The sequence below is a fragment of the Melospiza georgiana genome, chromosome 6, assembly GCF_028018845.1.
Source record: "Melospiza georgiana isolate bMelGeo1 chromosome 6, bMelGeo1.pri, whole genome shotgun sequence".
NCBI lineage: Eukaryota > Metazoa > Chordata > Aves > Passeriformes > Passerellidae > Melospiza > Melospiza georgiana.
Window position 1 is genome coordinate 55,383,095 of NC_080435.1, and position 72,089 is coordinate 55,455,183.

The 72,089-nt window shown below is 43.3% G+C and overlaps 2 protein-coding genes across 2 annotated transcripts; one reads left to right on the forward strand and one right to left on the reverse strand.

The window, feature by feature from the left end:
• The first annotated feature begins 10,001 nt into the window (after positions 1–10,001).
• Positions 10,002–17,172, forward strand: C6H14orf180 (chromosome 6 C14orf180 homolog). The gene is made up of 4 exons (XM_058027201.1): positions 10,002–10,088; positions 12,361–12,487; positions 14,218–14,244; positions 16,970–17,172. Exons 1-4 carry the CDS (start codon positions 10,002–10,004, stop codon positions 17,170–17,172), a joined length of 444 nt encoding a protein of 147 aa, XP_057883184.1.
• A 4,035-nt stretch (positions 17,173–21,207) lies between these two features.
• TMEM179 (transmembrane protein 179) lies at positions 21,208–36,777 on the reverse strand. Its single transcript, XM_058025912.1, has 4 exons — positions 36,150–36,777; positions 32,072–32,209; positions 30,472–30,550; positions 21,208–29,534 (listed from the first exon to the last, which is right to left on the reverse strand). The coding sequence occupies exons 1-4, from the start codon at positions 36,449–36,451 to the stop codon at positions 29,355–29,357; spliced, it is 699 nt and encodes a 232-aa protein (XP_057881895.1). The 5' UTR covers positions 36,452–36,777; the 3' UTR covers positions 21,208–29,354.
• Between the last annotated feature and the right edge of the window lie 35,312 nt (positions 36,778–72,089).

Here is a 72,089-nt window from a genome sequence, read left to right on the forward strand (position 1 = left end):
GCTTTACCTTACCTTATTTATGGAAACTGAAACACTGCTAATGCAAGCAAAAGTGCAAGGGAGGGTACAAGCTCACAGCAATCCCCTCTCCATGGTCACCATGGCTATTTGTGCTTTGTTTCACTCTATTTACAAATTATTAAGCATATTGACCATGGCTCCGTGTTTTGAAGCCAAGAATCCAAAGAATCCATATTTATTACTTTATTAACCTTTTTTATTTAACCTGATAATAAAACTACTCAGCTGTGTGGTGAAATCTCAATTAAAATTTGCGTCTCCAGGAGCCACAGTCAAATGCTCCAGCAGTTATGAAAGTTGTTTCCCTGTAAAAGCAGTGCTCAGTTATCAGATTCTGTTATCCAGTACACAGATCCCTCCTTTCCAGCAAGCATCGTTTCAGGAGGTGCTCTGAAAGCTTTCTGGCTCTCCCAATGATTGCCTCTCTTTTCTTTCACAGCAATTACAGTCTCTTCATTTAATTTCAATGGAAACTTTAGTGTTTTAGACCTTGCCCATGGAGCTGAATGCTCATCTCTGGATCTTATTTCCAGTCCTCAGGAGGACCGGTTTTGATGACCTAGTCTGATTACAGCATCTTTGACAGCTTTAAAGGAATTTGCCCTGGGGAAGAAGACAGCTGCTGCCCTGATGAGGGATTTTTCTGAGCAGGCCTCCCAAGCCAGAAACGTCAGTGTGAGATGCTGCCTACATTTTTCATCCTGACCAACAGGTACGTCCAAAAAAGGTTGTGTGTTCTAGGCTGCACAGGCCAGTGTAGAGAGAGCCTCTGTTGTTGAACTGCTTAACCTGTTCCTGTCAAAACACTGCAGCTTCTTGACTTCTTTTCCCTAATGTTCTATATTCAGCCTCTCTGAAAGCTGTGGGCCAGATCTTTGTGCTGGTGTAAAAAAAAATGTGGCATTGCTCCTTCAGTTTATACAGACTGCAGGGTAGGAGCAGCCTCTTTGCCAGTGTCTGCAGCTCTTGTACAGCTCTGGTCTTAAACAAGGCTGATGAAATTGAGCAAATTATTTATGAACAACAGTAACCCTTCTTAGGAGCTGCAATAAAATAACTCATCAGATTTTTAGAGTTGAATCAGTATAAAAGCAATATGGTAATCAGTTTCTCTGGAGCCTGTTTTTTTTTCATGAATGTTGAAAAGAAGATTACTAGCATTTCAAATCCCAAATAACTCATTTTTCCTCCAGAAAGGAGGTTTGATCTGCTTAACATGGTGCGGATCAGGAAAGCTCCATGTTCCCTTCCTAATGGCATACCCAAACCTGGAAATTAAACTCTATTTTGCTCAGATAAAGTACCTAGAATGAATGGATCATGATTCAGATGAGCATGTTTTGCAATAAAAGATTTTGAGAAGTATCTGAATTTACAAAGTTCTAGATATTCATCCTGGAGCAGCTACTTTACCTTTTGGGGAACAAATAAAGTAAAGATTTCAGATAGAGAGGCCAGAACTACCACTGCATGAGCTGGGACAGTGCCAAGATTTAGAAGAAATCATCCCCAAGACATTTTCAGCCTTGGTTTTGTAAAAGAGAAAAGTAGATAGCTTGGAGTGCTGTGAGGTGTTTGCTACATGGAGCACTAACTTCTCTCCAGTGCCAGCCCATTTCTACCACATGCTGCCCCAAAATCAAACTCTGAACTGACAAGTAAAGGTGGCAGTTACCAATGCCACCTGCTCTAAATTCTCCAAATTCACTTTTTCGTCCTCTGTGTTTTTAATTTATTTTTCATATTTTAAAAATTATATTTCATAGAAAAAAAAAAGAAAAAAAAAAGGAGTGTCATAGTGTCATTTTGCTACCTTGCAGTTATTTGATTTGTATCTGGTAAAGGCAAAAGAGCTGAAGGTCTCCTTTCTGAAATGACAATAGAGAGCACAGAAAAGATCAAACCCACCAGCTTTGATTAACCTGGCACTTCTTAGTCTAAATCTCTGACACTGATGCTGGCTCACACTGGATCCTCCTGAAAGACAGGACAGTGGTGGCTCCTGGAGCATCCCTTGCAAATAACCTTTTGATTTGGTCTGTCAAATGTACCACTGAAGAAACTAATACTATTTCCCAGTTCTGGCATTATCCACACAGCAAGTAACAAACCTTGCCAAAAGCAGGAGTGTCAGGAAAATGTGTTTCATATCTACAGAGGTGTCACAAAGGCAGGAGAGAACTTCTGGGAAGGAGAAGTGGTGGTGTTACTTCTCCACCATCTTCACTTTAAAGTTTCAAAGAACATTTTGGCCCAGTATGCTCCAGAAAGAATCTAATCTAAAATCTAATTTTCCCAGATTTCCAAACATAGGAAGAAATGCTTCCAACTACAGGTTGGAAGTATAGGAACACTCCAGTCTCAAAACTTCTCCCAGAAACACTTGCTGGAGTGGGTATAATGCATGAAAGAGAGAATGCAAGACACTGCACCAGCTCAGTGTACCCAGAAGTTTTGTCTTTGTCAGGGAACAGCCATGTAGTCAGAATCATATAATAGAACAAGAGCTCTGCTTCCATGCTTCTCCCTTCAGACACCATGATTTCAGCATCTCCACAGCAGCCCCATGAAGCTTCATTCCTTGCCTTTGCATTTCTCTGCCTTTAAAAGAAAAAGCAATTTCCATTGTTTCATTGAGGAGACTGATTTAAGGGCTCATACATTTGAGATGATGAAAAATATAGCTACGAAAATCCTCCACATTAGAAAAAAATATGCATTTGTTGAGGCAGAGATGATTCTGAGCAGCATATTAATTTAAGCTGAGAGGTTTCCTGGTCCTGGACCAAATTTCTGATAAGAATGAAGGAGGGAATGGGGGAAAGAGAGAGACAGCTGAGCTGTTAGCAGGCAGCTAATAAGAAACTGCATCTTAGGGGCATTGCACTTGAAGGTTCTGATTCAAATCTGCCAGTGGTCAAAGCTGGACCACTCTGCTCTCAAAGCACATCCTGCTCTCAGCTACCCCATTGTAAGACACAAATTGTCTTGGTGTGAGCAGGATCCTACAATCTCTTGCAGGGATGCCAAAGGATGCTCTGCTTTGGGATGAAAGCACAACTTAAATATTCAGTTTGCCTCTGCAAAACATAACTGGCTTTCAACCTGACTTATCTGTATAACCTGATGCCAACAAGTGCACTTTGATGTTCTGCCTGAATTTTCCCTTGCTTATTTTCTTTGCCTCAGCTTAAACTGAGATGAAATTGAATATAAACTCAAGAAGCTCTCAGCCAGTTTTGAAAATTGTACCAATTACTTTTTGTTAAACCTATTTGTTTTTCTCTGAAATCACCAGTCTCCAGGGCTTGGAGAGGTGGAGAAGAGAGACTTACATGCTAATTAGAAAAACAAATATCATCATTAATAGACTTAACATTAATGTAAAGCAGCTGCCAATGACAGAGGAATTTGCCACTTTCTTTTTATAATTTTTATCATCCAATATCATCATCCAAATGCTTTCCAATTCACGGGGGTTTTTTACTCATTTGGGGTTTTGTTACACTTCAATCTGCTCTTTTCTCCATTTTTCTGCTCTTTCATGTCATTAATCTAATCTAATCCTCTTCCAAGGTGACACTACAAATGGAGCTCAAGTGCATTTACATCAGTGCCCTCAAATCATGTTATGCAGTTGCCTGTATCTTGGTGCTTTGTGATTCCCTTGGCTCCTTCCCTTCCCATTGCTGTCAGCCCTGCTTGTTGCCCCTCTTAGGGACAGTTTGGCATTAATGGCTGCCAGGTTTCTAAAATCCTTTTTAGGGGAGGCACAGTGGCTCACAGAAGTCAATTGGTACCTGGGATTAAGACAAAGCCACTAATCCCCTTTTCAGGCTGTAACCTGCAGTCATCCTTGCTGGATTTCTCCTCAGGTCAAAGCTCACCAAGGAATGTGGGCAGTGAACACAACATCAAGCACAGAGTGATTACTGCTAAAATACAACTCCTGAAGATAATTCCACTTTCCCTGTTTCTAAGGGGTTTTCTTTGCATGCCTTTTCTCTTTTATGCCAGCTCAGATGTCCTCCTGCTGGCAGTGGTTTCTCCTAATTCATCTCATGGCTGATGGCAGCCCTGCCATCAACAGCAGCCCAAATGCTGTGGGCAGAAGTTACAGCTCCACTAGATTTCATTCCTAAAATACAAAGAGTGTGTAACAAAAGCTGACTAAGAATGACCTCACTCACTCCAGCCCTGTCCATCTCCCACATCCCACATCAACAGGACTGATTGATTTGGAATCAGTGAGACAACAGCAGAAATTAGCATTTTGTTCCTTGGTAACTCTTACTCGATCAATACATATTTTACATTTTAGGTCCCAGTGACAGGATGATCAGAACAAATTAGAAAATCTCAGGTGGAATAAACCTAATGGCTGTGGGACATTTCTAAAATAAAAATGCATGTTGAATCACAAATAATAGCTTGGCTGCAATCTCAGGAGTCTAATTATGAAATGGATGTGGAATCATTCTGTAATTATTTAGAAAGTTCATTTCAGCAGCCAGAAATTCTCTCTATGTTTAATATACATCATCACAAGTCCTCTGTGGTTATTTGTAACATCTACCTGGAAAGACACATGAATAAGAGAGGCAATTTTAAGAAATGGAGACGGATTCATGCCTTTTATAAGTCAATGAACTCATGCCAGGAATAAATTGAGACCAAATTCCTCAACAGAGTTAAATCACTTCCAGTCAGTCCAAATAAAGCAGAGTTTGCTCTGCCCTGCAGCAGGGATGTTCTCACCATAATACAAAACCCTGCAACACTTCTCCTCAGTGCTTCTATCTTTGTCTTAAAAAAGAGCCCAGTTTAAAACAAGGAAAAACCTGTGCACAATATGGATTTTAAACTGGTGCCACAGCTCCAGGAGCATGATCATCACTTTGAAGAATTTGCTACATGGTCCCCCTGTACTCAGGGCTGGTGAGGCTGCACCTTGAATCCTGTTTCAGTTTTAGGCCCCTCACTGCAAGAAAGACATTGAGGTGCTGGAACAGGTCCAGAGAAGGACAATGGAGCTGAAGAGGGGTCTGGAGCACAAGATTTATGCTGAGGAAGCAGCTCCAGTTTTGACTGGAGAAAATTAGGCTCAGGGGAAACCATCCCACACCCTACAACTACCTGGAAAAATATTGTAGATGGGGGGTGTTGGCCTCTTCTCCCAATTAACAACAAATAGAACAAGAGGAAAAGGCCTCAGATTGCACCAGGGAAGGTTTAGATTGGATATAAGGAAAAATTTCTTCACCAAAAAGGTTGTTAAACACTGGAATAGACTGCCCACAGAAGCTGTTGGGTCACAGTCCCTGAAGATATTTCAAAGACATTTTGATGTGGCACTTGGGGATGTGGTTAAGTGGTGGCCTTGGCAGGGCTGGGTTAACACTTGGACTCACTGACCTTAAAGATCTTTTCCAACCAAAACTATCCTGAGATGCTACATCTGCAAATAGGGCCATGACTCTGCCTTCAGAAGTGAGTTCTGCTGTGATGGACCAGATGGCCACATGCAGCACCACGGCCCCAACCCAATTTTTACAAAGTTTAGCAATCCAGGCCCAGACATCCTGGGTGAATGGCCCAGGTCTGCCCACCTCCATCCAAGGGGTACTTACAGAACATGAAAACTTCCAGCACAGAGCAGTAATAACTGAAGGGCAAAAAGGTCCCACTGGGAGGGTAATCCTGTGGGTCCTTCATGGAGCACCACAGGGATTGTTGGTGCTGCACTTTGCACTGATCACAACTGCACTTCCCTGGGAAAAAACACTCCTGGATTCACAGCTCTCTGGCCATCACAGGAACTAGCAGATATACAGGAAGCAAAACTGATTGCTTTCATCCTGGCTGGCTACACACACCAAGTGTTACCAGATCATCTTCCCATTCAGTGCTCTGTTTCCATTATGCTTTGCTGTTGATTTTTTTTTCACCAACTCCATGAAAAAACCCCATTTTGGATTGACCAACAGACAACAGATTAATCATGAGCCTTCTGGATGTGGAATGGAAACATGCAATCCAAAGAACTGATTTTTGTCTTGAGGCTGGGATTTACACAGTGCTTTCTTTACTGGAAGGTTGAGGAGAAGAAATGGTGCTGTATGATATCTCATGGGTGTCCCAGAACTCTCAGCAGTAAATCTGTTTCTCCAGAGGCAGAAAAAGGAAGGAGGCAACAGCCAATTATACTCTGTGGGGCAATTTGCTGTTTTATTTCCTGATGTACTCGCTGACTAGTGGAAAATCACTCTTGGCAAACACAAAATTTACCCTGCTTCCAAAAGGTGCACCTCTAAATTATTAATCAAGAGTACACAGAACCGCGAAAGGTGGAATACTGAACAAAGGCTCAATTGACACCCTGGAAGTTGAGGAAGATATGGAAGACTCCCCTCTAATTTATTTATTCCTTTCTGTTCTGTTATCCTGATATGCTGCTTCCAGTTACCACTGCACCCCACACTGTATGGGATTACGTGATTTTGTTTTCAGATTGTTGGAGATAAAGTTACTTCATTATTAATATATATGCACTGTGCATATCCATAAATATTGAATATATACGTGTGTGTGTGTGTAAACCTACTGCAAGTGTTAATAGTTAAGATAAACGAAGTCCATTATTGCAATGAGTGACTATTTCTATGACCCTATTTGCAATAAAAGCAGATTCAATGATATGAGAAAATTGCCGGGTTTCAGAATAATTGAACCAGGCCAGATGAATCCCCACAAAGGCATCATTTACAAAGTACTTTGCTTGTCTAAAATATTTATTCCCACAGAAGGAAATGGAAAAAGAGTTCATATGGTTACACGGCTATCCTCTGAGTGCAAAATTGTTTTATCATGTTATGTTTATTTCCTAGACATCTTCCACTGAGGTATTGCAGAAAAATATACTGGCTGTGCAGTTAATTCCTTTGTGTGGACTGTTCATATTTATTCTCTGGGAAGTCAATCATTTGTTTAGGCATGTTTTGTTTTTCTGCTGAGCAAACACTTAAGCATCCCTTTTCTTGTAAAAACTTATTTGCATATACAATGTGCACCATTCAATGTCAGTGCTACACAGAGAGTTGAAATGTTTTTGCTTTCTCTCCTATGTAGCATGGGAAGTAGTGGATTTCTTGATTAAAATGTTGGTGTTGCTCTTTAAAACTGCATTATATTGTTCATGTTTAAGGGCTACATCAGTAGTTATAGATAATTTTAGTTTGTCTTTTATTGAAGCCTGGATAGATTTTTACTATTAAATGTTCACAGCAAAATGATTCCAAGCAATCTACAGACAAAGAATTACTCCCAGCAATTATCCACTGAATAAATCTGAATAATGAATACATTGACAAAAGTCACTATCTATTTGTGAACAATTAGCTGAAAGAAATAGAGGTGACACTCACAAGCTAAATAATTCATTTATGAATTATTTGTCCAGCTTTGTTTCTGACGTACTTTGCATGAAATGAGATCAAATCTTAGATGAAAAATTACTTTAAAAAGAAGGGCAATATTAAAGGAAATTCTTACAGCTTTTAATGCAGAAATCATCCCACTATAGTAACTATTATTTATTATCAGTGATTTCAGAGGCTAGAGAAGTTATTTTCCTGGATTCTTTTACTTTAGGCATTTGGGCTGTGTTTTATTCCTAACATATATCCAATTTTAGGTTGTTAAACTACAATCAAAAGCACTTAGTAGGAATGGAACTGTCCCTGTCATGAGATTTGAACTCCTGACATCTTTATCCACTGAAACTTGAGTGCCCAGGTAACTACTAATTATTCAAGCATTTACAACCATTACTATCAATATAATTAGCACATCTTGAGATAAAAGTGAGAATACCATGATGAAATTATCATCCCTGGCATTTAAATAGCAATCTTTCATGAAAACATTTATAAGCTGCCCAATTATTTTTCAATCAAACGAACAAAAAAAAAAAAATGTTTACATTTAAGGGGAATCTAGAACTGAAAAGAAATTATTTCTGGCATGAAAAATTATAAATGTTGTCTCCCTTTCTCCATTTCTTGAATACAGTAAATCCCATTTGGGGTTTTTTGTTGGTTTTTTTTTTTTTAATTACCAAAATATCTTTGACCAAATACTTAGAAAACTGTAAAACCTTCCTTTGAACAAAGTCAGGTTCAGTGAAGAAGACATGAACAAGGGTTTTTATTCAGATGTAAAAGCTGACAAATGCATTGCCCCACTCTGCACAATAAGAGGCTGCACAAGACCTTCTTATGTGCCTTGCTGGGTGACACTAATAAAATAAATGAGACAATTCCCAGGGACAAAGCCAGAGCTAGATGATTACTAGACTTTGACTTCCCTAACTCCACCTTCATCAGTTTTGCTGGCCAAAGCAGCAGGTAAATTCCTTCTTACATGAATTAGTAGTAGGTGATTATCACAACAGGAGGAAGGAGGAGCCAGAGAAGCCAGGGACCATGGTTTGACAGGTTTTGTCACCTTTCTGTCTAGGATCTACTATGAACAAAATTTAAAATACCGTCTTTTCCCCACCAAAAGATTTCCTGAAATAACTTCTGTGGAACACTTGTAGGACACAGCAGAGAGGGGATTTTGGAAGCATTTCACAAGGCCTGCAGCTGTGAGCTGGTTTCAGCATGAGGAAAAGCCCTCCATCACCCCAATGCACAGGAAAGAGAAGGTAAGGTAACTTTCTTCAGGGGACTTTTTAATGTGGTGCATTCAGTGGAGAGCCCTAGACCAGCAAAATCTATCCCTCTCCACGTGGATGCTGATGTCATCAAGGACAGGTTTGAGGACAGTGCACCCATGCAGAGGCTGAGCTGCAGGAGGGCAGCAAGTCCTGAGGGGTTTGCTGACCCCACAGCAGCCTCAGAAACCACCTCTGCTGCTCTGGCCCAGTTTTCTCTGGAGGAGGATCCGAACTCTTTCCATCTACTCACCCATTCCCCAAATCCCTGAAAGGAAGTGAGTAAGTAGTAAAACCCACAGAGCAGCTGTGCCCTCTGGTTCCCAGTGCCAGTATGAGCATCTTGCCACCCTCTCTGCCCCGCAGAGCAAGGGCCAGACTCAACATGACATGGAAATATCCATCCAACCACCTGCTATAAAACCAAACCATGTCCATTACACATGGCACTGCAAATAAATAGCTCCAGGAAAAGAACAAAATAAAAACACAAGGTTGTGCTTGCAGGGACAACAAACCAGTATATATCAGCAATCATGGCAGGTATTTCTAACTAGAAATTGTATATTTGATGATGCCCAGCCTTCAGTATTTGACAAGGGACTGTTAAAGTCTCTTGAACAGTAAATCACCTCTCTTTCTATCAATAATTTTATTATAATATGAGTAGAAATGTCAAATGTTTAAATCCCACTTTATTACTATAATAATGGATTTAATTTGTAAAACATATAAAGTGAGGCCATAATTGTTCTGGAGGGAGATATCTGTCTTCCCACTATATTTGTATAATTTGCTGGTGACTTTACCCACATCTTTTGAACAGAAGAAGGATTAAAAGCAATCCCACTTGCAAGGTTTTTGTGATTGGGAATGGATTCTGGAAAGGAATCCAACATAATCACAGAAATGCAGCAATTGCTATTAAAAAACCACCCCCAATTCACATTCCGGCAGAACAAACACGTAGGTGTTTATCTGTGACTTGCTCCATTCAGGCCCTCTCCCGCTGCCAGAGCAGCCCTGCTTCCAGCTGCACAGCCAGTGTTATCACTGGGTGCTATTTTTGGCTCCTGAGTACATCTCATCCTTCCCACGCCAGCCCTGGTACAAAGGACACAAACTCTTCTTCCTCCTCCTCATCCTCCTCTCCGCTCCCGTCTGCGCGGTGTCACTGCTGGCTCCATCCCCCTGCTCAGGGGGCTCCTGAAGCTTTTCCCTGCTCCCTCTCTTTCTGGGCAAGAGGCTTTCCATCCAAATCTTCATGTGGGAGGCTTCATGTTGGCATCCAGAGTACATGTCCCAAGTATGTCCAGCCTCACTTCCTGATCCTAGTGCCAAAGAGCTGCAGGTAAGTCACCTTCTCATGGGGGATGAGGTCCCTGTGTGCAGTGCCCACAGCTTGTTACAGATGGGTTGTTTTTAGGGTCATAAAATTGCCCAGCTACCACTTTGGTAGGTTTCTAACTCTTGTCACACTATGCTAACACCAGATTTCTGTCTGAGGGGGCAGTGTTCTGTTCATTCTGACAATGCGTAGCTTTGATTTCTGTAAGCTATTAAAGTAGTGAATATCATGAAATCACTTCCTTTTTAAGGTCTGCCTTGGCTAGGTACTATCCAACCAGCCAGCTGTTTCGTGTTTTTCTCTTCTGATGTGCTGTCACTGCTAAGTGTTTGGAAAAGCTCATATGGGCAACAGCTGCACTTGGAGTTATAAATTTCTTCAAATACAAGGTTCAGTTTCCTTGGTCGTGCCACAGGAGAAGCCCTTATAGTTATAACCACCCCCAGCCTGAGCTAGGCTATGTCTCCCTAAACCTGCTTCATTTTACACAGAATAATCAAATATTCATTATGTGAGTAATGTGTGTGTGTGGCTGCTGCAGAGGGATTGGGGTGTTCACCTGGCAGATGAGAGACCCTGTTCCCAGTGACCGCTCCAATGAATATTTAAGTATCACATATTAAGTATTCATTGGAGCAAGGATAGGAGCAGGCTTCTGCCACCCCCAAGGGAGCACCCAAACACGAGGCTGTAAAGTCATTCTTTCTTTCTTTCTTTAACTCAATGAATATTTAATTATTCAAGGCCAAACAAGACAGCTCCAGTGGCAGAGACTGAGATTCCCTGCTCCCATGTGTGCACCATAACCCTGATGATGAAGGCGTGTATATAGACATAGCTTTGTATTTCTTTGGACTCAGAAAGAAGTGAAATCCAGGTTTCCCATAACCTGAATGGAGCTTCCAGACTCTTAGCTGCTGAATGAAAAACACAGAGCTCCAACACACACTGTCCCCAGTCATGAGACAGAGGTGATATGACCCCTGGATCAGAGAAATCATCCTTATCAGTGATGAGGTTGGATTTATGAATCTCTCAGGAGAAGGGATCAAAGACATTCCTCACCCCATGGCAGCTCCTGCTAGCTATGCAATATGTCTTTTGAGGTTATCCAGAATGTGATGTGTAAGAAAACCTATTTATCCCCTTTACTCTGGGGCCTGACACCCCCAAATTGCTGTCACTGGGACCTAATCCTGCTCCTGCAGCCCAAGGAGCAGGTGTGTGAAATGGTGAGCATGGGGAAAGCATCCAACAAGAAGGAAAGGAAATGGCATTTGGGTCAAAAAAAGGATAAAAGTAGATAATTGAGGAGTAGAAAGATTAAAGCAAGGAGAAGAATTGAAGTAAGGAGCATGCATTCACTGAGTGGGGGAACAAACTACAAAGTGGGGGAAAAGGGAGCAGAGAGAAATCCAGAGGAAATAATAACCTTTATCTAGCAGAGGAACAGAGGGGAGAGATGGAAAGGGCTAGAGAAGATTACTTCAGTCTTAAAATAAAATGTTAAGAATCTCTAGCCCTCACTTTGAAAAGCAGAAAATTTGCTATCTGCTCTCTACTGCCAGAGGACAGTGGGTGTCTGAATCAAGGTTCTTTGCATTCACTTTGGGCAGTTGACTGTGGGAGCACTCCCATGCAGAACAGTGAGTTATTAATGTTATTGCAGCTCTGTTTATTGTAATTTCAAAGAATCCACAGCATTATGATTCTGTTGTCAAAGACTAAATGTGGTTTCCAAGCAAAAACCAGAGCAACATCATAATTGTTATATTGAAATGCAAATAAATTACCTTCTTGTACCCATCAGGAGTGTCTAAACCCAAGTCAGCACAGTCCCAGTTGTTGAAATTGTAATGCTGCATTCTGAGTAGAACTGCTTAGCTCAGAACATTTCAAAGGTGCTCCAAATGATATGGTTCATATATTTCATATCACATTTATGTTCTTCTAAGAAGAGCCCAAGGCTGTTGAGCAGCCACCTTCAGCAAATATTTGTTACAATGTAGAGAAATCCTTTCTGAACATTTTGCTGTCCATTGCTTTACCTATCCTTTTCCCTGAGAATACAGCTTTAAGTACTGCAGATCTATGGCAATGTAGGAATATCCCTTTTGTTTGGCTGTAAATATGACAGTGGTCTGTCCAAGAAGAGGTGTTACACATCATGTCCTTCAAGGGACACAGTAACACATCCACCAAAGATCAAAACTTCACCCAAATGCTTCACCCTGTTTGGATGGTGACATGTTTTGTGTTTTGATCAACTCTTTAGGCAGATGACAGCAGCTCTCCTCCTTCCATACTGAGGAAAAGGCCACCTGTGGACCCAGCTGTGGGGGAGAAGCGGAGAGCAGAGCGCAGGGTTCGGTTTCGTGAGCCAGAAGAAGTCATTGAACATGGTATGCTCAAGCTATCAGGAATTTTGGCATGACCTTTCCAGCTTTTAACATCCAGCCTGTCTGTCCACATCAGCTTCCCCCTGTGATAATTTGTGATTTTCACCTCAGCACAGAGCAGAGGATGGATGATGTTTGCTCTGTGCTCTGCAGAACTGCATCTGGTCCATTTGCCTGCCTGCCCTGGGATGGACAGACTCCTGCCTCACCCTCAGCTGCTGTCACAGTGACTCCTGAGCCAGCCCCCACAGGGGTCATTGTGCACTCTGGGCCTGGCTGGGCCCCAGGGCTTCCCCAGAACAATGTTTCCACTCAGACCAAATTTAAACATAATTATGTCACTGTGTATAATGAGGATGCCACAGAATACAGCAGCAGAGGTCTGAGCCTAGCAGCCAGGATGTAATAACTTCTGCCAACAGAGGCAACCAAGGACTGACACAGCTAACAAAACCTTTCATTCATGAGCCAAAATATTGCAATTAGGTCAGCTGGGAGTGACCTTCAGCAGAGGTCTGGCACAAGGATCCAGTTTGCACCTCTGCACGTGCTGTATGCCATACCAAATAATAATTGGTGTTACCTTCTGACTTTCCCAAACCCATCCAGCCAAGAAAATTGTATTTATTGGTAGAGAACTAAAATTATATGGGTTTGATATGTCAGTTGGTCAAAACACAGGTGGCAGAATGGTAAAATTTCTGTCAGCCACCTGTTTGGACTGCTGCAGCTTCTGAAAATAAGGCTTGGCATCTGCTGTGTCTATAAACAGAACTCTCACTTGTTTGGCAATGCATTGTTTGGGATGCCTCCTGATGCATGAAGGGGAAGCTGTTTCTTGATGAGCTTGTTGACATGGCCTGGGCTTTCCCATCAAAATTGAGCTCCTGGAGAGACTCAGTGAGTCAGCCTTAAATTCCTCAAAGCTCATCTGAGTGCTCAAGAGCAGGATTCTGATGGGAATAATAACTCCCTCAGCTCTGTGCCAGAGTCCATGCCCCACACCAGCACTGGGAATCCTGCAGTCATTCCAGGGGACCAGGTTGGTGTCCCCCTGGCTCTGAGTTCAGCAAAGCCACGCTGGAGCTCATGCAGGGAGCTGTGAGCATGGAGAAAACTCTGAGACTCCTTTTCATGGAGACAGGAGAAATGTTCCAACCCATAATTAGTATTCTGTGTTGCAAACAGTCTGTGATTGAGATTGTTTGCTGTTTGTCCACACAATATTACTCACATTAAGGCTGGTAAAATGAAGGTTTCTGGCACCACTGAAATTTTTCCGTTTCCAATCCAGGACTTTTCATCCTGGATTGTGTCTGGGCCTGGCTGCCAAGCAGACACATTTCCAGGATATTGTTGATGAAAGTTAGCCTGACAGTGCTTTCTTAACCTTCATTCTTTCAGCCTGCTGGTGTAAATCCTTTCCTTTCTAGGAATTATGTGGAATAGGGAGGGGTTTTAGCAGAGCTGTTTCGTGACCTCTCTGCAACAGCAGCAATCCTGCCTCTGAATTCTCTCACACAATAATTTTTCCTCACTTTCCTGAAGTGCATCTGCATGTTTGCATGGATTGGGTAGGTGCTCACCCAGAGCCAAAAGTGGTGTAAGAGGTTGCCCAGCATCTCCAAGGTGGCAGCAATTTCAGATACACTGCTTGGTCCTGGCTTTTCTTGTTCACCCGCTGCCAAGAGACCTTTCCAGGCAAGTAAAAACATTTTCATTTTGTTTTCCAGTAATTTCCTGCTGTGACTACGTAGTGGGTAAGTTGAATTTTTCACATTATAACTGTGAGCCATCCATAGCATTAACCTGAGTTTGCTTTTGCAGCTGGTGGGATGCACTGTGCAAATACACCCTCCATATGCACAGCAGTTTGTGCTGTCAGTGGTTGCTGCTTTTTCTTCTCAGCATAAGCAGCACAAGGTGCTGATGAGGTCTGGTGCAATTTTAAACAAGACATCTAGTAAGACAAATAGTGGAAACAAAAATTAAATCCCTGAAGCTATTTTTAATTTAAATATAATTAATATATTTTATGGCATTTGAATAGGTGCAGGTTTCTCACTAAGATATGCAGGAAAAGCACCCCAAGCTAAACAATAGCTCTCCCTGCTGAGTTTTGTATGAGGGGAAGAGACAATTCATTTATATGCTAACAGCAGGGTAGAAATAATAAAAATAATCGGGTTTTGAGGCCTGGCAGCCTCACAGACCCCCAAGATGAGTGTATGTGGATATTCTGATGATGGTGATAATTTCTAGAGGGCCTGGGCAACATGTAGCCCTTGCTGTAGGCAGTGAAGGGGAGAGGGGCACCTATACACATGTATATATACATACACAGAGCTGTACTTTTGGGAGGACAAAAATCCTCTCAGGGAGATGTCCCCATATCCCTCAGCTTTTGCTCTTGTCCAGAAATGGGGGCTGTGTGTTCATGACAATGGTGGCATCATCTAGGGTTGTTATTGGGCTGGAATCAGGGTACTACAGCCAGAAAGGGCCTGGGGGAAAGCAAATATCAAATATTCTTCAGGGCACGGCAGAAATGTGTACCCAAGGCAGGAACTGAAACAAAATCTCCCGTATTCAGGTCCAGTGCTCCTCTCAGATGAGTTGCCATGAGACTGGGCACAGGTCTGTGCTCTTCCAACAAGCAATTTAACTAACAAATTTAAGCATTAAATTTCTAATTGTAATCTAGAAAAGCAAATTTGATTTTCAACACCTAAATGTAGTGATGGGCTGAAGCTGTTGTGAGCTTAACTCATCACAATTTTGCAAGTGGAATTATCCTTCTGCATTATTTTCTTCCGTTCATAGATAGAACATATTTCATGACTGAGAGGATATATGGAAAACCCAATTTTACATTTGAGATTGCCCAGAAATCTCACATGGAAAGTAACTTTTAAAAAGTTGAAACAGGTTACAAGCACTTCATATGAAAGGGCTGATGTGAAAAGCTGTTCAGCTTCCACAGGAAGGTTTCCCTGTTCCCACATGTGCTCATCAACCAAGCCCCACATTGGAAAAAGCAGGTGGGGCACCCAGTCAGGAGCTGCAGCCTGTGGTGTGGGAAATGTCACAAGGGAAACACCAATTCCCAACTCACAAATCTCTGCAAATCCAGAAAGTGGTGAGCAATTCCCTGGCTAAACACCTTCATATCAACCCTGCATAGAATAATGCCAAATAAACAAATTTATAAAATCTGAAGCCTGCACATGGATAATTTGAAAACAGAAAGAAGGGCTAAATTCAAATGAATAAATTACTTGCTGCAAATAATTCACTCAGGTCTATTATGGGACATTGATTTGGTTTCTGGTTAGCTATAAAATGACTGCCTATTAACATTTTACCTTTTCCCCATACACTTTTTGATACATTATTATGTGTTTCTGGCTTGGTTTTATGACTTTTACCTTCCTCTCTGTACATCTGTGTGACAGTTTAATTGACTGGTGTGTATTCCAGGGCTCGGAGTGGAAGCTAATTTAAATATGTTACAGCTAATGTTGGCCCTTTACCCATAATAATACACTCCACATTTTTATCTCCTTATTGATTATGTGCATATGGCAAGAAAATAGCTGCACACTATGGGTTTTATTCAGGCATGAATTTGGCTTTATACTGCATGCTTAATACTCTAAGTGCTTTATGAAATAGCGCCGAGTGTGCAATGGCCATGCAGTCAGACAGAGCAGCCAGGGCTGAATCAAAACTGGGTCCCCAAGGCCCAGGGATGGATACACAGGCAAGGGCTGGGACACAGCAGTCAGCAGGTTGAATGCAGCCCTCTGGTTTCCACATGTGTGCTGTGCCCAACCTTTAAAGACGTTTGAAAAATATTTTGAAGGTGGGAAAAATCTTCACAGCATCCTCTTGCTGAAGAGGAAGTGCAGAGGATGTTGTGGTGTAATTAGCACACATAGCACTCAAACACAGTGGTTCAAACTGCCAGAGCTTTCTGAACATGCCTCTTGGTTAATGGAGCCACGTTTGGGTTCTTCCCAGAATCAGCAGGAGTCCCGAACAAGCTGACTTACCAGGGAAAAGGACAGAAATCTATAGCTTCTCTCTTTTATGGGGCATTTGTGAACATTAAATAATTAGACCAAGTAGCTTCATATTCTCCTATCATTCAACTTAACATTTAGGGTAAAGGTATAAAAATAATTGCTGTAGGGGAAGTTGAGATCATGCATTAGCTATGCTAATCCTGTTCTTATTGTATATAATTAAACTCTCTAAATGCTCCATTAGATGATATCTTTCATACTCACCACCTTCCATGAGGAGGTGTGACTCACTATCACTTAACTGATGCCTAGAGAAGTGCTCCCCACCAGAGCCCTCTGTACCCTGCTGCTGCCACAAAACTGGGACAAAGGCATCAGCAGGGGATCAAATTTGGGAAGCATTTAAGATGGCACTAAAATAATGCTGCTTCCTTTTTTTCTTCTCATCACCGTTCAGCAGATGACAGGACATCATCTGGATTGCCTGTGCTCCTGTGGCTCTTGCTTTGTGCACTGCTGATCCTTGCTGTGAGTCTCTACTACACCAGCATGAAGCAGGATGTCACAGTCCTGGAGGAATTTCAATCCCGACTTGTCATCTTCTTTCTGCACATAAGACACGTTGCTCAGAGGTGCTGGACTTGGTTTCTGAGGCAGTAGCAGCATCCTGCAGCCTGGCACTGCTGAGAAACATCAATGCAAAGCTCCCAGCCTACTGCAGCCACATGCAAGGAACACATGAGCATCCACCTCAAAGAGCAAGGAAATCAGCCCTGCTGTGCACCATCCAGCAAACACTTGTTCTCCTTTTTCCTTCTTTGTTGTTTTTCTTTGTTTCACATCAATGAACATTCATACTAATGCCTTGAGGTCCCACCAAGCTCGTGCTCCATCCACCCTGAACAGCAAACAAGTATCTGGATTTGGTTACCCAGAATTTATAAGCTGCTGATATGAGGAGCAAAAGCAGAAAGAGGAATAAATTTATCTGTGCCGGCAGCAGCAAACTCAGACAAAAATTCTTCTGGGTCAAGACTTTAGATACCAAACCATCTTTCTCCTCAAGTCTCCAAAGAATTACTCTGCAAAGATTAAAATAAAGCTGAGCCATTGCACAGACACTGCTCTGGTGGCCAAAGGCTTGGCAAGCTGCTATATTTATACACCTGAAATGATTATTTGTAAAATCCCAGCAAATGGCTTTCTTGTTTCCTTTCACGCATTTTATTCATCCGTGGGCAAAAGCTGGTTCTTAATGCTTCACTTGACTCCCAGGTGTTGAAAAGAACATGGAAACTCATTTAAACAGAAAATAGTTTATTTGCCTAACATAATAAAAAATTGCAGCATTGAAACCCAGGTTAATCACAACAGCAGTTTAATCCTCTGGGTTTGATTCAGTCCATAAACCCCACAGGGTGACATGCAAGATTTATGACAGTGCTTGTATTCAGACAGAGGCTATGCCTGAGTATCCAAGGCCTTATGTCATGATAATATGGACTGCTTATGAAGGTGTTGGATGCACAGTTCCTTTATCATTGTCCTACCATACTATGCATTTCTCTGGAAGGAATCCTTTTAATGGAGATCATGTGAAACGCTGCTCTGGGTACCTGAGAGGAGAACAAATGACTGCAAGTTCATGAGCTTCAAAGAACCAGCTCGACCAGCTTTTTAGATCTTAGATTCTGCTCAGCTAGCACCTGATGTGTGCTTGGGGTTATTTTGTATGGTGAGATTGACATCAGAACCTGTAAGTAAAAGAAAAAGGGGAAAAAAAAGTGTGGGGGGGGAACACTGCAGAGAAGATGAAGAGATGTCTGCAAGACCTTGGCTTATATTCCCCCTGCCATTGCAACCATCAAAAAGAAAAAATGGTGCTTTTTTTTCTAGGTTTTTTTTTAACTGAGGGCCATACATCTGCCCCAGCCACCTTCTCCCAAGCAGTCCAAGAACTTTAACCAAGAGAGGATAAACAGGAGCACAACCTGCAACCTCCTCTCAGGAGCAGAGGGGGCAGCAGCTTGATTGAAACAAGTCAGAAGACTTGCAGCCAAGTCAGAAAGAAAGAAATGCCTTCAGTGACCGCTCTCCTGCCCCTCCTAAGCCGTCAAAGCCCCAGGCAGGCATTGGGCACAGCTGGCCTGGGAAGCAGGGATTGCTCTGGCCAGGGAAGCAGAGGGTGCTGCAGGAGGAGCAGGGTTTGGCTCATGGGCTGTGTGCAGATCACTCAGGTACCCCAGCTCAAAGGGTGGATCCCACCCCTGCCTCCCTCCCTTCTACCCTGCCTCAGCCCTGCTGTTTAGGTAATAAAGAAGAAAGGTTCTAAACCTGTGTGCTGGTGAATCTCTGGGGAAAAGGTTTAGATTGGTACCTGCATGGGGCAAGGGGGTGATTTTGACTTCTGTTTGCATTTTTGGAATATTTGTGATCTTTTTAATGTCCAGGTTGAAACTCTTTGGCAAATCAGTGGTGTTTCTTTCTGGGTCTGGGCTGACTCCTCTTAGGACTGTGAGGAAAAACATGGAGGTGGTGTGAGGACCATCCATGTGCTCACCTTCCTGCACAGCTCCCCAGTGCATGGAGAGAGGACAACATTTACACTGAGCCTGCTATAAAAGGAAAATGTCCACATTCTTCTTGTTGGAGTACAATTTGTTGGTGGGAGGGAGAACTGCTATCACATCTGGGCTGTCAGGGATATTCAGCAGAGGAACAGCTATTTTTGGCTTTTGTGTTGGCTCTGTTTGGGATGGTTTTGGGCATGGGAAAAGGCAGCACTCGAGTTATCTTGAGACCACTGCTGAGGTCTCACCATGGCTTTACAAGGTCTCCTGGGTCAGGATTGTTTACTGTGCTCAGTCAGATACTTGGCAGGCAGCAGAAAGCCAAACTAAAATTGCCTTGAAGCCAGAAGGTTTGAAAAAAATGAAGGCTAAAACCTGTTTCTGGCAGAGCAGTGGCATCTTGTAGGTGAAGAAACTGAAGTTAAGAAAGCCATTGCATGTGGGAGTGAATGAAGTGGGTCAATAACATGACTGAGAATTGGATAAAAAAATTCCATTCCTGGGCCTGCATTTCTTTACTGCTGCACAACTTCACTGTGGACTTACCTCTTTTATTTCCTTCTCACACTGAAGCTCTTTTTCCATTCATCCATACTGTATAAACACACATAACCCCCTTTCCCTCTCTGCACCTTCATTCTTTAGCCATCACAGCTTTATCCTCACCACTGTGAGCTGGATGTGATCTCTCCTTATTCTTGTTAAACAATGTTTTTTTTGGGTATGACACCTTTGGGAGTTTGGCTCTCTAAAGTTAAATAAAATTATCTGTGTTGGGTAATAACCCCCTTGCTGGCCATGCTGGGCAATATTTGCCTTCAGTACAACTCCTGAGAATTTCCCAATAGAGGGTAAAAAAGAGAGAGAGTTCATCATTTATTGCAAAAGGTGGAGATGCTCACCTGAATTCACACTGGAGCCACCGTGGTGAATTGCTTCAGAAGTCAAAAGTGCTGCAGCCAACCAGCTCTGGGCAATTGTATAATGAATGCAATTGCACTGTAAATATATGAATTTTAAACGGCTGTGTTTTAGATAGAAAGGGCTGAAAGAGGGAGTGATGTAGGACACGACCTGTGGTGCAGTTTTTGAAGCAGACAGTGGTAGAGGCATTCCCAGGAGCAGTGTCAGGGTGGCAGTAGAAAAAAAAGGCCAGGGAAGGGCAGCAGGTCTGTGCATGACAATGGACTAATTGCAGTCCCTAGGGGTAGAAGTGCTGCTTAAATCCCCTGTTGCGGAGAGTATGTAACTAACACACAGCAGAAACAAGCAGACCACAGCAGAAGAAGGGTAAGTGTTGTTTTGACAGTGTTCAGCACATTCCCGCAGTGTGAACGGATGGAGGGCAGCTGCCAACACCCTCTCCAGGCACATCGACAGCACCTGATTGCAGCAGCAGCAGGATCCATACCCACAGGATCAGAGGAGACAGAAAAAGACACAGGGAGATGACACTGGATGGTTTTGCATTAACCTTTTGATGCACTCAGCATTAGCACCAGTGAAAGGCAGTCCCAAAGATTGCCTCGAGTCCCCTTCCTTCCCTTCATCTCTCCAACCCTGATAGTCTGAAAATGAGCCCACAGCAGCAATTGTAATTGTCATTTCTGCCTTTTGTCACTTAGAAACAAGCAGAAGAGCTGGCAGCTTGTGACTATAAATGCGACTATAACTGCCCTCAAGGAATAACTCAGGAACCTCTAAGATAATAGTGTGGACTTGTTTCTTGTTAATTCTTTGCTCCAAGATAGCTGTTGGGAACCTTTATGCCCACCTCTGAAGAGAAAGACTGATGCTACATGAAGGAAATTAACCAGCTGGCATTTGGAAAAATGGCCTGACCATGCAGCCTGTGGTCTCCCCTTACATTTGGTAACAAACCAGCTGCGTGTTGACACAGGACCATTTTCTCCTTGTCTCCAATGGCATTAGGGTGAACTGCTGGAAGAGGATCCAAAAGGGCTCAGGCAGCTGAGGATGGTTGGACGTACCCTTAACTACACAAGTTGTGGCATGGAGAGGCTGAGGAATGACTACAAAGACTCTACCACTGACTTTGAGAACATTTTTTTAATCTTATATTGTAACAATTTAAACTCACCTTCAAGAACAGGCACAGAAACAATGAATTTTCAAATAGTTTATTTTTATATTTCACCAAATCATAAAAAGCCGATGCACTGTTCAGCAAAAAGCATCAATATATAAAACACATTAACTCATCATCAGTAATGCTGGAGAGTACCACATACACTGAACCCAGCCCAGCTCCTACTAAAGCCACAGGAAACTCAGTGACTGCACTAGCAGAAGGATTGGATTCAGTATTTTTCTTTGCTGGGTGTTTACAAAGGGCTGTATTAAAATGCTAGTAAAAAGCTTCCCTTTTGAGACTGTATCAAAACAATAATAAACCTCACTCCCTTTCTGGTTTTGTCAAACACATGCAATTAAAGCAGTCATTACACTGCAAAACACCATACAAATAGAGATAACATTCAAAACAGGCCAGGCTCTACCCTCAGCTTCTGTGGACTGGTGTAGCTGCTCACAGGATAATCTATGTACACTGGTGAGGGATCTGCTCCTCAACTGCTTTCAGTGGTTAAACAAATTATGAAAAAGTGTTCTGTTTTCTCCCCAAATACCCACTGTAGGAACTTCTTAAGCAGCATTAAAAAAAAATTTTAAACATTTAAAATTGGATCATCTAGACTCTTACAAAGCTTTTCCCAGGTGGCTGTAAGAGACAGGAGCTCTTGAGTTCATACATCAGAGGATGCATATTTCAGAGAGGCTGAAATGCTTTCAGGCTCTGAACTGACTTACAAGCAAGAAAGATCTGCTTCAGATCTTTGCAGGTGGTACACACAAAACCACTAAACCTTTTAAAATTATGGGAGCTAATGAGCTGTCCTCACAAATGCCAACTCTACAGAGATTTGGGAACCGTCAGTGCTTCCCTGGGCAAATCAAGAGCTGCACTGGACAAAGGGCAGCAGGGTATCTGGATCTGCTTTCCTCCAAACCTGGTGGCAATGTCAGCATCTTCACACCAGATACCTGCACAGCTGGCACAGCTGGCTCTCTCTGCAGAAGCTGACTTAAGGTCAGCACATGCTTCAAGAGGATGCTCTGCAGTTTGTGAGGCCACACAAGCAGGTAGGGGCTGAGCAGGCCAAGCAGAGGCTGAAACAAGTGTCAATACCACTCCCTCCTGTCACAGCCCAAAAGCTGAAATCCCTCACAGGAAATGCACTGTTCAGACTGATGCCACTGTCGTGTCATACCTCTGTTAGGAAGGGATGTGAGAGACAAGACCCAATCAGCTTGATAGCAATAAAATCCTCTCTGAAGTTTGCATAAATGTTTTTGAAGATTAAAGGATGCAGAGGGAGGAAAGTTCAGTGGAACTGTTGGGGTGTTTTTTTATTTTTGTTTTGGTTATAAACATTCAAAAACCTCTCTGGAGTGTACTTCAGATCACCATATATTGATTCCTCAGTTGTGTAGCTTGGGCTGTTTTAATTAGAGTGTGTTTGACCAGAGTTGCTCTGATGCCATCAGTGTGCACTGGCTGTGCACCCCAGTGGAGTGGTGCCCCACAGAAGGATTCTGTTGAGTACAAAATTTCTCAGCACCCCAGAGCAAAGGGGCTGCCTGCTGCTCTCCAAGAATGGGGTTTAATAAGGAGGCTGCCAGCAGTTTAAGAAGTCAAATGCTGGACCCTGTTTCAATAACCATGGCTAAAAGTGTTGCAGCAGCCTAGAAAATAGAATGGATTCACTGATGCAACCCAGATCCTGTGTGTTCCAGGAAGATGTGCTGTGTTTCAGACACAGACTGCTGGATTTCAGTGTTAATTGGGAGAAGTAATTCTCTCTGCTGCAGGAGAGATGGGCTGAAGAGGTCTGGACTGTGTAATGTGGGATACCATGACAGTTTTCAAACAGTTTTTTTATGGTTTAACATAGCACTCATTTAATACCACCAGGTTCCTGGAGAGACTGGTGGCACCAGCCTTGGAAACCTCCCAAGGCAACACATCACCCAAATCAGGCCTGGCTTATGTAAAGGGAAGGGTTCAGTGGCACAATCCAGAGAGGTTGAATGAGAACAGGGAAAATCCTTGACTGCTTTTCTTAATTTTTTGACAAAATTTTCCACAGAGACTGTGATTTTTCTCACATTCATAAATACACTTCAGAGTCTGTATCCACAGTGGAGTCAAATTTGCCCAAATCTAGGGGGAAACAAGGAGAAAATAAGGAGGAGATAAAGAGTAGTTTAGTCTCAGGACAGTTTACCCACTTGTGTGAGAAATCATCCAAGATGCCAACAGTACTTACAAATCATCATTCTCACCTCCTGGCAGGTTGGCTCAACCCTCACTTTACAACACAGTCAAGTGGCAAGGGGGAGCAAAACCTTCTCACGTTGGGTTTCCACCACATACAAATAATTCCAGCTATTTCAGTGAGCAGCTCTTGCTTCCAAGTAGTTTATCTCCCTGATAAACACCAGAGCCAGCACTTTAAATAATTGTTATTTAGGAATTTCATTCCAAGTAGAAGAGCTCCAGCAGGAGGATTCAAGGGGGATCAAGGATAACCTTTCATGTCTAACAAATTGCTGTTGATGTCTTTTTATTTTGGTGAGAAAAAAAATAAATTAAAAAATCCCAAACTAAAATTATATCATTATTTGACCAATGCAAAGTGCTACTCACAAGCACTTCTCAGGTACTTATGCCTGGTTTTTAGCAATGAGGATTTTACAGCAAGCTAATAAGCATGAAATCCTAAATCCTTTAGCTGTCTATGGAAATAGGATTTAAACTCTCACATGGATTCAGGGGTTTTTTTCTTTTTTTTCAAACAGTTTCAGTAGCTGTGAGAGGTAGAGACCTTTAAGCACTGGGGTGCATACATTCACATTAATTTATGTTTGCAATAGCAGTTCAATTACACTCTTTGGCATGGACAAAAAAAAAGCTAAAGAGAAAGCATGGCTATGCTAATACTCTTCCCAACAACAGGATGCAAAGACATTATTCATAAAGTGCCTGCACTGAAATAAAGCAGTATTTACAATATCTTAAGTAAATTCTAGTTCTAACCTCCTGTTTGTTCAGAAACAAAGATAGTTTTTCTGAGAGAGTGCAGTTCCCTTCTACATCAAGAGAGCATCAAAGTCCTGTTTTCTGTGCAGTTCTTAACTTCATAAATCACAGAGTTGAATTTTGTCATTTAAAAAAACCAAACATTTAGGTGCATGTATGTGAGTACTAAAATACAACTCAGGATAGTTTTCCTCCTTCTTATGGAGGACAAAAATAGAAATATGTAATTCAAGGCACTAGTGCCATGAACAGAAATAGTTTGAAAACAATTTCTGTGCTTAAGAAGTTACATGAGCATTTTGTCACTGCAGGTAAAGCCTTCCTCTTTTCCCAGATTGCCTAACCAGAAGGAAAGGATATTTGTGGTCTCCTAAGCAAAGATTCCAAGAGATAAAAATGGGCTCTTTCCATCAGCAAAGGAAATGATCTGAGGCACAGATTTAGGATCTGGACACAGCCAGGATGCTCATTCACTCAAGGATACTCAGGCCATTGATACAGAAAAAACCCCAAAATTTTGCCATAATCCAGATTGGCTTTTCACAAGGTACTGACAGTCTTTCCAGTATAAATTACTGCCTGAATTTTTGCTAAAGTTATAATTTAAATGGTAAAAGTGATTTTACATACAATATGTTTGAGAAGGCTTTGAAAAAGGGAGATGACAAAACCCACATATACCCAATACCAGGTTTGTGTGCAACATGACTGTAAAGTGTCAGCTCCTCTTCCTTGCAACTCTGCTTCCATCCTGAACACTACACAGGTTAAATCAGCAATGTTCCATGCTGGGGAGTGAAGGCCTTGAAGGGAAATCTGACTTTGTTCCCACCTGGACTAATTTAGACTAGCAGCAGGATGTTATTCAGATAAAAGGGAAGAATTAAAACACCTGCAAACCTGCATTAGAAACTCATCTCAGCCTTTGGCAGGTTATGCATTGGCCAGTGCTTTCCTACTCTGCCCACATCAATTCCACCTCTGGGTATCATAATAACTATTGTCATCTTTTTCATTGTCATTGCACAAGTCCCAGTGCTGAGTAAAAGGAAATGTAGAAATTTAAGGCATTCTAACAACTAGTCCAGCCAAAGCTGCTTGTTCAGAGAAGAACTTGTATCCACATCACAGAAGAGCAGTGGAACTGGCATTTATCTGTGTACATTGTACACACACTGAGAATGCTTTCATGACAAGGTCTGTACACTCAGTCAGTCATCACTGGTTTTTATAACACCTCCTTTTTTAAGGGGCCATAGAATCACTGCTATAGTACAAATGTGTCCTGCAGTTTTTACAGTAAATCATCATGCTCTTATTTTTGTGATTCCCACTGAAATTTCCCAGCTCAAAGATGCCTCATGAGTTAGTGGTATAAGATGTTTTGAGCATGAATGCACTCATGAGGAAGTTCTGTTCCAAAAGATGGCTCCAATTGTTTCTCCATTATAAAAAATAATAAGAAACAGCATTAGTCTAAAAGCTCGGATGATACTTGTTAGCTCAGATTCTCCCAGCCCAATGAGGACTGTTGGCAGGGAATTGGTGGGGAATTTAACCACAGATGGTAGCCAGAAAATTTATTTGGTACAACAGAGTAATAGTGTGGCAACAGCCCAGTGCCTTGGAAAGGCCACAAAGCTTTTTCCCCTTGCACCATGTGACAATAATAAATACAGTATAAGTACCATACAGTGTTCTAGTTCTTTGAATACAACTCTTGCTAGAGTGTTCCCTGCCTTTGGACATGGCAAATTAAAGGTATTGAAATGTCACAGAAATGCAAAATTTGATTCAGCCCCACGATATGCTGGCTGGCAATGGGTGACTAAAATCAGGCGTCAGAAATGTACAAAAGAGAGAAGTGCATGAGAGAGAGCACAGGTAGGTATGTGTGTATGCATAAATTATACCACAGGTAGGTATGGATGTGTGCATAAATTATACCACAGGTAGGTATGGATGTGTGATAAATTATACCACAGGTAGGTATGTGTGTGTGCATAAATTACACCACAATTCTTACACATTTCCAGCTTGGCACCACCAGCTTGGCCTAAGTGCCTAAGCTTTAGGAGAAGAGGTTGCAGAAAACTTAGTGCAAATAAAAAAACACCAAGTGTGTCCAAAAACTGGGAGTTGCAGGATACCCTTCCTCCCTTTGGGTCAGCCTTCTCACTACATGCTCGGCCTTCTGACTCACACAGGTGCTTCCATCAAAAACAGTTCTGCTTTTAAGCATCACTGATCTTGTCAGGAGGTACCAGCTCTGGTGAAGGCAGGGAAGCTGTGAAAACCAGACTGGTATGGGAAAGCTGTGAAAAACAGCCCCATTCACATGGGACTCATAGGAGAGCTTCAGCCTCTTTCCATTTTGCATGGCATCTCCAAACCCAGCACCAGCATTTGCTGTTCCTCAGGGAAGTGGAAAGGAGGAAAAAGACCTTGGGACAGGAGAGGTAGAAGAGAGCACGAGCTCCAGACAGCCTCACCCACAAGCAGCATCCTCTCTTTCAGAAGCAAAGCTTGGGCCTTGGTACCTCAGAGCAAGAACCACAAGAAGACACCTGTTATCTTCTGTCTCATGGTTCTTCCAACCCTCAGGAAACACCAGGAACAGTGGTCTCAACCCACCCCTCACTTCAGCCTAAGTCTGATTTGGCATATTCATAAAATATATTATACAAAGCAGCATCATGGTTCCACACAAGGAGTAAGGCATGCACTGAGGTAATTTGTGGCAAGAGACATCACTGCTGAGTGAAAGTGAGACTGCCTTTCACAGCTGGAAAAACTGGGGCAACTGGGGAAACTGGGAAAACAGGCTAACTTGCAAGACTCAAGCTCTTCTTCAGGGTATGAAGAAGAACATTCCCTGGCAAGGGACTCAGGTACTTACAAGAGTGTATCTCCTACTAGAGACAGAGTAATTTAGGTTGAAAAAGACCTCTAGGATCATCCAGTCAAACCATTAACCTGGCACTGCAAAGGCCAGCACTAAACCATGTCCCTCAGTACCACATCCACCTCTCCTTTAAATACACCCAGGGATGGCGACTCCACCACTTCCCTGGGCAGCCAGTTCCAGTGCTTGACAACCCTTTCAGTGAAAAGACTTTTCTTAATATCCAAATTATTAGACAAAATGAATTTTTTAAAAGGCACTCTGACAGTCCTGATATCCGAATTTTAAACTGGCAATAATTAACTTGATCTCTGATTCCCTCTCCAGGAGTCCTCCTCTGATGTCAACTCCCAAATACAAAAAAAAAAAAAAAAAAAAAAAATGCCACTGCTGCAAAGCTTTCAGAGGAATTGCATTCTCTTGAGGGCAGAAATCATGCTGAAGAACAAGGCCTCTCTACAGAGAGCTGTGGCTATAAGCAGTGTTCAGCTGGGGCTGTAAGCAATATTCACAGGGCTGGATTACTGCTTAGGGCCCATGGAAGGTTTTTTCTCTAAACCTATGAGAACATTTTGGCACTTAAATACAATGTCAGATTTTATGCCCTAAAATGCTTCATAATTGAGGGATTTGTCATGACATGAAATTCTGTTGCAATGAAATGCTTAAGCTGGTACTTAGCTAAGCATCAGAGAGTCCCTAGAAGCCAACAGTAAATCTGCATGGTTGTGCTAACCCCAGGCTTGAGCTCTGCTGTGGGAGAAGCCTGCTGTGCTCTCTCCCCTCATTCTGATTTACCAGGTCATATAATCATGTGTGGTTTGCACTTCTGTTACAATAATTCAGTCTCAACTCAAACATAGGTACCACAGGCAGTGTCAGTGTACTCCCAAAAAAATCTTCAGTCCAACCTTAGTTGTTTGCTTAAGTTTTCGGCTGATTTTGGGCCTTCTGTGCAATGGTACCTGGGGATAAATGCTTAATCCTAGCACAGCTTTACTTCTCTGCCATGCAAATCCCACACTCCTCTGAGTGACTCTTCTTAATTATCAGAGCTACCTCTGATCTCAACAATCCACCTGATTTGTTGAAGCACTGGCCAAATAAAACTGAAAGCAACAACACAGTCACCAGTGAGCTTTGTGTAAACAGCAATTCTTTATCCTTTTCACAGCAAAATTTATCTGCCCTGGAACTCCTGCCCACGAGTGGGGAGAATGGACTCATTCAGCACTGAACTATCAATAAAATAACTCAGCTCTTTGAACTCCTTGCTATGTTTATATATAGAAACCTACAATGCAAATGCTTACAGTAATTTTGCACACCCTATATGAAATAAATATCACAAATAAATTCTAATATTCAAAACAGAATAGTATACAATGTTAGGGACCAAGTTACATTTATAAATGCACAAGCATTATTACTATCTATTCAGCTTAATTTCTTAGTATGCAAGCTTCAGCAATTTCTAGCTACAGTTCACTTCAGGAGTCATAATAAATGCTGCTCATGCCAAAATCTAAGAAGAAACAAAGCCACAACCAGAAAAAAATGTTCTCCTTCATCCTTCCATATTATACACAGTTTTTGACAGGTGCTATAATAATACACAGGTTTCATGGAATTCATTAACACTGTCCAGTATTAAATATCAAGTCTGGAACATAGGTCTCTATGTTTGAAATAAAATCAGAGCAGGAGCAACATGTTTGTCAGCACTGTATCCACACACAGCAAAAGCAGAGACAGTGAGAGCATCCCAACCAGAGCTGCAGCTTCCCAGGATAAAAGCACCACAAGGGGCAGCTCCACTGGCAAAAGGGAGGAGAGGGAGAGAGCAGGGACTGAATGCAGCTCCAGTTACATCTATTGTTGAAGAATGGTTTGAAGAAATAGCCTGGATGCTGTAGCCTGGTCTTGCCAGCTCAGTCCTCAGAAATGTCCCCTGTCCCAAAAGCCAGCGATGGCACGTGGGAGCTCTGCTGACAAGGGCAGGTTACAAATTTTGCCTGCACAGGACAGAAATTTTGCTATGCCACAGGCACATAGGGTAGTTCATTCTCTTTATCTTAATATCAGTATTTCTGCCAACAATTTCTCATGGGGGAAGTGAGTAATTCACAATTACGTTTCATTTCAGGAAAAGAAAAGATTTCACACACTCAATACCCTGAATCAACTTCAGCTCACATTACTGAATAATAAAATCCAGATCCTGCCCTGGAAATTTGCTTACACTTTAGATCATGCCACTTTTGTCATCTTGCAAAGAGGATCGTGAAGGGGATCTTCCTAGCAGCAGCTCCTTCTCATGGATCAGGCTGTCTAGCAGATCCTCCTGCCTGTAGTTGTGATAAACCTTCAGGAAAGCCAGGATGGTAATTGCCAGCCAAGTCAGCCAGGCAGCCCAGAGACCAAACTGGAGACGCAAAGAAATCATAAAGAGGTCAGTACAGTATTGTGTTTCCACAGTATTGTGGAAACAAAGTCAGCTGTCCAGGTGATTATGCAAACCTCAGCTGCACCAAAAGCCATGGAGTCATGCCAAGCTAAATCCTGGGAGTCCTGGGTTCTTCATACAAAGGCATATTTCATTCCTAAATGCAGTTATGCCTGAGCTGGGCATCTAGATGCCAATGTTGGCAACAAAGACAAAAAACTGGCTCATGCCCAAGAGGCAGGGTTACCTTCAAGGAATGTTCCAGACAGGCTAATGCCTCTGTCCATGTGGGATAACATAAGCTTTTGTAAGGGTACAGCCCTGCAGGGATGGGCTTGTCATCCCTGCAAAATTAGTATGTGCTCATGTCCCAGTGTTCACTGGCTGATCATTGGCTTGGAGCTAGAATATTCAATAGAAAGGTCTGACAGCCTTAGGGGTCTAATTCTCATGGATCCATCAGAAAACAGCCCTATCTGAATGAATAAATCTTTGATTATTTTCAATGGTCTGATATTTATATAGCTTACGTGATCTCAAAGTCAAGGAAGGTAAAACTAGGAACCCAACAATGTGGTGCAGGTCAGAAGTTATTTTGAACAGTAATTGAGAGATCCAGGACACCAAAGTGCTGCAACTCTTGCAGATCTCATCCTTTGGATGAACAATGAATTTTCTGTCATGATTAACAAAGATTAGTGGTAGGGTGAAGCTTTAACACACCTGTATTCAAAACTGTCTGTTTTGAATTTAAAAGGCAAATGTGCCCATCACTATCATTCTGATTCAGCACTTACTGAAGTCACTGGAAACATTCCCATTGATTTCTGAGAATGGTAGTTCAGCTCCAGCAATCCCAGGTCAATAAGCAAATGGCAAATTAACAGGAATAGAACCATGACTTAGTCTGACCTACCTGTGCAATAGCAAACTGGTCATAGAAAGCAGAGTTTTCCAAGTTCAGCTCAAGATCTATATCCTGCAACTCTTCACAGCTACTCAGAAAGGCATTTGGAAGGGAAAAACAAAAGAAAAAATTTAAAATATTCTAGGTAAACCAAATATAAAATGAAAAAACATATTAAATGTATTTTGAACAGTCACAATGGCACATTCTATCAAAAGATGATTAAGTTATTGCAATCATCAGGTTGTTTGCTGATCTTCTCTAAAATTAAGATAAGAATTACTTTCTTTTACAAAAAAAAAAAAATCTTGTAAGTGATAACACAAATCTTTCATAAGTGGAATTGTGATAGTTATTATGAACAGCATCCTTAATCCCCTCTTTCCCACTGCCCCCTTGCCTCCCACAGATTTGCCCCTGGCATCACCCCAGGTTGGTTGTTTCACCCCTCAATGAAACAAAGTGTATGATCCTCTGTTACCTTTTGACTTCATCAGGAAAAGCCTCAGAAGAAGGAATTGTGTTTTTGTTTCAGATGCTCCAGCAAGGAGACGATACTCTGATGGTAAGATAGGGGCTGCCTACAGATTTTACAAATAACTTGGACCATTATTGGTGTGAAAAATATCCCAGGATTTTGAGATTGTCATTCTACCTCTTGGTTGATTTCTGCAGCCTCTTCTCTCTCCTTTTCAGTGCTGTCGGTCATCTCGGGTTCTTACCCGAATATTCGATTAGATGCTTTTTGGAATTGAATTTTTAACCGAATATTCGAGTAATTCGATTAATCGTTGCAGCCCTAAACAGAACATTCACTATGGCATTTTACAACATATGACAATGTGCAGCAACATAAATGTATGCTTCAAGTAGTACATTTATTCAATATCATATGACATAAAATGTCACATTTTCCTCTCTTTTCATCATTATTTCTTTGACAGGAGCAAATCTTCTTTGGCTTATCATGTTCCCTATAAGGAGCATAAGCATTGTGGGATACACTGGGCCATTTTAGGAGCTGTGCATTTTGTGACTGTAACAAAGCATCAGCCATCTGTACTTGGCACTTACAATGTGCTTTCCATCCTCTGGCTCTCAGGGCATCCAGAGCATCACTACAAGGCAAGGAACTCTACCCCAAATGTTTTGTCTGATGATGAGCTGCGGCACAGGCAGGATAAGTGACTTGCCTGGTGTCACACAGTGGGTTGGGGGCAGAACCAAGACTGCAAGCCAGGAATCCTGGCCTCCAGCCCCCTGCCCTGCTCACAAGGCCACACTCCCCCTATTCTTAGAAAAACTCTTAAGTCTAGCATTCCTCTGGAAACAAAAAAATTTAACACAATGGATTTGTTTTTCATGTTATCATGACCACAAAATATGATGGAAACACACTTTTCTTTGTGGGCTTCTAAATAAACAAACATAAAGAAGTTTGATTTGCTTTGTTTTGTTCCACATGAAAAAACTCTGGATTTTCATATTATAGATGCCTTCTCCCCCTTGCCCACCTTGCGTGTAATAACTACATTTTGTAACAGCACAGCTCAATTGTGCCTATATGAAAAAAAAATAAAAGGAATAAAATGTATTCTTCAATACTAACCTATTTGGCATGCTTCCTTTTTCAGTAATTGCATCACACCACATGTTAAATCCTACACTCACTATAGTGCTGGCAATAAATGTGATGAACACCACAAAGGCGCTGATCAGCAGATTCAGGAAGGCGTAAAAGAAAGAGCTGTAATAAAAGGGAAGAAAAATGTAACTCATAAACAGCTGAAACACAACATCAGCAGTCTCTGTAAGCAGCACAGAGTGGGCTCAAAGATATCAGTTTCCATTTAAAACACATCTTTAATTAACAACACCTAATACATTGAAACACTATGGGCTCAATTTTGAGTCACACTACCTTTGCTTGCAAATGCTTTTGATTTTGATTTCTTTTTTAAACATAAGAAGATGTGACTTTGTATAATGAGTGGTGATTGTTCATACACAATGTGGCTTTCATTAGCTGTAATGAGGAAAATCACCATTGTTAAAATAAATGTCATTAGCTCAAGTTATGTAGTAACTGCAGCTAAAATTATTACATGACTTAAGTGATAATTGGGACAAAAATTGCCTAGAAGAGAGAAACTAAAAATAAAAAACACAGAACTGATAGCTACAATCACTTTAAGCAATGTAACACAAGGTCCTGCCATCATAGGACACGAATCTCAGTTTTATGGGCAATTTGCAGAGCAGGCCAGATTCTCCCAGGATTTCTCTGGCTTTGGTGTCAGTATGCTGTGTCTGCCTGCTGAATATCAACTTATCATCTCAGCCCCATTAAATCTGCCCCAGCAGGGCCTGCCCTCAGCACCAGCAGTGTTTGGAAAGGGATGGGTGGGATGTTTACAGATTTCCCATAAGGCCATGGAATCTCTCACTCATTTTCACTCTTTAACTCCTCACCTGAATTTTAGCTGTGAAAAGTTTCTAATCCCAGTCACCCTGCAAAGCCCTTCTCTACTTGAAACTTCTCTAAGTGGCTGTTTACAATAGGACACCTTGGAATGTGACATTATGTAAAAACTGGGCATCTGCTCCAGGCTGGGGAAAGGCTGGCAGCTCCAGGAGGCAGGTCAACCTATTCAGTGAGTGGTAAAGATGAATATGACAAATTTCTCACCATTGTGCTGGTGATAGAATGATTCTACTTACCCCAGCGAAGAAAAAAACCCCTCAGTCATTTCTTTTCCCTCGTTGCTCATCAAATGAAAAGCCAAGAGGCTTTTTAAATGAGTGCCTGAGTCCTGGAAGGTTCTGGGCTGGACAATCCTAATTTCTACAGGTTATACATGATACACTTGTGACCTCAGGGGAGCTTCTTTAAAATGAGATGAGGAAGCAATTATCAGCAGAGTTGGGATGTTTGCTCTGGGTTGATGAGGCCCTAGAGGGACTGTCTAGGCTCTCTCCAAAGTAACAGTTGTTCCACCCCAAGACTGATAGAAAAGTGAAATAAAGCACCTTCAAGAAGTGTCCCTAGAGACTGTAATGGGTGATGGATACCAGGACACCTGACTTCTGGATGAACAATAAGCTGAATCCTGCTCTGGTTTAGCTGGGCTTGGTGAAGTAGATCAGCTCAGCTCTGCTGTGTGCTGAGGTCACCCTTACAGTGAGAGCTGCTTGAGGTTCCAGAATTCTGCATGTTCTCTGCCCTGACTTCCACCTAGCCTGGATTTCATCCCAAGCATTGCTGAAGTCAGATCATATCCTCTGTGTGCACCTTAGCATGGAATGATGGCCTGGGAGGCAGAAAAGACTTGAACTGTCCACAGAATAAAACAAAATTGTTTTAAATAGAAGTGGCACCAGAATTAGTAACAGCTCTAGAGAAGGAGCAGTAACCAGGACTGTTCAGCGGGTCATCAGAGCCCAGGATCTGCAGTTCTCCCTCTGTTTCCTACCCTGCAGCAAGAGAGGTTCCATGGCCCAGGATCTGACCTCACACTGACAAAGCAGGGCTAAGCCTTGCACCTGATTTGCATCTGGCAAGAAAAACCATCACCAGTGCCAGGGCATCCTGACAGACTGCCTATCTGGATCTCTAGATTACCTGATTTTTCCTCCTTAGATTAGAACTTCAAGCTATGCATTACAGATTGAGTGAATGCCTTTAATAATGAATGTTTACACCTGAAGTTGCTTTGCAATCCTAGCAATGAAGTATCTGAGTTGTTCCTCTATCTTCCAACTGAGCTGAAGAGTCCCAGGTTGCTGAGGCAAGGGGTGCTGAGACCCTTTTAAGGTTTTTTAGCAGTCATAACTGCCAGATTGCATGTCAGCAAACATTCAAAGCCATTGGACATGGAAGATGCAAAGGGTGCTAACTAACCCTGACTGCCTTGGCTGGCTCACCCTGGAGCTGGCCCAGGAGCAGTGATCCTCCTCAACAGGATCATCAGTTATGGCATTCTGGCTCTCCCTCAGCTACCTCTAATCAGAACAGACAATTTTCATGGGTGGTGAGGAGCTCACATTTATCCCTCCATCCAAACAGAAATGGTTTTGCACCCATTTGAACTGTTAACAAACGGCTGTCTAAAATCAGGACAGTGTGAGCCTGGCCTGCTTTTCATATGGTGGCTGATGTGGAACAGGACAGACTTTCCTTCTTACCAAGAAAATGCTGTTCCCAAGCATCTTGCCATGTTGTACCATCCTGTGGCCTTCTGTGGTTTTCTCATTGTCCCAACCTGCTCCATCTTTGCTCCCCATGACCCCAGATCCCTCTGCCTTTCCTGCCTGGAGCAGATTTGAACAGTGCTATACAACTCTCAAAGGAGCCTGAAGGAGCTCCTGAAGGGACACTTTTCAGGGGCCTGCCCAACAGTTTTGAAGATAACAGCCACTTTTGGAAGCAGGCCAAACATCTAATCCAAATGTCACCATAACAGGGTTTTCACTGCTGGTTTCTTCTAAAAATCAACTAGCTCTGACCTGCAAAGCATTGAGGTTCAATTAACCCTCTACAGATATTGGACCACCTGAGGAACCTGAATTCAAAGATATTAAGAACTCTGTGGTTGTATTTAGTGTAAGGTATGTTTTAATATGGAATAAGTTTCTGGTCCTCAGTTACTGCAGCATGTTTGAGTATTAGACAGGTTGAGAGCGGTTGGAAAGAGCCAGAAAGACAACACTGCTACCCAGTCTCCAGGGTTACCAAGCCCAGATGTAACAGCCCCTTAACTCAAGAAACCTCTAGTCCAAATAGACCTGGATGGGAATGATTAACCGTTGGCATGGTTCCTAAACCATGGGGAAAATATTTTCCTAGTTTAGGCAGGCATCAGTGCATTGTCCAGCCCTGGCCCTGCAGCACCTGGGTTACCTGCACCAGGGTCTCTGCCCTCTCAGGCCACCAGAGAGGCAAGCACAGAACATCACAGCACTCCTGAGCTGCTGCCTGGCCCACCAAGCCTCTGAGCACCCCTGCTGGGGTGGGATGCTGTGGAATCCTTCCCCACACTGCTACAGGATTGTCCCTTGGCTTGTGTGACACAGGAGCCAGCCCTCAGTGCCACCCTGAGCTGCTGCAGGAGCTCTCAGCACTGCTCTCATGCTGTAACCAAGCAATAGTTGTTGTCTGCAGTAGCTGCCATGTACACAGAAAAAGCAGCACCAAAATGAGAGGGGAGGCACCAACTTCTCCCTCATGGCCCCCTACACACAACCATGTTGTTTCAAGGTTTTTCACAGGCCCAGTGCACACCTGGGGAGGGCCTCCTTTGGCACGGGTGTGTTGTGGGACCGTGGTCAAGAGGCCCCTGTGAGCCCCAGCCTCCAGCATCACCCCACAGCCCCCAAATCCTCCCAGGCCCACTCCCCACAGCCCCCAAATCCTCCCAGGCCCACTGCAGCTGGGTGCCCACACTGGACTGCCAAAGGCCTGTGCGTGGGTCTGACCCCTCACCCCACAGAAGCATCCCATGGTGAAGGTCCTGGACACGGCTGGGAGAGTGCCTGGTGTGTGACAGACAGACAGACAGACACGGGTGATACACCAGCTCTCCCCAAACCCCTCTGGGCAGCCCGATGACCTGGATGGTGAAAACCCCAGCGCTTCACCCCATGCCCCAGGCTGTGGCAGGGACGGGCTGAGCCCCAGGGATACTCACTCCTCGTGCCCTTTGCAGAGGAAGAAGAGGGTCCTCCAGGCCTGCACTGTGGCCAGCAGCAGGGACAGGAGCCCGGTGAAGATGCTGAAGCGGCAGGCGGCCTCGGGCCCCCACTCCTGCACCGTGAAGCGCTGCCGCTCCACCGTCAGGTTGGCGTTGAGCCACATGCCCTCGGTGAAGAGCAGGCAGCGGCCGTGGAAGTCGTTGCCATTCTCGGAGAGTGGCACCACCACGATGAAGCTGAAGAGGAAGGCCAGGAAATAGCAGATGCACTGAGCGAAGAGGAAATTGCTGAGCGCCATGTCCGCGGCTCTGCGCAGGCAGAGGGAGGAGGGAAGGGTGGAGAGAGGGATGGAGGAGGAGGGATGCAGGAGGGAGGGGTGGAAAGAGGGATGCAGGAGGGAGGGGTGGAAAGAGGGATGCAGGAGGGAGGGATGCTGGAGGAGGGATACACGAGGGAGCGATGTAGGAGGGAGGGATGCAGGAGGGAGGAGTGGAGAGAGGGATGCTGGAGGAAGGATGCAGGAGGGAGGGATGCAGGAGGGAGGGATGTAGGAGGAGGGATACACGAGGGAGCGATGTGAGGTGGGAAGCGGGGAGGATGGAGGGATGGAGGGAGGAAGGCAGGCTGCAGCAGTAGGCGGTGGGGAGGGAAGGAGGGAGGGAGGATGCGCAGTGCAATGCAATGGATTGCGGTGCGGTCCGATGCCTCCTCCGGACACGGCTGCTCTCTCGCCCGCAGCCCGAGCTGCCCCTGTGAATGGTTTCGGTGCTTGGAGGGGAAGAGAGGAGAGGAGAGGAGAGGAGTGAGGAACAGCTGTTGTGTTTTCTCTTCGGGAAAATCTGGCTGTCACTACCGTCTGGCGCCCAGGGGGTTAAATCAGTCCGTGCGTCTCCAGCAGGGCCGGGACCGCCAGCGGGGGATCCCCCAAATGACACAGGACACTGATGTCACTGATGTCAACACCCTGTTGATTGCCATCACACACACACAAATACCCCAAACCAGCAGACTGGCCTCATCCTAGCTGCTGGACCCCAGGAAATTTCGACCAAAGTTTGTAAAAATCTGGCCAACAGCCTCAGTGGCAGTAATAGACAGGGCGCACAGCCACTCCATCTAGCCCCTACAGACCCAGTGGTTTTGTCCCTAGCCCAGGCTGTCACACCCCTACCAAGCTATTGCAAGGGGACCAAAGGCTCACCAGAAGTGGAACAACTTTTCCTGAGCCTTGGAAAAGTCATTTAGGGGCTGCCTGGGGTTGGGATCAGCTCTGTTATCCCCTGCCTGCAGAAGGAGCAGGGCTGGAAGAAAATAACCTTAAGCAGGTTCCTGCTGGGCATCAAGCTGAGAACAGAGCAGCACAGCAAGGGGACATTGCTGTCCAATACATGGCAGGAACAGATGGCATTTCATTCCTGGGGCTGAACAGCTGCCTGCCCCATACCATGCTTGAGAAGACACCAGAGCAGCCCCTCTGCTGTAGGGCCCAAAACTGCAAGGCCAGGATGCCAGAAAGCAAAAGGCACAAAAAAGGGGAATGTGAGTTGTGCTCAGATCACTCTGGCACAGAAATCCAAATTAAACTGTCCTCAAGTTATAGTTTCCCCACAATCCCAATTTCATTTTTCCATCTTGGCATGAATCCTCTCTCCAGCACAAGACACCACAATTAATGTCCAGTTCCAGGTAAAGTAATTTCCTAATTTAATTTCCCAAACACATCCAATCTGAGATCAGCTGCAGGTCTCAAATCACTGCTCAATCCCAGGGCTGTTTATGCTCATTTTATCAGTGTGCCACTTCCCAGGCAGTGTTTAGAGAAGCAGATGAGTGACAGAGAACCCAAACATAATGCACATGGGAATTCAGGCTGGTGTTTCCATTGGGCAACCAAAAATTATTTCTGTGTGCTGGTAAGAGGTCACAGATACAGTCCAGATACAGAGGAGGGCACTGGGGGAATTCTCAGAAAAGACATTAATTCACAGCTTCATTACAAATCATTTGTCATGCATATTATCTTGAAATCTCACTCTATCTGTGCAGGGAAAGCATTTCTTTGTGAATGCCACATCTCTTCAATAAAAACTTTTGTCGGTAGAAATGAAATGTGTCAGGCCAGTTTTCTTATCCTTATCCAGCTCTCATCATCAAAAATTGTATTTCAGTTTTGTAAGATGAGTTATAGAGCACTGACCTGGCCCTGTGGGGATAGATGTGTGCTCCTAACAGAAAAGATATTTCAGTCTATTGGTAAGGAGGAAAGTTTATTGCTCTTAACCTTGCTTCCAAGAAGCGCTTGGTTCCCAAAGGGTTTTATCCTTTACCTGTAAAGAAATCAGACCTGGATTGAGGTGGGAAACTCTTTCCTTTGAAATGTGACACATCAGATTTGCCAGATAATGTTTGCTAAACTTAACTTGGGAGGTCAGCACCGACATAAAAGCCCAGTTACTGCTTACACTGGAGCCCAGAGAAGGGGCCAGCAGGTGCCAAGGGCTCTTTGCCTGGGGCAAGCCCTGTGCTCAGATCTTGCCAGCAGCAGCCACAGGGCTCTGCTGCACCAGGGTGCTTGCGCAGGGGAATGTGGGGCCACTTCTAGAGCAGAAAAAGTTGTCTTGGCTGATGAACCAGCTCAAGAGAGCATTTATTGGAGAGTTTCAGAAAGCACAGCCAGGCATTTACAAATGTGAGCAGACATGTAAAACAGCTGCACTTAGCAGGCTGACAGCTACTGGAGATTGGTTTTAAGCAGTGAGCACACACTGGAGTGAGCAAAGGGATGGAGATAAAACCTGTCAGCCTTCACTTTGGAGCTGCCTCTCATGTAAATCCTAAAAAAAATCCTGCTAGGCTGGAATTGGTTTCAGAAACATGGAGTTATTTCAGTGGAGTAAATTTGATAGGCTTACGTTTCTCAGCATGGTGAAACTGAGGGAGAAAGGCAAGGTGAATGATGATTCATTCATTCATTCTTTTATCACAGGGAATGGAGAACATGAGATATACTTGTCACAGACATGTTTTATGAAAAATCCTTTCCTTAGGATTTTTTCTCCTGAGAAGCTGAGAGGCCTCAAGAACAAAATGTAAACAATGATTATCTGATGCTGTGGAATGCAACAAGTAGATCTTTGATTGGTCTCATGTAGTTGTTTTCAATTAATAGTCAATCACAGTCCAGCTGTCTCAAACTCGCTGGTCAGTCACAAGATTTTGTGATCCTTCCATTCTTTTCCTTTCCTTTCAAGCCTTCTGATGAAATCCTTTCTTCTATTCTTTTAACATAGTTTTAATGTAATATATATATAATGAAATAATAAATCAACCTTCTGAAATATGGAGTCAAATTCTCATCTCTTCCCTAGTCCTGAGACCCCTACAAACATCACCACATATACTGGCCAAGCAGAAACTCTGAAACACAGGAAAAGATGCACATTTTTCTCACTTCAGTAATTGTTCTGTGACACACATCATGGGACACTGCAGAGAGCAAAAAATAAATGCTGGTGCCAAAAGATATTAGATAAATAAATGGTAAAAAGAGTTCGATAAAGACCTGAGAAATGCAGAGCTGGGGAATGTCACAGACATCTTTTCACTGAAAATCCTTTCTTAGGATTTTTTCCCTTCTGAAGAGCTGAGGCCTCAGAAACAAAATGTAAACAATGGTTATCTGCTGCTGTGGAATGCAACAGGTGCATCTGTGATTGGTCTCCTGTGGATTTTTGGATTTGGTGACCAGTCACGGCAGAGCTGGCTCTCGCTCTCTGTCCAAGCCAGCTGCCTTTGTTATCATCTTTTCTATTCTATGCTTAGCCAGCCTTCTGAGAGAAAACCTTTCCTTCTATTCTTTTTAGTTAGCTATAATGTAATATATATATCATAAAATAATAAATCAAGCCTTCTGAACATGGAGTCAACATTCTCGTCTCTCCCCTCATCCAAGAGCCCCTGTGACAGTGGTGAATTAAACTTCAGCTCAGGATTCCCTCAAAGCAGGTTGCTGGGAAGGTGGAATCACAAAATGATCCCTCTGCATCTCCAGCATCCTCTATTCTTCCCTAAAGCAAGCAGCTGCTCCTGGCAGCCTTGGAGATAGGATCCCCAAGGAGATCACACCTTGGTCTGACCCCCTTTGGCAGTTCAGGCTCTCATTACAACACTGGCAGCCCCAGCCTGGTGTCTCAGCTTCCCATCCAAGTGGGGAGAGCTGTTCCCCCAAAGCATCCCCCACACCCTGGCTCCTGTGAATGCCCTCAGGAGGGACCTGCCCCAGAGCAGACACTGCAGGAGTCAGTGGGACAGTTCTTGCAGCTGCACAGCACTGGGAGAAGCAATGAGCATGATGAGAGGAGGCTGCACGTTCCCCCAGCTCTGGTGGTGCCACCACAGGAAGAACAGTTCAGATGTGCTCCTGCTGCAGCCCCCCATGACCATCCCCCTGATTGCATCCAGTTCTGGGCCCCTCACTTTAGGGGGGACGTTGAGATGCTTGAGTGTGTCCAAAGGAGAGCAACGAGGCTGGTGAGGGGCTTGGAGCACAAGCCATATGAAGAACGACTGAGGGAGCTGGGGTTGTTCAGCCTGGAGAAAAGGAGACTCAGGGGCGACCTCATCGCTCTCTACAACTTCCTGAAGGGTGGCTGTGGTGAGCTGGGGGTCGGTCTCTTTCTCCGGGCGACAACAGACAGAACAAGAGGACACAGTCTCAAGCTGCACCAAGGGAGATACAGGCTAGAATTAAGGAGGAAGCTTTTCACAGAAAGAGTGGTCAAGTACTGGAATCATCTGCCCAGGGAGGTGGTGGAGTCACCATCCCTTGAAGAGTTTAAAAAAAGACTGGATGTAGCACTTGGTGCCATGATCTAATCGAGGTGTTAGAACATGGGTTGGACTCGATGATCTTAAAGGTCTCTTCCAACCTAGAAATTCTGGCATTCTCTGATCCACCTGACCACAGCATCCCCTCTCACTGTTGCCGGGCTTGCAAGGGTTCCTCAGGGGTGAAGAGATAGACGAGAATCTTGACTCCATGATCAGAAGGCTGGATTTATTAATTTATGATATATGTTACAATAAGACTATACTAAAAGGAATAGAGAGAGAAGTTCAGAAGCTGCTAAGCTAAGAATAGAAAAGGAATCAATCAACAAAGGAGCTCTCTCTGATTCTCTCAGAGAGAGCTTGGTCTTTGATTGGCCCTTAGTTGTACACACGCAACATGGGTCAATCACAGGGGCACCTGTTGCATTCCACAGCAGCAGATAACCATTGTTTACATTCTTTCTCTGGGGCCTCAGCTTCCCAGAAAAGGGAAAAATCCTAAAGAAAGGATTTTTCACAAAAGATGTCTGTGACACTCTCACCACAGCACAGAGAGGCCTCACCTGCTCTGTGCAGCCCCCAGGCCTGCTGAACAGGAGCTGAACCCCAAGAGGACCTTGTTCTGACAGGGGGCTGAAGATGGCTTGCTCAGCATCAGGGAGGGTGAAGTTCAAAGTTTGTAAATCTTATATCTCTGGGGAAAAAAAGAAAAACCACAAAAACAAAACACAATGCACGACCAACTGCCATGGCACCTCGGTGATAAGCAGGAAACCAGCCAGGATAAATCAACATTAGATATACCACATTTGCCTGCATTCCCTTCAGCCCCATATCTCCTTCTAGCTGCCTGGCTAATCCTCTGTAGATCAAGTATCATGGATGAGTTGGGCTGATGTGGAATGACTGATGGGGATGGTGTTTTTGGCTGTGCTGCTCCATGCTCCCTCTCAAGTCATTAATTATGCCATCTGACATGAGCAGTGCTCTCAAGTTGATATTTGTGAGGTAAGTGATGAATTTCCTCTCCTCCTGGTAGCTCATTAGGACATGTTTTATGATGAGAAAATTTGCTGAGGAATTAATTATTGAGACAAAAACATTTTTGAGAGCAGTTTTATTTGTTTTTATATTTACTCTACCTTGGATATATCATTTCTTTGGTCCAAGAAAAATAGCAGCAGCATGTCTAGAAGGTGGCTACCACCTTGCTACCAGTTATGCTCTGCTTATTTCTGCAGAGAAGCACAGAGCCACAGCAGTTCCTCTGCAGAAGGATGCCCAGGGAGCAATATGTCTGTATTCTGGGCAGTCCAAATGCTTTTGAGCCTGTCCTTCAATCACTCAAAGGCAACTTCTGCTTGATTTACTTTAGCGCAAATATCTGCCTCAGCCCATTTTACAAAATGGTTTAGCAAATGCAGTTTGCCCCAGGCTTTGGAGTCTGTTTTATTCAGACTCTGTTCTATTTTATTCAGGCTTGCTGGTCTGTTTTATTATTATATTAATCCATTGCTGCTGATGCTTATTATTATTATTATTATTATTATTATTATTATTATTATTATTATTATTATTATTATTCCTCCAAAAGTCTTGACCCATGGTATTTGTCCTCTGAAAATAATGGAAAGGGCCCAGGCCTGTCACTTATCATCTTATGATTGTTGATGTAAACAACACTTTTGGGGAGAGGTTTCTCATGGTAATCACTGTATTTAAAAAAATCTCTGCCACTAGTTCAGAAGGATTATAGACAAAGTAGCAAACTGTCAGCCACCTGTCACATCTGCATTTCTTCACAGCTACCACTGTGTCAGGAATCTCCCAGGGCACCTCATTTGGGAACATGCTGACATTTTGCCTTTTATTTTCTTCTATGTCCCTTCTGCTAGGAAAGCTGTCTGGTCTGTGTGGAGGTTATGAGCAGAGGGGGCCATGCTGACAGATGTTAATGGAGCAGTTATCAGGAAACAACTGACTATCATGAATGTGTCCAGACAGAATAACCTCTCTATTTTGATAGCCAAGGAAAAACAAACATATTCACATTCTGAACTAAGCAAGCCCAGGCTGTGGCTAAGACATAAATTTAAAAAATTAAATAAAATAATAATAAAATTTAAAATTAGTAGTAATAATAATAAAATTAAATAAAATAATAATAATAATGAATTAAATTAAATTTAAATTTAATTAAATAAAATAATAGTAATAATAAATAATAGTAATAATAACAAAAAAGGGTGCTTGAGATTTTCAGCGCATTATTAATGCAAATCTGAGTGACTTGTGCATGTCAGACTCCACAGCACCCTACAGCCTGTGAGAGCTGTGACATCCTGCAGGAATGCATCCCCAGAAGGGTACATGAGTTGGTCATGCTGCCTCTGCTGTTCTCTGGAAGATGATAGAGGTAATGACAAGGGTAGGACAAAGTCTAGTAAGGTTCTGATCCACATTCTGCACAGGTGAAGAGTGCATCAGAAAAACAGGCTTCAGGGGTGAATGTGAATTTTCTTCTGGCACCAAGGAGATGTTAGAGAAGCAAGGGAAAGTTGGAGACTGTTTAAAAGAATAAAAGGAATGGGGGGGGGGGGGGGGAATGGCAGAAGAGAGATCGGCAGATTAGGAACCCATAGCAATAAAACCCAGCCTGAGGGTAAATACAACTCTGCCCCACTTCAGATTAAATGGGGTCATTACATATGACATCAACATCCTACATCTGCAGCTTAACCTGTGACTGCCAAGGACTCCAACATCACCACAACCACAAGTCAAGCAGTCACTGAGGTCTCATGTGTCTGAGCAGCCCTGTGTCTGCTCAAAACTCTTCAGAGCGTGTGCCTTGTGTAGCTGCAGACATTCACCCCAAAAGGCCCCTGTGTGCTGCACCAAAGATTGTTCCAGTATCCTGCTCTATCTGAACTACTGTTTCCTACCTGTGCAATCACTGGAAGGGATTATTTTCCCTGGTAAAAGGGCTGTGCTGTGCCTCTTTGCAATGTCCCTGCTGCTCTGAGAGGCACCGAGCAGAAGGGGCAGGCGAGGCTGTGCCTCACCAGCCACACAAAGGGCTACAGAGTCCCTTGGGCTGTCCCTGATCCCCCCTCACGGAAAAGTTTCTTTAACCAGGGCAACTCTCCCAGCATGCAGAACCCTAGGAGCCATGTTAGGTTAGACCTCCAAGCTGTTTTATTCTGAGGCTTCTACTTGTGATGGAAACTTTGCAGAAGGGAGGCTGGCCCCAAGTCTGGTATAGGGGGTGCCTAGCACTTGCAAGACTGCTACTCCAACTCTGAACCTGTTGAAAATTATGTTCTAGCTTTTGGAGTTTTTCCTGAAGATTATTGAAAAAATTCCCAGCCCTAATATGACTTGGAAAATGAGCTTCAGCCTTTGCTGATTTGCTTTGCTTTGTAAACCCGTTTTTGTGTGTAGCAACTAATTTGTGTCCTAAGACCAAATAACTTCCTTGGGAAATTTTCAAGTTCAATAATTAGGATTTGTCACAAAACAGCAGAAAAGAAGGGAAAAAAAAAAAAAAAAAACTTGTCTAAATCACATCACGGTTTTAAATTGCCCATTGTGGTTAAAAAGGGTTTAGGGTTCAGGGGAACACATATCACAGAGTATCTCTGCTGTTCATTGTAATAAAATGCAGCTTGAATCACATTTTAGGGGGGGAAAAAGCATCTCAAACCCTTATCCAAGCAACTGGGTGCTATGAATCAGAACACCTCAATTAGTTCCATCAGTGCTGCAAACCTTCATACCAGAGGATGTTCTGACCCACCTGATTTCAGCAGCTCCTGTTCCACTCACAGAGGCACACACTGAGGGCAGCTAATGGGTAGCATGCCAATTAATAACATGGAGCTGCTTTATGTGTGACATATTGTACCATGCACTGATTTTTAATCTGCTCATACCAGCATTTGTCATGCAGGGTGAAAGTCTGCTGTGAGAAATAGCCTCTTCATTTTCCTTGACAACTATTAACACTGAGCCAGTCTTCGGTGCTCGTGCCGCAGGCAACTGCTCCTGCCAAAAATAAATGCAAAGACTGAGGAGAGAGACGTTTTGCAAAATTAAACTCTGTCTCAAAAGTGAATAAATCAGGACAGAAGCACATCCTTAATTCCTGGAGACAGGAGGAACTTCATGGTGGCTGTTTACTTCTGATGAGGCGGCAAGAAAAAACCCAAAACATTAAACTGTGGTTTTTCTACTGGTTGTAGATGGGGCACTGCAGCTGTAATGGGGAAAACTAGATTTAAACTGATTCTGGAACCATAGCTAAAGGGTGAAGTACAAGGGTCTTGTGGCTTCTTTATCATGCAATCATGTCACAGCCCACACTCAGCATTTTAAAGACTTTCAACTTCAGTCCCACCACCAAAATCCACATTAGGCAGGTGGCTGTGGAAGCTGAGAGCCAGCCCCAGTAAAACAGCAGATACAAAGATTTAGTGGGAAATCAGATGGGTGTGGCCCTCAAACAGCTCTGTCTCGTATTGTGGCTTCACTAGTGACATTGCTCACATGGGAGATGGAGACAGACGTTCCTCAGCTCAGCTTCCCAGCTGAAGGTGCTGGTACCAACTTAAAACAGCCAGCAGGTCTGACCTGGAGCATCATCTCTCAAGGCTACTGAGAAAGAAGGGGAATTTTATTTTTATTTCTTTTTAAATAGCCCCAGATCATCACATTCTTGGCTTGGTGCAGTTTTCAACTCAGCAGATGAAACCACAAAATCCAGGTGGTTTTGCAGAGATCAATTTCCATCTTTCAGCCCAAGCCCCAGCTATCTGCCAGGTACCCACACAGGCTGGCCACAGCTGTTCCTGCTCATGGATCAGTTGCTGTCACTGGATTTAGTTATTGTTAATCAACAGAAAATTGGATAAATCTATTTGTTTTGCAAACAATAAACCCATGGGCTTGCTGAAGGTCAGAGGACCCCTAAATTTCTTGAGTCATTACTGCATTCTTATCATTAGCCTCTCTTGTAGTGTTATGAGGAATTTGAAAAATGTAGTCCCACTGAGGCTGTAGAAACATTAAAGATTCAGGTATTTATGCCCCTTCTCATTAGGGTGTTTTTTTGTCTGTAATGTACAAAATGATGTGGTGGACTTTTAGTTTAAAGGTCTGTACAGGGAGGAAAACACCCACTGCTTGGGTAAATCCTGAGCACCCCAGAAGTTACTGCATGGCTGGGACACGACTGCATTAGGAGTTAATATTGCCAAAGGTCTCAGAGGCTCTGTAGAATGCTAGAAAAAAAAAATAAGACAAAGAAAGATAGGAGGAAGAAGAAGAAAAATAGGAAAAAACAGAAAAAAGAAAAAAAAAAGGATAAATAAAAATAGAGTAAACCAATGATGAGTAACTCAGAGATTCATATGAGATCTCAAAATTAACTACTCTGTAGGTTCAAACAGAGGTCCCACCTTATGTGAGGGGCACATGCAATTTACACTGATCAAAGCAGAGCTTTGAATACCTGACACAGGAGATGAAATATAAATATGTGATTTGTGAAGTAAAAAGACAACACCAACAATAATGAGACCTCAAAATAGATCTGGATGTCACACTCCTGGGTGCAACCATAATGATCCCTTCTCTTGTGACAGAGATGAAAAGGCAAAGAATACATGATCATTATTGTAACAATTACTTTAATAAGCACATAAAACTGGGACTTAGTGGAGGCTTTGCTGTTTGTTGTCATATTTGCTATTCATTCTCCTTGTGATTGTTCAAAGATTGATACATAATACCTTTTATTAAAATGCACAGTATGAGGAAGGTTTTCAAAGGTGCTCTGTGATGTTTGGATGTTTCTCTTGCACTGCCTCTGAAGAGTAACGGGCAGAATTTTGAGCATTTGACTGCCTGAACTCATAACTAGGGCCAATTTAGCAAATATTTCCATTTGAGGGTCTCCTGCTAGGACCTTCCATCCAGGACATGTTGGGACAAGGCTTGCAGAGCAGGGGCAGCCTGTGTCCAGCCTGCTTGGCAGGGAAATCCATGAACATCTGCATCCTCTGCTGCTGTGTCCTCGTGCTTACCCTTCCAGAATGGGCAACTGAACAACCTCCAAAAATAAACCCTTCTAGGAAACTCAGACTGAGAATGGAAAAATGCAACGTTCCAAATATCAGCAATCTTGGCCCAAAAGATTTCTCTCCTCCAAAAGCTACCAAGCACAGCACAACCCAACTTCTGTGAGAACCCCAATCCCTACCTCTCTCCAAATGTGCATCTATAGGAGAAATGACAAAATAGTGAAGGAAACTGTACAAACAGGGCAATTGTTAGTGACACAGCTGCAGGAGGTCTAAATAAATCACTTAACATCAATTTCTCCTGCTGCAGAGGCCAGAAATGGCCATTGACAACAGCTGGCTGAACTCACTGCGTTGCTCTTTTCATGTCCAACTTCCAGTAAATTTTTGTTTATAAAAATTCTCTGCATTTGCTGCAAGTATGAAATTTGTCTCTTAATTAGGACGTTTCTTCATTCTGGAGAAAATGTGAAATATTTTTATTAACATTTAATGGAGAATTGAGTTTGATATTGACACTAGGAAATGGAATGTATTATTGCCATACTGCAATATGCAAATACACTCATTGTTATTGCAGATTAGGAGACTGAATTTGCTAATTCTTTTTAATAATGCTTATTATATTTCTCTGACAAAGATACCCATTAAAATACCACTTAAAGAGCATGAAGATTGCAGACATCTGAAATTAATTCTAATTTTTTTTCTAGAAAGCAAGTTTTAAAAATTCAAATCTGCATTTTTCTGTTTTTACAAATAGCCCACCGAATCAATATTTCAGGAGGGTGAATCAATATTTCAGAACACTCTGATGTAAAATAAAAAAAAAATTGGTCTATTAAGATCTTTTTATTAGCGTGTCAATTGCAGTGCACAAAATTTGCACATATGGGTAAAGAAATTGTTTCCTGAAAATGTGCAAATTGCTACTTCACTGAATGTAAATGAAGTGCTAATTGCTCTTTGCAAACAATATTTATGCAAATCATGCCCTACCATTACATTGCAGAGTGGAGTTTACATTTACATTTGATGCATTTTTTTCTCCACCCATTTGACAGTCCCTGGACAACAGGACTTGGGATATTATTCACTTTTTTTTCAAGACATTTTATGGAGACATGAGTGGGTGAAGAATGAGAAAAGACCTGCAGGCAGTAATAAATCATGACCTAGAAGGGCAGAAGATCTAAATCCATTCTGTTATTCTGGTTCATCATTCACTAAGCAAAATATTTACAATAAATGATTTATATCAAATTTGCCTTTTATTCTGCTTGCCTTTTGACCTATGATACATTTGGAAATTCTCTACAAAAGTAATTCAAATAAAAATGTCTGCTCTCTAAAACAGGAAATAAAGTAGCTGGTGCCATCAGATAAAGCATTGAATTCAAAGATATATGTTTGATCATGGGGGGGTTATTGATGTTATCTTGGTTTTAATAGCCTGTTTCTTTCTTTTTTATTTTTTTCCTGTTAATAGATCTCATTGATTTGGAGAAGTCAACACACCTTGTCTATAATTTCCCAGTCATAAGCAAGGAGAACCTTGAATCAGTTGAAGAACATCTGTTTTGCAATATTCATGAACACCAACTAAAAATTTTCACTTTGAAACCTCTAAAATACCCTATACCCTTATTAATATTGTATTTCCTGAGGTGAAATTCTCCTACATTTGATATTATTAGTTTTCCTACCACCTTCACAAAATCATAGAACAGTTTAGGTGGGAAAGATCTCTAAATTCATGAAGCCCAGCCATTAACCCAGCACTGCCAAACCTCTCCTTGGGTTCAGATTAGCCTTTCATAGTTTGGTTTCCTAAAATTTGTCCTCTGCTCTAAAGTCTTCCAATGACCTTAACAGTGTTTAAGCCATTAACTATTTTGGTTTCTCCTCACACCCAGTCACTTCTTCCTCTCAGGAGAGATGGAAAACAGGAAACTTCTTCCTTTTTCAGAGAGCTTTCCATGATGGGTTACTTGAATTTCCCTTGAATATTTCTGTGTCTCTACTGCTGATAGAGCCAGGCTGTGGAATACAGCTCATTTCGGAGACACATAAAACCTCTTCCCCCAGCATTAGAGATTGCTTCTCTGTCTCCTCAGGTGCATTCCAGGGAAATTCTCAAACATCCCTCAAATTTAGCAGCTGGAATTTCTTAAGACTTGGGCCCAGAATTAAAATCCTCTGGCTCAGTGAGTTGCCCCACCAAACTAAGCTGCACCAGCCACATCTGCCCAAACCCTTGAAATGCTTTAATTCAGATTTCCTTGAGAGTGCTTTAAGCTGATGGGTTTTACATCAAACACATCTCCCTCCTTTTTCCCAGTGTCTTTGTTACTGATGCTGAATGCAAACTCCTGCACCCTTACCTGCACCTGGGACCCCAGGTAGGTGCTCACCTCTGAAGCACTGCCCTCAATTCAGTTTTTCCCTGATAACAACAATCTGCCTTCAGTGAGTCAGGCTCTGTTTATGATCACATTTTTAATTACTCCAGGGAACATATGTTAATGCTCATTCATCTTCAGTCTGAGGAGCGCTGTAAGAGTCAGGAGCCATATGGCTCCCATCTAGAGAGAAGGAAAAGGTGTGTCAAATTCCTCACTCCATTAGCTCCCAACAAGATTCAATTTACATCCCAGGCTGGGCACAGCTTTGGTGCCAGCAAGATGAGGGCTGGAAGCTGCAGCCAGCACAGCACGGGCATCCTTGTGAGCTGCAGGGCTCTCCAGGCATGGCTCAGGGCCACGGGGCACTGCAAGCCCTCCCTGCCACCCCCAGGGCAGAAAGCACAACCTGGATGCCAGCAGAACCTGTTTCAATAAATTATTAAATTTGAGCATGTCATGTCTGAAATGCTCATGAACTGCTTGAGCAGTCTGTGTAATGGGGTGTCTCAGTCTGTTTTCTGTGGGGGTGTGTCACAGACATGTTTTATGAAAAATCCTTTCCTTGGGATTTTTTCTCCTAAGAAGCTGGAGGCCTCAGGAACAAAATGTAAATAATGGTTATCTGCTGCTGTGGAATGCAACAGGTGCATCTGTCATTGGCCTCATGTGGTTGTTTCTAATTAATGGCCAATCACAGTCCAGCTGTCCGGACTGTCTCAGTCAGTCACAGAATTTTGTTATCATTCTTTTTCTATTCTTAGCTAGCCTTCTGATGAAATCTTTTCTTCTATTCTTTTATTATAGTTTTAATATAATATACAACATAAAATAATAAATCAAGCCTTCTGAAACATGGAGTCAGATCTTCATCTCTTCCCTCTTCCTGAGACCCCTGTGAACACCACCACAGGGGTGTGTGGATATTCTCAGTTCAATCAAAGAAACAGAGATAATTTCTCCCAGGCCAAGCTTGGGAAACTTAGAGAAAAGAAATAAAACAATTATTATCTCTCTTTCTGTAGCCATTGTTGATAGATATGATTCTCCAGAGTTCATGGTTCACCAATAGTGTGAGAGGTTTTTACTTTGAGGCCAATCAAGTCTCACCTTAGTGAGTCACATTAGAAAAAGATGTGCTACTTTTCATTAAAGCCTTCTGATTTACCTTCTGAAGACTGGAGTCTTTTGTTGCCATCCCTGACTCCACAGCATCAGGGGTGTCCTTCTGGGGCCAGGAAAGTGGTGTGAGGGGAGAGAATGAGCTACAGCCTAAGAGAGTGTCACTGGAGTTTGAATTCCTCGGGTTTAAAGCCATGGATTAGAGGCTTCAGAGTTTGTTTCCTCTGCTCCCTGGGCTTAAATGACAATTGTTGGGAACAGCAACTTTGGCATTTGTCAGTTCACTAAAGGTGCGCTAAAATGCAAAATTTTTCCCTAGAGACAAAATCAGCACTTTCTCAGCAGGTCAACAACACTGACATAATATTACACCCAGTAACAGTGAGGTATAGCACGTGTAGTTACATTCCCATCCTTTTGATATTGTCTTGCACTTGGTTTTCTTTGGCTGTCGAGGAAGACAAAACACAAGGAGCAATCTGGGTCCTGCCCTTCCTCAGGCACCCAGGACAGAAGTGCTGACAGGATTCCAGCTGAGAGCTGATCCCTGCAAATAAAGAGGTTGCAGAGGTGCCACCAAGGGCATGCTTTGATCTTTAGGATTTTATTACTGCTGAGGATATGTGAGAAGAGAAGGACGTGGTTTGCTCTCAGAACTGAGATTGAATTTCTAGTGTTGCCACTTAGAGAGGAGTAAACCCAAACAAATCCTTGGGAACACAGAGCATCTCATCTGGCAATCAGAGGAATACAAAGGCATAATGCTATTTTTAAATCAGATTTTCCAAGAACAACTGCTATTTAAAATACATGTATAAACAGCAATCCCTAAAGCCTGGCAATGGTTCTCCTCTTGAATCAACAGCTTCCAAACAGTTTGTAGAAGGCATCAGATTCCCTGGTACCCCTCACACTGATGCAAAAAGAATCTCATGCACACATTCACAGGCAAAGCAGCTGTTTGGGATTTGTGCCTCACCACTGAGAACAAGCTCTGACCTGCAGTGCCCAAGTGTGAGGGAAATACATCTCTCAAACACGTGAATATTTTATTTATCCCATGACAAGGACTCCAGCCTCATCACCCTGGAGCAGGGAGGATGCTGCCAGCTCCCCTCCCAGAGCTGGCTGCCAGTGTCCCAGCACATGCCAGCTCTCAGCACCATCACCCCTCTGCTGCCAGCATGGAGGCAGGAAACTCTGAAGAGATGGCAAGCATAAAACAGGCCCAGGTCAGTGGATATTTGATGACACTTTGCAACTAGGATTCTCTAATTCAGCCTCTCTGCTCTCTGAGAGCTCTGTGGGTGAGGATGCTCTCACTGCATGAGTTTCCCTCTGCTCCCCACAGTGCACCAGGAGAGCAGCTTCAAACCAAGGCAGCCTCACCTTCCTTCCTGTCCTGCTAAAGCGATTCAGGATTTCAGGTTGTGGATACTTTTTTTGGAAAGAAATTGTTGAAGATTGCAATGCAAGATGTTTTCAATTACCATCTGTATGGCAGATTACCTTTGTCAAGTGGGCAGTTATCTCTCTCTTTGAGTGACCACATTCACACCTCCCTCGGGAGGGGACATTTGCTGATAACAGCTATTGAATGTCACTGCATGACTGATAAGAACTACAGCATCCCATTGTGAGATGCTCCGCCCAGAGGGAGGAGCCAAGCATTGCTACCCAGATATAATCCAGAGGTTTTTGGGACACCAGCGTGGTTTTCTCCACGGGATTCCCCAGAGGAACAGCAGCAGTCTCTCCTTCCACTGGATCTTCAGAGGAAGAATACATCCTTCTCTACAGGATCCCTGCTCCAACAGAACCACCCCTGACACTGCAGCCACAATTCCAATGGGACTGCCACCAACACCCCACAGGGTGTCAGGTGGGGTTCTGACTCTGTCAGTGCTATTCTAGTGTACTGCATTGTTTACTTTATCCTTTTATTTTTTTTCCTTCCCTATTAAAGAACTGTTATTTCTACTCCCATATTTTTACCTGAGAGGTCTTAATTTAAAATTTATAGCAATTGGGAGGGGTGTGGGGGGGTTTACATTCTCCATTTCAGGGGAGGCTCCTGCCTTCCTTAGCAGACTCCTGTCTTTCCAAACCAAGACAGAAACCAAGAGAGGGACCTAAAGGAGCAATGTTCAGTGATCCAGGCAGTGTGAGGGAGGTGTTGGATGCCCAGCCAGCAGTGGGATTGCCTGCTCCATGGCAGGGGCTGTGCTGCCTCTGAGGAGGGGGGAATGGGATGCCTGAAAGCTGAGAGCATTGAGTTTTTTGAGCTGTTTGACTGAATTAAAACACCCTGCACTTCATTGCTCTTGTGTCAATTCCTGACCACTGGGAGAAGAATTACCTGGCACGGCAAATGCCTCCCACTTCCCCAAAGGTATTTTTCTAAATGGACACTGTGAGTACTGCAGAGATTGTTCCCATTGCCTTTCTTTCCCCTGCCATGCTGCAATTTTACTGCTTTGTTTGACTTTGCACCAGAAATTAACAAAAATGTGATGCTGGTAATGTTGCTTTGCTGATGTGACTCAGGGTCTTCAATCTAGTGATAACTTTTCCAGTGTAGTTTATCATTTGGAGGCCAACCCTGTCAAAACCCAGCACAAAAAATTTCCAAGACATTATGTAATTAATGTAATTTATTCAAATGTCACATTAGACCACAGGGTTTTATTTATTCCAGTAAAATCTGCCTCTTTTCTCCATTTCCATTTGTGAGCTGAAATCCTGGAGATGTTTTAAAACAAATATAAAACCTACTCATCACTGCTGGCAAACAGCCACCAAAATCCAAATTTAGTCTTGGAACAAACATACAAATGACCCATTCCCAAAGGATGGTGTAGCTTTAATTAGCCCAAATTTTTAGTATTCAACGGGACATTATTTTCCAAAAGCCACTGTTTGTCTTGTAACCTTTTAATTTCCAGGCAATGATCATAGGTTAGAAACCATTTGCCTGAACTCAGAAACTTTGACTTTCCCCCAGTGTATCTAGTGAATATTGGGCAGATTGGTCCCATACAGCCCCTTAGGGCAGTTTGTTTTTCCCTTCCAAGCACTTCCAGGAGAGATTCACCAGGACTGGAAAGGGCCACAAGGCTCAGTAAAGTCTCTTCTCCCAGTGCATTTCCTTGGCCATCAAAACAACTCCACCACAAGGCTGCCTCTCAGCATCCCAAAAGTTCTGTTCTCAACTAAACTGCTCAGAGGTCACATTTTCTTCTCCCTAGAGGGGAAGAAAGTGGAAGGAGAGAAAAATATATAAGCTGCAAGGACTGTCAGTGGCTAAGGAGCAACTTGCTGAGATGTGCAATGGAAAATTTGCCTCATAAAATCATATTGTCCATATAGATAAGGTATAAAACCTTGCTAGGCTTCCCCTAGCATCCTGCCTCACAGTGTTTTTATTTTCTCCATAACAGTACATGGCTGCACTTCAGCCCCACATATGAAGCATTTAAAATAATGTGATGATTTCTGCTAGCTGAGGTTTGTGTTTTGTAAGTTTTAATCTCCATAGTCAACTGCTTGTGTTGACTTTACTCAAACCACATAAGGATGCATTGAATTTAGAATATTCCCAATTGACACATATGGGGTTTTGTTTGTTTTACATAAGGCAATCCAGGCAGATTCCAGTCTATTTAGTTGCTTTTCTACTCTCCTTTTCTTTGTATAAATCTTCCTTACTCTGTAGGATGCAGGGCACAAATACAAAACCTTTCATGCAAAGTAAGACAGCCTGGAAGGTTATTTCCACCCCAGATACCCCAGCAGTGGCAGCAGGGAGACAGAGGAGGGGAAGAGATGTGAACAAGAGGATGGCACTTTCAGAATCCCTCCCATCTCCCCCATTTTCAGTGAAAGCTTCAGGATATTTTGTTACCTACTCTTTTGAAATAGAAATGTCATGGATGACAGCAAGCATCTTTTCCAACCTGCTCTAACAAGCAGCCATGAGGTAACTACCTTTGCTAGCTGGGGACTGAGTTCCTAAAGTGCCTCCCTGTACTCCTGGCAAAGAAACAATTTTGCTGTCATTGTTCCTGCAGCAGAATGCTCTGCAGAAAGAAAAATGCTCTGCAAGCTTCCTCGGCGTGAGTTGGATTTTTGTACTTTTTATGATGCTGTCTTCATTTCAAATAAAAAACATTTTAGCTGAAAACATGGAGCTGTTCTTTGTGTCTAGAAAACATAATGCTACAGCACTTTCTTTGACTATAATGTACACCTATAAATACCTTTACCAGGCACTCAGCACAGGCTATTGTTTCTCCCACAGCAGCAGAAACTGCCTCAGATTTGAACCTTGGAAGCCAGGGAAATGTGAAGTGGATACAGAAAAGCAGCATATTTCTCCCCAGCTGACAACTCAAGGTTATTTCTGAAGTAAATAATGTGTTGCTAAAGAGATTTTGTTCTGTTTTCTGATAATAAAGTTGCAGCATGCTGAATTTGACTGCTTCTCATTCCAGCTGAGCTGCACAGGTCAGAGGGTGGGCAGGTTCAATTTGTTGTTTTGCTGTGTGATGCCAAAGAGCTTCTTCCAGCTCTGCTGAGAGTTAAACCTTCAACCCCCCCAGTGCAGACCACACAGGGCACCTTTGGCAGGAGAAAGGTGAATTCTGCAAGCCTCCCTTCACACAGAATATCCCCTCATTTCCATGGGTTATGAAAGTTGGAAAAAAGGACTGAAGATCAAAATTTCAAAGCTCTGGGAGCCTTTCCAGCTGTAAAGGATGAAGAGAAGCACTCAGAGAGAGTCAGGGTTATCTCTGCTGCAACAGGACAGCTGTGACAGACTCCTCAAGCACAGCTGAGAGACCCCAGGTCCTGTTCTGAGCATTGGGCAGCACCTGACTGACTGACACACGTCATTTACTGATGTCCAGAGCCACTGAATGATTTTTCTTTTGCACCCTACAGGCTTTTCCTGTAAAAGGAGGAATATATAACCCTTCAGGTTGTGGTGTTGTGTGATGGTGTTCAGGTTGAGGGAAGGGACGAGGATCTGACTCCATGTTTCAGAAGGCTTGATTTATTATTTATTAAAACTATACTAAAAGAATAGAAGAAAGGATTTCATCAGAAGGCTAGCTGAGAATAGAAAAAGAAAGAATGATAACAAAGACTTGCGTCTCGGACTCTCTGTCTGAGCCAGCTGACTGTGATTGGCCATTAATTAGAAACAACTAACATGGGCCAATCACAGATGCACCTGTTGCATTCCACAGCAGCAGATAATCATTGTTTACATTTTGTTCCTGAGGCCTCTCAGCTTGTCAGGAGGAAAAATCCTAAGGAAAGGATTTTCCATAAAAGATGTCTGTGACAGTGTTGTATCACCCCCTTCACAGCAGCGTGTGCCAGGAAGGAGCTAAAGGTGAATATTTATCTCTACGATCAGTCAGTAGAGGCATAGAGTGACCAGAGAGCATTGCCCATGCAGAAAGGTCTCTTGTGAAGGAGTTTGTATTGCCATTTTTCTCCTTTTCTGCAGATTTTGTAGTTAATAATGGAAAAGAAAATTAAATATAACCTGATTGATTGACTTTTCCATCTAGGTCTGAGTCCCAGCCCTCCAAGTGGGTAAGAAATAGTTCAAAAGCACAGATGGGCTGCATCAGTGGTTCACTGACTTGGGAAGGTGTGATCCTGCAATGTCTACCCCATGACTCCTTTCTCCTGCTCCAGGGAGGATCTCTTGCTGATCTCACACAAGCAGAAAATCAAGCTGGGTAATTTATAGATATACATCAATATTTGGAGGTTTCTGGATGAGTGGATCAAGCTCTGGGTCTACCAGCAGCAGCAACAACAACAACAGCAGCCAGCCAGTTCAATCCTACTGGTAACCCACAGAGAAAAGGTTCTCCCTTAGGTTGGTTTACAGAGACAGGAGTGGGAGGTGAGAAAAACAGGTTCACAAGGATATAAAGCACTGGCTAAAAGTGGATTCCCTACTCTTGTCAGGCAGCTCCCCCTTGCACCACACCCCAACCTCCTGGCCCTGTGTGTGACTCACTCAGCCCAGCCTGGGGGCTGGAGCCCTGCACTGGGATAAATGCACCAAATTCCCCACTGTCAGAACCAAGAACATCCCTCTGGCTGCCCCAGGACCCCTGCCAGGGGGCTCAGAGACCCTGGCACAGAGCCCAAAACACCTGTGGGTTTGATTATGACCCATGGAGCAAATTACCAACCTTATATGAAGATCAGCAAGCCACAACAGTTTAGGTAGAATAATAGTGAAGTTATCACGAGGTGAAAAAGTAGATTTTGAGGTTTTTGGTATGGGGGTTCAGGAGGCAAGATGGAGGGAACTGGGCGTGTCCAGCCTTTCTCCTTCTTCTTCTTGGCCTCCATCTTCTGCTGTGATGTTGGCACTTACAGATTGGTTTAGAGTAGAAGCTCACTGTCTAACATAGGTGATAGGTATTGGAAAGTAATTGTAAACATTGCACATGTAGTTTTTAGTATAAAGACATAACCCTGCCCTGGGGGCAGGCAGAGTGCCTGGAACTGTCCTCCTGGGCAGACCTCAGCTGGACAGGAGAAATTTTTTTATAGATAAGATACAGTAAACAACCTTGAGACCGAGAAATGAAGAGCCCTGACTCCTTCTTCAAGCCGGGCTGGGAAAAGAGACTTTCCAACTTTTCTCGGGGTCACTCTGACCAAGCAGAGATCCCAACACCCCACCAGGGGAAAAGGCAGAACTCCCTATTCTGGGAAAGCAATGAGGTTTTCTGTGTAATGCAGGGCTGGTGGCTCATCTGGGAGCTGCCATGTGGGGAAGAGGGGACAGAGCAGCCACGAGGCCACCCCAGCCCTGCACTGTGGCTGCTGCCACAGCCCTGGCCAGAGCCACCAGGACAGGCTGCTGACACCTGGGCTCCCTCCCTGGCCCAGTGCTGAGCTCCAGCACTGCAGGGGCTGAAGGACCTTGCTGTCAGTAAAAGGTCACATCAGGAAGGGCCATTAAATTTACAGATAACAATGAAATGGAGAAAGGCAGGATCACTGGAGGTCAAAGATGTGGAATGAGCAATTCCTTACTGAATTTTTTTTAGAGCATTCCTAGGCTGCATGGAAAAAAACAATTATGTGGTCTACCTCCAGTATCTAATGTTTTAAGTTTGCTTTAATAGTCCTTTAGATCATTACGATCTAGTGCTGCAAGTGCATAAATATCCCCATCTTTTCAACATTTTCTTCTTGACAGGTTAGTTTTCTACCCACAGAGATATTGATGAGACACTTTTGTGCTCCAGATATGTGCATTTTTCTGCATTTTCAAACAGGAACCACCATTATCTTTTTGCAAGCTGAATATTTTTTATACATCATTTACTAGTGACTAATGTGTGCTTCAGCCATGGGCTCCAAGGACTGTCATTTATCTTCCATAATGACCACAAGTTCTTAAAAAACCAGCAACACACTGGCTGCAAAAGATGATCACAGAAGACTCTTAGTTAGAGCCCATGGAAACAGAGAAAAATGCATATTTTGCTTTGAAAACAAGAAAGAAACCTCTTATTTCTCTTGTGTGAAATGCAATACAAAATAAAAGAAGGTTTCAAATAATGCCAAAATATATAGAGCTTTTTCTCTGTTCCTGAAGTCAGCTTGTCATCTGAAAACACCCCAGTGTAACTCTAGTAAAAATCAAAAGCAGCCTACAACAGTCAGCTTTCTAGTGCACTGACTGCCTGGGATTTCCTACTGCCACTGAATACTTTCTATATCAATGTTCTCAGCAGCTGGGTTTGTGTGTTATACTCAGGAAAAAATCACTGCAGCCACAGGACACAAAGTGCTTATGCTGAGCCAGTGCTTCCACATGAAAGCAAATTGGATGCAGTTTTCTTCAGCAGAAGATGCATCCTTTAAAGCAGCCAGATTAGCCATAGAGTCTCCCAGTGCCCTGCATTGCAGCAGCTGGCCAGAGCTGTGCCAGAGCATGCTGCCACATCTCCTGGATGGAGGGTGGTGGGCAGGGAAATATCCCCTTGGGTTAAATACGAGCAAGAGTGGCATTACTGCAGGCACAGCTCACCCTTCAGGCCACACCAGTTGAATTTTGGGAACTCTGCCCCAGCTATGAGAATCAGAATGCTCAAGAAATAAATCCTGGGCAGTTCCATGAGTGGCAGAAAGTTTTTGTGTCCTTACAAATGTGATTACCACAACAAACATTGAATTTCCAATTGTTGTCTGAGTCATTCCAGTGACAATATGATATGTTCTTTCACTTATTTCTAATGATTTCAAATGCTCTATTTGACCTTGATTTTCATGGGAAGGAAGCTCAGTGCTTGTTTAGATCCCTTCTTATAAGCATTTCCTCTTCTGCACTTTTACTGGCAGCTCAACAAACATTTTCCCTAGTGCCAAATAAGTTCCAGCTATGCAACAATTTTTCCACATGCTTTCAGCTGCTATAAAACAGCTTTATCTCCATTCTGTGTCTTGGGGTTGAGTTATTTTTTAGTATCTTTCCTCCTATTAATAAAAAGCAATGGAGTGATAAATGTGTGTTTTACTCAATACACATCACTGTGCATGTGTCTTGCTGCTTCCAAGGGCTCAGCCAGCTCCTGCTTCATGCAGGCTCCACTCAGCCTCCTCCTGTCAGCAGGAAAACCTGCTGGAAGCATAACCCCAAAACCCCTTTGTCAGTGCCATCACCTGCTGAAGGGGCAGGTTCTCTACAGGGAGAGACCACAGCCAAATTAGCAGAAATCATTCACTTCTTTGAAGATATTACCCTTTGGTAATATTCACAGAAAGGCAGCAAAGCTTTCCCTGTCAGGCGTGCCTATAGTCAGTAGCGTTAAAAATAATATTCACATCAGATTGTTACAAAAATGGTCACACTTTACCTCTGTAAACTTGGCCAATTTCTGGTTTCACGTACCTCACAGTTTGATTGCTGATATCCCTAAATTCTCATCGTCTCCAGCTTTCCAAGCCTGTCCACTGGAGCAATGTGTCTGATCAAGACTTTTTTTTTCCTACCTACATAGACACCATTCATTGCTTTTGGGTGCAGAGGTCCACAGCAGTAGATTAGGATAGACATTTCCTAGGCTGATTTGCAATTCTGTATGATTAATTTATGGATTATATACCCATAATACCTATAAGAGATCAAAGAGATTTGATATTTAGAGCCTGAGAATTTGGAAAGTGAAGATCATGGCAATTCAGTGTCCCTGAAATAAACTTTTCCCATCTTTAAAAGTTACTGATTGGAAAATGTAATTGCAGTGAGGCATGTGTTCATATCAGAGCTCGTGAGTGTGTTTGCCCAGGTGTGCTCCTCCAAAATACAGTCACTGATAAAGATGGATGGCTTCTGACAGGGAACATCAGTCATTTTCAGAAATCTGATGAGGCAACTGTGTGCTCAAATGGCTTTGCAAGAGCCCAACAAATGCTGAGCTTGGAGAATATCCTTGTCTCCTTATGTATTTTGTAGCATCAGTAACACGTGCCTTGGGAGCATTTAATCTATAGTATCAACTGTATTTATGGTGTCTGAAGTTTTACATGGCTAAAGTAATTACTATGATAAATGCCAGCGATATTTTAAAATTAACATTGAAGTTTCTTTCCATTTAGAAGCAGAAGACACTTAATTGGCAACGATGGGATTACAGTAAATTCTTTTGCTGTTTAGGGTCTGGTTTTGCATAGATGATGCACAGAGGAAAATATGCTTGAAGTCAGTTTGTTTTCTTGATTTCTGGAGTGCTGTAGTGGCCAAAAGATCAGGTTTGGTGACTGTTTTACTTGTTCTCCTCCTCAGTGATTTCAGCTTAATCTTTTCCTCACGGTGGAAGAGTCAAGTCTTCTTTGCCTCAGAGTGTAGCCTACAGCTTAGCTGCCAGATGGACAGAGAAATCCCACTCCAGCTACTCCTCCTCTCCTGTAACAACACACAACCAACAACAGAGAAACCCAAGGATGGTCCCCAGGTTCCTCCAAGCAGAATCCAAAGCACGTGAGTGTAGCCCTAACTCAAAACAAAGAGGGTTCTCATCACCCAGAGGTCACCAGAGGACTGGGACAATTCCCTGGCATCTTGGAAGGTATCACCACCATCAATGAGAGAGCATAACCGAACAAAGGAGCAGGCTCAGCCTCTGCCAGGACTGCTCTGGTGCTCCAACAGATCATTTGCAACCCAGGAGAGTTTTTCCAGATAAAATGTTATAGTATCTCAGTCTGATTCTATTGGTCATTGCATCCTGTGTCCCTTTTCCCATTCTCCCAGCTATGTGTTCCTCTTCTTTGTGACTGGGGTGGATTTCCTTGTTGGACTGAGTGAATTCACCATCCTGGCAGAAAATTAATGCAGCAAAAAATCTACATTGGCTCATGCAAAGGTCAGGCTGGCAGACCAGGTCTGCTGCTGGGCTGCAGGTAGGGGTGAGGAGAAAACAAAAAGAGGAAGAAAGGAAGGAGGGAGAGGTCTCTTATTAGTGAAAATTAATAATTGGGTCAGCTTGATGTGATGTGTGATCATGCCTTCCATTGGGGAAGGGAAATTTCTGTTTCATGGAACAGCCAAGGAATGCAAATTCTTTTCCACCTTCATGATTTCAAATCTACTGTGAAGTCAAATGAGCTAAGAACTGTGTTTTAGCAGTAAGATAATTTTGGGGAATACTCTATTATCTCTGCAAAAGGTCCAGATATTTATGCTGCAAAGGCAGAATGGGGAACTCTTCGCTGCTCTTAGTTCATGTCTTTTCAGGAAGATCTACAGCTGTTTAAAATCCAGGGGGAAAAAAAGAGAATATTGGTTTCTTTATTTTGTCAAACATTTGATCCTGTCTGTAGTACATCCCTGTCCCATCCTTTAAGGTCACAGGCTCTAGGCACAAAATCCTATGAAATCAGTGGAGTAATGCTGACATAAAAATTGCATTACAAAGTGAATAATAAATTGCATAGAGGGATAATTTCTATTCCCGCCTCTTTACCAACAGTGACTAAAAGGAGTCCATCTTTCACAGGTTTGTCAAGGGCTATAGTTCATGCCTGGGAGAAAACTACAGGCCAGTTTTTATAGCAATTCAGGAAAGGGACCCTCACTATGCAAACAGAACACAGCACATCCATGCAACACTTAATGAGAGCCTCAGCTCCCGCAGAGTCATCAACAGGCTCCAGGTCTCCTGGAGGCTCCTACCTGGAACAACTTCAGCCCATGGGAGAAGACAGGCTGCAAAAAGTGGGAGAAAACAGAAAATGGACCTGACATCTGCCATGTCCATTCCCTGACCCTGCTCTCTGTGCTGCCTGAGCTCAACCAAGGGTATTAAACATGAGCTGGCCAAGTTACAGATTGTGCTTTCTACTCAGTGTCCTCCATCCCTGAGCCCTGCTCACAGCCCCTGGTATTTTTAACAAAGATCTGTCTGTGCTGTTTCAAAATGAGTGAAACTTTAGGTGTTGAATGGAGTCAGCAGACACCTGATATATATTCAGCTACAAGGTCTTCATTTAACCTGAACAGAAACTGCTGGGCCTTTTCCTCTCTTCCTCAGAAATTACTCCTGTTTTGCATTCCAGAACACTTGTCACTCTGGTGAATATTAATTAAAACTTGCAATTAATTAAAATGTCAATTAATTCCTTTATTTTATTCTTCAGGGTAATCTTGCATTCTGTGCAAGAGAGAGCATCGAGTGAGTTTAACAGAATGAAATAGAACAAATTTCAGTGTAAGTGCTGCTCTGTGGATCCTGGAAGAACTGATTGTCTGGCCAGGGGGAGAGAGAGGTTTAGAGAGTGCATCCATGACAGCAGACAGACCAACACATTGCAACAGTCTGGGGACCACCTATGGCAAATTTAGGGATTCCAGCTCTGATTTTATGAGCACTCTGTGCATTCATGAGCTGGGATGATCATTTGTTGGAGGCTCACATCCTATCCTAGAGGGATGGGATTGCAACTCGATGCCCGTCTCTGAAACAGGAGGTGGTCAGGACCATGAAAACCCTGATGCAGCAGAGCAACATCTGTTTATGGCCTCAGCAAAACTATTTTTCCAGTCCTAAATTCTACCAGGGTAGAAACCAAGCAGGAAATCACCTTTTTGGCCACAGTGATCACAAAACAGGAAGGGGGTAGAAACTGAAACTACAGATTTTTTGTTTTCCACTGGACCTGAAAACTTTTTGAATCAAGGAAAACATGAAAGAATGTGGGGAAAAAACTGCAAGAGTCAGAAAAAGTGCAGTAGTTACACCAAAAAGTAAAGGAGTTTGTTTTAGGGTAGCAAACGGCTTTTCTCTGTGGTATAGACTTATCCCAGGTGTTACCAAAACAAAAATAATCATGTTGGCATGTTTGCACATGGAAATTGAAAAGAAATTAACTTTCTATCCAGACTGTCACCATGAGAATCATATTTTTGTATTTAATATGGGAATTCTGATCAATGCCTTCCACAGACACTACAGCTAATCTTTACCTTGATTTGAAAGGAGAAAACAAATCACAGCATTAGCTGTGGGACCTTAATAACATGCAGATGAAAATTCCCATATATATATAAAATCAACATATTGACATTTTGTTTACCAAGAATTGTTGAGCCTTCTACTCTGCTATTGTTTCATTTCCTTGCAAAGTTTCTCAGAAACCATAGTTATTGTGTCTTGCTTCCTCCTCTTCCTCTCCAGGGGCAGGTCTTTGCAGATCAAGGCAAACAATGAATTTGCACAGCATCCTCACCAGACACAATGAAAACATGATGAAATGCTGCTCTGTAAACCTTTCCTGTCAGCTCACACAGATGATTCTTTTGAGAGACCTGAACTGCTTTTCAGAACATGCATTTGCCTTTAATAATAACTGACCACAAAATGCAATTCAATATAAATGCAGCCTTTCCTTCTCTGGTTTGTGTTTTGCTACAATATTTTTCTAAATCCAATCACATCATCACCACAAACAGGATTGTTCTTGCCAAAGAAAGTCAGCAATGTGAATGTTGTATCTAAGCAAGTAACCTTGACTCTTTCTACAGGCACAGAAACATTTTTAAGACATCACTCATCTTGTTCTAAAATAGATTATATGAATATTTGTCTTCAAGATCTTCTTTCCATTCACTGTGACTTTGCATGACAGCTCTGAGGAAGACTCAGGCATTACAGGCCAGGTGTCATGGAACCTTTTCTAGGAGTCTTTACTGGACAGAGAAAATCCAGGAACCAGCTTCATTTTTGCTTCTGATTTCGCATCTGTCATGTCAATTCTCTAATGGCTGGGTTTCCCACAATACAGGACATTAATTTGGTAAAAATCCATAACTACTTTTCTTTCTGCTCATTTTGGCTTTTATTCAAAAATGAGGACATAAAAACAATCTGAGGTTTTTAAGATGGTTTGTTCTCAAATTCAGACTGTCCCAATGCTGTGGTTACAGGTCAGCAAGCAGAAGTTGTGTTGGGTTTGTCCTTGTATGATTTCAGTCAGGAATTACATCCATCTCACAGAGAAACAAGGGGGCATCATGTCCAAGGGGGCATTAGTCCCAAAGACCACCTGTGAGTTCCTCTCAGCAAGGCCAGCTCTGTATATTTCCAGATAGGAAGGAGAGAAGATGCCCGTACAAATGGTGACTTTTTAACTTTCAAAGCCTGGATTGGGAGATCTGCTCCAACCAGCACAGCTGCTGAGAAAGCCACATAAAACTGGACTATAGTGGGTGCTGCTTCTGAGTCTGAGTTTTAGTGGCTGAGCATTCATAGTTGCTGTATCTAAAATTCTAGCTGGGATGCCAAAGGATCTCAGGAGCAGCTAGCCCTGTGGATTGGCTGGCAGATCCTTTCTCATATAACTAAAAGCATAATGCACATACAAAAATATGGTATTTGCAAGTTATGCCACAATTCACGCCAATCTCCCAGCAAGCTGGAGGCCCAGGTAGGTGGAGATTTCTGGAGTGCAGTTCAGGCTGTGTGTTCCTTTTGCTGTCACCTCTAAGCAGCCTCTGTCTCCCCCGCAAGATTTCTTGCCTGCTCTTTTCAGGCAATCCACCCTGACAATGCCCAGGGAGTAGTGGGAAAGCAAAGCATGGATTGTCTTGACAGAACTCTTTAAATAGAGTCAATTGACTGGAAAAGTGAGTATCTGCCTCAGGCTCCTCACTCTGGAAGGACCCAGGCAACTTTGATGCACATTCTTATCACAGCATTTGTCCAAGCTTCCTCCTGTGATAGCAAAAACCGGCTGTAATTGGGGAGGGCAGAGCAGCAGATTAGCCCAGAGCACACTGAACAACATCCCAGCATCTGCTGCCACAGACTTGCTGACAGCTGTTTCTGCAGAGTAGCTGGAAATCTGATAATCCTAAACATGAAATTTCTTTTTATCTGTGCAAGGGCAAGTGCCAGCCTCTAACGTGACCCTAAAGGACAATCTGCAGTTTTGGGCAAATGCTGCCAGCTACACCTGGACCTCTCCTTCAGCACCTCCCAGAGAGCACACAGCTGCAGCAGGGCTGCCTCCTACGAGGTGACACTTCCAGCAGCCTTCCCATACCTGGAGGGGCTAAAAAACAACCAGAGAGACTTTTGGCAAGGACATGGACTAAAAGGACAAGAGGTAATGCTTTAAACTGAAAGAGTTTAGATTTGACAGTATGAAAAAAATTCTTTGCTGTAAGGGTGGTGAGGAAGTGACAGATTTTTCCTAGAGAAGCTTTGGATGGCCCATCCCTGGAAATACTCAAGGTCAGGCTGGATGGGGCTTTGAGGAATCTGGTCAGGTATGAGGTGTCCCTGGACACGGCAAGTGGGCTGGAATTAAAACCTTCAGCCTCCCTTCAACCTACACCATTTTAAGATCCTAGGACATATGGAGAGGCACTCTTGGTCCCCAAGGGGGGTTTTTTTCACACTACAGAGTTTTATCCTATTGGAAGCTTCAGAGAGGATCCAGGGTGAAGATTTCTGCCAAAGTAAACCCAGGAAAGACACGATTGATGTGGAGACTCCATAAAAGCCTCTTGAATGTTTACAAAACCTTTCCTTTCTCTGAGTCCTGGGTACCATGGATGGGAATAAGTCAATGTGCTCTCTCCTCAATGAACCCATGCCCAGACTGTAAGGGACAGTGGAATTAAGCACAAACTACATCCAGACTTATTCTGCAGTAGAGACCCACTGTTGCAGGCATTCAGAGGGTGCAGGTGAGCAGGGATGGAAACCAGACACACATTGAATTCTGCTCCCCCCAGCCCAGGTTTAGCAGAGATGTGCTCATGGACCTTACCAGGGCATTAGTGCTGTCAAACATTTGCTTTCTCATTAACCCAGTCCTGTGCTGAAACCTGGTATAGAAACTGGTGGCTTTAACTTATTTTAAATTCAGTGGTGAAGAATGAGAGCAGGAAAAAACTCTGAAGCTTTTCCCTTAATTAAAATGCCTGCTCTTACTGTAAATGTATTTTTACAAACAAGAATAATAGCAAGAGACAACAACTGGGCACCTTTGCAAATCACAGTTCCCTGCATGGCAGCCCACAATCAGCAACAACCCCACACACTGTGAAATCCTGACTGCAGGCATTTCTGAACAGGCCCATTAAACACAATTCTCATTCTTGGTTTCACAGACTGGTGAGTAGCTGCCATGCCCAGATGCCATTTAATAGCCAGGTAACACCAAGGGAAAAGCACAAGTTCCCCCTGTGGTGGATGAACTGGGCCCTGACAGCTGAGATCATGTGTGACACTTAAAAACACAAAAATCCTATGGAAAAAAGTTTAATATCCATGAAGAGCAGTATTAAAAATTACCAAGCACTGTTGCAGTGGGTCTGTCAGAGGGCAGACAATGGAATTATTTCTGCTCTTGGTGTTTTTCCAGTTAAGGCCACAGTCCTGTAGAGCTGCCTATTGCCCAGTGCTGTAAATTTTGGATTTTTTACTGGGGAGCCATGGGGATATTGCTCCAAATGCAATTTTAACAAACAGGTTGATGCCACAGGCACTTCTAAGTGTGGTTTTAAAGGCAGGATTTGCATGTTACAGATCCAATTTATGTTTCTTGAGGACACACCTCGTGGAAGGAAATGGCCAGTGCCCTGTCAGCTGGTGCCTTTGTTTCCCCAAACACATTAGCTCCTGTCAGCAAGGCAAATCTGACTCTGCCTGACTGCATTATCAGTGAAAACTGCTGTCCTCATTACATTTATAATACATCCAGTGCATGCAGAAGAGACACCAAGCATGCTATTTTCTTGCTCTAACAGGTGCCAATTTCAGAAGTCTAAACACTGATTTTTAGAAGTCAAATGCATGAAACCGATGTATTAAGGCCTGTTTTTCACAGACACAAAAAAAAAACCAAATAAAACAAAAACAATAACAACAGCAAACACAAACAAACAAATGCCAAAATAAACCAAAAAACTTAAACAAATAAAAGCATTTCAGGTGCCTGGGTGTCCATGGTGTCTTTGCATACACAGCCATATTTCCCATTCCCTCTTTTTGCCAACTCTCCAGCCTTTGCAGGGGTATGAGACGTGGAACAAAACAGCTCACATAGGTGTCCCCTTCACAAAACAAAGGACTAAAAGACAGAAGGAAACTGCATTTCATGGTTCCTATATAGAAATCATCACTGTCTCCAACACACCTGAATATTTCCCATTCGAGTTCACATTATAGCAGAGGCAGCACTGACCAACTCACAAGCCCCACATGGCTGCTACAGGAGCAGGTCCTTGCAAGGTGGATGGGGGCTCTCTGCATGGAGCTCCTCCTGTGGCCTTACAGTGACAGGGATGACACCTGCAGCATGTGCTACAAGCGGGGAAAGGTCCCACATGGTGCCCCACTGTGACCGTGTTCACAGGGGTCTTAGGATGAGGGAAGAGATGAGGATCTGACTCCATGTTTCAGAAGGCTTGATTTATTATTTTAAGATATATGTTACATTAAAACTATACTAAAAGAATAGAAGAAAAGCTTTCATCTCAGAAGGCTAGCTAAACTAAGAATAGAAAGGAATGAATAAGATAGGCAGCTGTCCCAGACTCTCTGTCTGAGCCAGCTGGGCTGCAATTGACCATTAATTACAAACATCCAACATGGGCCGATCACAGATCCACCTGTTGCATTCCACAGCAGCTGATAAGCATTGTTTACCTTTTGTTCCTGAGGCCTCTCAGCTTCTCAGGAGGAAAAAATCCTAAGGAAAGGATTTTCATAAAAGGATGTCAGTGACACCCCACAGTCACCATCACTGCAGAGCTTGGATCCACATCCACAGCACTTGGCTCAGATCCACATCCACAGCACATGGCTCGCCCCAAGAACACAACAGAAGAGGATGAGACAGCTGGGAGTGTTGGAGTGGTGATGCAGAATCACAGAATCACAGGCTGGATCAGGTTGGAGGAGACTACAGGAGGTCATCTGGTCCAGCCTCTGTTCAAGCAGGGATATCCCAGAGCACGTGGCACAGGATTGTGTCCTGATCTGTGTTCTGGGATCTCTCCAATGAAGAAGAATTCACACTCTCTTTGGGCAGTCTGTTCCCATCCACAGTCACCTGCACAGGAAATTTCTTCCTCATATTCAGTGGGAGCTCCTGTGCATCAGTTTATGCCCCTTGCCTCTTGCCCTGTTGCTGGGCACCACAGAGCAGAGCCTGGTCCATGCTCTGGCACCTCCCTTCAGGCACTGACAGACACTGATGAGGTTCCCTCTCAGCCATCTCCTCTCCAGGCTGGACAAGCCCAGCTCCCTCAGCCTTTCCCCATAAGAGAAATGCTCCAGTCCCTTCAGCATCTTTACTGCCTTCCACTGGATTCTCTCCCCACACAACAGGAGACTTTCCATGCAGTCTCTGCTGTTTCCCAGGTCTGGCTCACTGTAAACAGAATCATAAAATTCTAACATTTTAAAATATCCTGAGATGGAAGGGATCCACAGGACCACTGAAGTTCAACTGGGTTAATATCCCACAGCAGTGGGGAATTTCACATTTCACAGAGACAAATAAACTTGTTGGAAGTGTTATACAAATAAGGACTTTTTTTATTCCTCATGCAATTAGGATCTGACCTCAGAAGCAGAGCAGCACAGCAGAAGTCACCATTACCATCCCATACCTCACACTGTAATTAGTCCCCCTACACAGGTTAATGTTTGGATTTATCAACTTCTTTAATTTCAGCAAAACATATTTCACTTCACTAGTTTATTACAGTGATTATTTTTGTTATTTCACATTTTTAGTGATTTTTAATTAACTCAGGAGCTGTGAAAGAGTGTAACTTACAGCACAGCACCTCATGCTTGTGAGTTCTTAACTGGGAGCCTAAAGACCAAGTGCCACTGAGTGTGGGAAGTATAAATTTATTTTGCTTTAAATGATACCCTTGTGTGTCTTATTGAGAAGATAAACCAGCTCACAAAACAGAACTTTTCAGCACTAAGGATCAAAACCTGCACTGATCCCTGGACTGAACTCTGGAGCACAGAGTCAGAAGGCATTAAAAGGATGCTACTGCTTCCCTATTGCCCCAGAAACATTATCACAAACTCCTGATTTATGCTTTTTTTCAGTGGTATACCCAAAATACTCTGGAAGTAAAGTCATGAAGTTTCAGGATTCCAGAATTTATTTATTGAGCTCTCTGTTTTTCCATCAGAAACTGAGTGGCCCTGGCCATCCATCTGGGAGGAATATGGTGACAATCTTTCCAGCTGTGAAGTTAGACTGATTTTCTAATCACAGTCTCACAGACCTGACAGAAGCCAAAGGAAATGTAATTTTAAGGCACATAGACGGTTAAATCCCATTTAAGGTTTAAGTGTCTGAGGCTCTCCAGCCTCACAGGCAGTTGGGGTTCAGGACCCTGACAGTGACCATCACTTTATGTGTTCCCCCTTAACTTATGCAGCCAGGGGTTTGTTTAGCCATATTAATAAAAGGTATACTTTATCCCATTGATTTAGGATGATTCTCAGTTTCCAAATCAAATCAGTGCTTAGTACTTCAGCTTGATGACTTTGCAAAGGTTAGAAGTAAAGCAAACTGACTCTCTGTGTGCTTTAACCCATTTCTCATGTGAGATACAATCAGACACTTAATATATCCTTCAGGGGGACCTGTGTTCATATATTTTATTTGAGATTTGTCCCAGTTAAGAGCATGGATACACTCAGACAGACCCTGGATTCCCATGGTCCCAGCAATATCCTTTCCACACCCCTGGGTATCCAAACCACAGCTTGGAAATGAGGCTAAGCCTCCTGGCTGAGCTAAGAAGAAATCATTATATTGCTCTGAATAAAATGAAAAATTACATTGAAAAGGGGATGGGATGGAGGATCAACTCCTCTAAAGTTGTAGCCACTTGTGTAAATATGAAGTCAAATTTAGCACTTTGTGATTAACTGCAAATTTTGCTGCAAAGGTCAGCAGAATCTCTATCAGCCACACAGGCAGCGCAGGGATCCCCAGGATCCCTTCCAAGCAAACAGCCTCACCCATGTGCAGAGCTGGAAGGAACTTCCTCCCCATCTCTAGGTAATTTCAGCCTTGCCTTGACAAAACCCAAGACAAAACCAAGACAAAAGCCCCACATTAAACCCAGGTCTTGCCCCTTCAATGTGTCTCAGCAAGTGGCTGTCAACACTCCCCACCACAGAGCTGTCTTTGTGGCTTTGGGAAACAAACACCTCATTTATGCTCTTATGAAGTATCCCTGTTTTATATATGATGCATTCAGGCCAATCAATCTTCCATCTTGGTGGCCTGCTCAGAGACTTAGGGAGCTGGCATTGATTAAATGCCTATAATAGAGAGCATTAATTCACCCGTCAGTGGAAAAATCACCATTGTAAATTGTCCCAGTCGGTTTGTACATCACCAAAGGACGTGCAGCATGTTCTGGGTGTGTGCTGAACTGCTCCTGCACATAAAGCACATTCAATTAGCAGCACCAGCATTGCTTCAGCAGCACCAGCACTGCTTCCCCTGGCCATAGGCAAAGGTCTGGGTTTGATTCTGCTGCCCTCTTTAGGATTTGTGCCTGGGACTCCACAGTTTAATACTAGATTAAGTGCAAGATCACTCAGTGTCTCAAGACCCATAGGGAGACTATAGCATCCCATGGGACTGGAGAAAAAAATCAGCATATTCCATCCTTTTGCTTATCATGCTGCACTGTTTGTAACAGTAATGTGGAGAAAAATATTCTATGGTTTTGGAACTGCTGGAGGTCCCTTCATCTGTTGAGTTCATGGTCACAGCTGAAATATCACATATTATGCCCTTGGAGCATGAGGAAGCAGATCACAGTGCTGTAAGGGAGGTAGGAACGAGTTTTCTCTTGAGCAGTGAGGCAACATTAGATTTGCATTGCCCTAATAAAAAAATGTTCAGACTCAGACTGTAGGTAGCTATGTCAAGAGAAGGTATCCAGATCCTTATTGTGGCTGTACAGGAGAGCATGAGGGTGAGACAGGAATCAGCTGAGTAAGGAATAACTGGTTTTGACAAAGGAAAAGCAAGGAATTGCCCTCTATAGGTGACCCAGGTCACTGAGGACAGAGATGGTCAGAAGCAGTGTTGGGGAGAGGTGAGGAGAATGAATGAACCATGGCAGAAAGAAAGATGTGATGAGCAAAGGAAAAGCTCCAGCTGCTCAAAACTCTCACCCTGAGCCTCTGTCCAGGAAGGTTCATGCCCCCTGTGGCACTTGTGACACTCTCCAGCTGCTGCAGTCCGACTCCCTCCTCCCCAGCCACAGAACAGCCCCTGCAGCCCTGGATTGCAAACCTCCATCTCTCAAATAGGTAAATATCAAGCAAAACAGGTCAAATTCACCCTGCCTTTATTTTCCAAACATCCGCAGAAGGAAGGGATACTCTTCCTGTGAGCAAATGGATTGTTCCTGCCTCAGTGTTTCCTTTACAAACACAATGACTCCTAACCCAGCACTGTTTCTCTTCCCAGCCTGACAGCACAAGTTTTGCTTCCCCAAGCCCACCAGCACTTCCCACCCTCAGGCATGCAGGAGCTGTGTGGGCTTGAGGCTTTGGGATTGCAGAAGTAAAGTTGGTTCATCCAGCCCTTCCCTCACTCAATCTCCTGGCGCAGGAGCTGAGATGTGATCTTTCTGTCAGCCCAGCAAAATTAATCAAAGAGATGAAAATCCCCCCTGCCATTCATCACTGCTGATAAAGGTCCTGCCACCAGCACTGAGCTCCCAGTTTTGCTGCTGATGCATGAGTGAGGAGTGACCCAGCTCCCTCTTGCAGAGCCACTGTGACCCTGTCCCACAGTGCCACACACAGCTCCGTGTGCACAGGCACAGCTTCCACCCCACAGACCTGCCAGGACTGCCTGGGCTATGCAAAAGGCAGCATCCTTTCAGAGATTAGGTCAAGGTTTTGAAAAACAGCTCATGACTTCAAGTGGGTCT

What these genes read in the sequence shown, in the direction of transcription:
- C6H14orf180 (XM_058027201.1), top strand. Translation starts at nt 10,002, where the DNA reads ATGTGGGAGGCTTCATGTTGGCATCCAGAGTACATGTCCCAAGTATGT. An exon ending in AGAAGAAGTCATTGAACATG is followed by an intron (nt 12,488 to 14,217) that starts GTATGCTCAAGC and finishes TTTGTTTTCCAG; the next exon opens with TAATTTCCTGCTGTGACTAC. An exon ending in CTGCTGTGACTACGTAGTGG is followed by an intron (nt 14,245 to 16,969) that starts GTAAGTTGAATT and finishes ATCACCGTTCAG; the next exon opens with CAGATGACAGGACATCATCT.
- TMEM179 (XM_058025912.1), bottom strand. Translation starts at nt 36,451, where the DNA reads ATGGCGCTCAGCAATTTCCTCTTCGCTCAGTGCATCTGCTATTTCCTG. An exon ending in AAAGGAAGCATGCCAAATAG is followed by an intron (nt 30,551 to 32,071) that starts GTTAGTATTGAA and finishes CTTTCTGAGTAG; the next exon opens with CTGTGAAGAGTTGCAGGATA. An exon ending in ACCAGTTTGCTATTGCACAG is followed by an intron (nt 29,535 to 30,471) that starts GTAGGTCAGACT and finishes TTGCGTCTCCAG; the next exon opens with TTTGGTCTCTGGGCTGCCTG.